This window comes from Oncorhynchus mykiss, chromosome 9 (assembly GCF_013265735.2).
Source record: "Oncorhynchus mykiss isolate Arlee chromosome 9, USDA_OmykA_1.1, whole genome shotgun sequence".
In the NCBI taxonomy this organism is placed as follows: domain Eukaryota; kingdom Metazoa; phylum Chordata; class Actinopteri; order Salmoniformes; family Salmonidae; genus Oncorhynchus; species Oncorhynchus mykiss.
In genome coordinates this window covers 14,089,387-14,154,005 of record NC_048573.1, presented here as the reverse complement: position 1 = coordinate 14,154,005, position 64,619 = coordinate 14,089,387, and the positions used below count along the sequence as shown (strand labels likewise).

General features: G+C 41.6%; 1 protein-coding gene and 1 non-coding gene across 9 annotated transcripts; both read right to left on the bottom strand.

Annotated features, from left to right (window-relative positions):
* Positions 1–13,706: 13,706 nt before the first annotated feature.
* Positions 13,707–43,115, bottom strand: LOC110531546. 5 transcript variants are annotated; one of them, XR_005053426.1, is made up of 9 exons: positions 43,004–43,107; positions 42,821–42,901; positions 41,849–41,934; positions 39,587–39,723; positions 33,120–33,245; positions 27,989–28,061; positions 24,575–24,700; positions 15,720–15,822; positions 13,707–15,209 (listed from the first exon to the last, which is right to left on the bottom strand). It is a non-coding gene; the product is annotated as an uncharacterized LOC110531546 (transcript). The 5 variants fall into 5 exon arrangements; XR_005053423.1 differs by lacking the exon at positions 42,821–42,901 and having other exon boundaries at positions 43,004–43,115; XR_005053424.1 differs by lacking the exons at positions 41,849–41,934; positions 42,821–42,901; positions 43,004–43,107 and adding an exon at positions 40,790–40,882.
* A 2,010-nt stretch (positions 43,116–45,125) lies between these two features.
* LOC118966143 lies at positions 45,126–53,177 on the bottom strand. Of its 4 annotated transcripts, none has more exons than XR_005053420.1 (5): positions 53,070–53,158; positions 52,875–52,955; positions 51,958–52,043; positions 48,772–48,897; positions 45,126–46,170 (listed from the first exon to the last, which is right to left on the bottom strand). XR_005053420.1 is itself a non-coding variant. In XM_036989215.1 (3 exons), exons 2-3 carry the CDS (start codon positions 48,815–48,817, stop codon positions 45,428–45,430), a joined length of 789 nt encoding a protein of 262 aa, XP_036845110.1. In that variant the 5' UTR covers positions 48,818–48,897; positions 53,070–53,156; the 3' UTR covers positions 45,126–45,427. The 4 variants fall into 4 exon arrangements, 1 of the variants encoding a protein (XP_036845110.1); XR_005053421.1 differs by having other exon boundaries at positions 52,875–52,952; positions 53,070–53,150; XR_005053419.1 differs by lacking the exon at positions 52,875–52,955 and having other exon boundaries at positions 53,070–53,177.
* Between the last annotated feature and the right edge of the window lie 11,442 nt (positions 53,178–64,619).

The window sequence follows — 64,619 nt, the reverse complement described above, 5'->3', positions numbered from 1 at the left end:
CCTATTTAGGCGAGGTGGTGGCTAGCGGAGTAGAAAACATGAAAATAAAGGAGAGCCGCACACTCTAGGAACTCAGATGCAAAAATGTAACGTAAACTCGTACATCGCCTTGGTCCGTACAATTGCCCTTATTTTAGCGCCCCAAAAACGTAATACTTCCAGATCAAATGTAATGTCAATACCAGTGTAAAGCACAGTTTCTCCCCTTTCCAACAGAATCTATTACATGACCTAAACGCTGCCCGTTTCTGCATAATTCAAGCAGGCAATGAGCCCTGTTGGGTCTTTTTAAAAATGGCGGGTGGGGAAGCGAAACTAATGCGTGATAGTGATGTTGTGTGGGATTTTTTTTTCTTTTTCACTCGATCTGTCCAACTTATCGCCTCTAAAATGTAAATAAAACACTATAAAGAGTTTATATAATGTGTCATTACATACCTATTTGAAGGTTTGTGTCGAATTTGAATCGGGTTTTTAGGGCGGTGCTAAGTGATCTTAGAAGTAAACAGCGGCTTTGATAAAGATGATCGCATGCAATGACGCAAAAAATGACTAGGTATCCCCCCTTACCCCCGCCGCTGTCCATTTCTTGTTTTTAAATGAGATAAGTGCTACACCTGGTGGAGAGAGATTGTAAAGGCAGAAATAGTTGCTTTATGTGTGGTGCTGTACGTTACGACACGCCACGATGTAACGGAGGGTCCGTTTTTTTCAACTTTTCTCCAATACTATAGAGCCATTACCATGCCGATCAACTCTTGAATAGAAGTTCACACCCTCCGATTTTGAAGTCACTACAGTCCCATTTGTTTTCTTTGTAGCCTCGTTTGAATGTCGCGGTTACGCACATTTGTACGGAATGGGGGGAGTTTATGTTTCGACAGACGTGCTGTCTTCATCAGGGTCTAATCACAAACACTGCGGGATGACTCGTTTATACACACAGGTGTCTGTAATCATGGCCAAGTATGGCCTAATATCATTGGTTAATTCTCAAATATTAAAATGGCATACAAAGAACAGCATATAAAAACAAATGGATAGCATACGATCATAGGTTCATTTTAGACTACACAAGCTTACAAACAATTACAATGGCAAAGTCACAATAATCACAAGAATGGCTTCAGATCAAAGTCTACGTTGAGACCGAAGGGAACAAGGGTCTTTAAATTAAAGATCCAGGCAGCCTCTCGTTTTAACAATAATTATAAAGGTCACCCCCTCTCCTAGGGAGGGTGACCTGTTCGATGCCAATATAACGCAGAGACGAAATCGAGTGGTTTGCTTCCAAAAAGTGGGCCGCAACTGGGTAAGTCAAGTTTTTAGACCTAATGGTGCTACGATGCTCTGAGATACGTACTTTTAATTCACGCTTTGTTTTACCCACATCATTTATACCACAAGGACAAGTTATAAGATAAATAACTGCCTTATTACGTGCTCCACTAACACCTTTGATTGGGATCGATTTCCCTGTTTGTGGGTGTTTGAAGGATCTACATTTATAAGTGCCATTGCATTGAGCACAGCCATTACATTTGTAATTTCCATCCAGTAGGGGCGCAAATAGACGTTGTTCAGGAATATCTTGGGGTGGTAAATCAGAGTGTACCAATTGGTCTCTGAGATTTCTGCCCCGCGAGAATACGACCAAGGGAAAGTCTCGGTAATGTGTTTTCGGACCATCATTGGATTTTAGATTGTGCCAATGTTCAGTGGCGGTTCTAGCTTGTATGGCTCCCTGGGCCAAAAAAGCACCAGTCAAATCAAATCACATTTTATTGGTCACATACACGTAGCGAAATGCATGTGCTTCTAGTTCCGACAGCGCAGGAATATCTAACAAGTAATCTAACAATTTAACAACAACAATCTTATACATTCACACACAAGTGTAAAGGGATGAATAAGAATATGTGCATATGCATATGTGGATGAGTGATGGCTATTGGCATAGGCAATATGCAGTAGATGATATAGAGTACAGTATATACATATGAGATGAGTAATGTAGGGTATGTAATCATTATATAAAGTGGCATCGTTTAAAGTGACTAGTGATACATTTATTACATCCAATTATTAAAATGGCTAGAGATTTGAGTCAGTTTGTTGGCAGCAGCCACTCAATGTTAGTGATGGCTGTTTAACAGTCGGATGGCCTTGAGATTGAAAAACAGCTTCTGTCTCTCGGTCCCAGCTTTGATGCACCTGTACTGACGTCACCTTCTGGATGATAACGGGGTGAACAGGCAGTGGCTCGGGTGGATGTTGTCCTTGATGATCTTTTTGGTCTTCCTGTGACATCGGGTAATGTAGATGTCCTGGAGGGCAGACCACACTACCCTCTGGAGAGCCTTACGGTTGTGGGCGGAGCAGTTGCTGTACCAGGCAGTAATACAGCCCAACAGGATGCTCTCAATTGTGCATCTGTAAAGGTTTGGGAGTATTTTCGGTGACAAGTCAAATTTCTTCAGCCTCCTGAGGTTGCGCCTTCTTCACCACGCTGTCTGTGTCGGTGGACCATTTCAGTTTGTCTGTGATGTGTACGCCGAGGAACTTAAAACTTTCCACCTTCTCCACTACTGTCCCGTCGATGTGGATAGGGGGGGTGCTCCATCTGCTGTTTCCTGAAGTCTACGATCATCTCCTTTGTTTTGTTGATGTGCAGTGTGAGGTTATTTCCCTGACACCACACTCCGAGGGCCCTCACCTCATCCCCGTAGGCCGTCTCGTCGTTGTTGCTAATCAAGCCTACCACTGTAGTGTCGTCTGCAAACTTGATAATTGAGTTGGAAGCGTGCATGGCTACGCAGTCATGGGTGAACAGGGAGTACAGGAGGGGGCTGAGCACGCACCCTTGTGGGGCCCCAGATGTACTTTCCTACCCTCACCACCTGGGGGCGACTCGTCAGAAAGTTGAGGACCCAGTTTCACAGGGTGGGGTCGAGTCCCAGGATCTCGAGCTTAATGACGAGTTTGGAGGGTATATGGTGTTAAATGCTGAGCTGTCGTCAATGAACAGCATTCATACATAAGTATTCCTCTTGTCCAGATGGGATAGGGCAGTGTGCAATGTGATTGCGATTGTGTCGTCTGTGGACCTGTTGGGGCTGTAAGCATATTGGAGTGGGTCTAGGGTGTCAGGTAGGGTGGAGGTGATATGATCCATGACTGGTCTCTCAAAGCACTTCATGATTCCAGAAGTGAGTGCTACGTGGCGATAGTCGTTTAGCTCAGTTACTTTAGCTTTCTTGGGGACAGGAACAATGGTTTCCCTCTTGAAGCATGTGGGCACAGCAGACTGGCATAGGGATTGATTGAATATGTCCGTAAACACATCAGCCAGCTGGTCTGCGCATGCTCTGAGGACGCAGCTAGGGATGCCGTCTGGCTAGGGATATACACGGCTGTGATTATAATCGAAGATACTTTTTTTGGTAGATAATGCGGTCGGCATTTGATTGTAAGGAATTCTAGGTTAGGTGAACAAAAAGACTTGAGTTCCTGTATGTTGTTATGATCACACCACGAGTCGTTAATCATAAGGCATACACCTCCACTGTCAGGTTGGTGGATGTAGCTGGTGTATAAAGTCAGGCGCAGGAGAGCAGAGATGAGTTGAAACAACACACTTTACTCAACAGCACAAAGTAAACAATTTACAAAGTGCAAAAAGTATGGTTGGTAGCCTAGTGGTTAAAGTGTTGGACTAGTAACCGGAAGGTTGCAAGATCGAATCTCTGAGCTGACAAGGTTCAAATCTGTTGTTCTGCCCCTGACAATGCAGTTCCTAGGCCGTCATTGAAAATAAGAATTTGTTCTTAACCTTTCTGGCGCAGGCGTTCCGCTAGCGACCCACCTCGACAACATCAGGTAAAATACAGAAATAATCACAATAAAAATACAGAAATAGTCACAATAAAAATTCATAAAAAATACAAGTGTTATACGTAGGTTTAAAGATTAACTCCTTGTTAATCCAGCCGCTTTGTCAGATTTCGAAAAGGCTTTACGGCGAAAGCATACCATGCGATTATCTGAGGACAGTGCCCCACATACAAAAACATGGAAAACATTTTCCAATCAAACAGATGCATCACGAAAGTCAGAAATAGCGCTAAAATAAATCGCTTACCTTTGAAGATCTTCATCTTTTTACAATCCAAAAGGTCCGTGGTCATTTTGTTCGATAAAGTCCTTCTTTGTATCCCAAAAATGTCAGTTTATTTGGCGCGTTTGATTCAGAAATACACCGGTTCCAACATGCCTACAAAGGATCTAATAAATTACCTGTAAACTTGGTCCAAACATTTCAAACAACGTTTCTTATCCAACCTCAGGTACCCGAAAATGTAAATAATCGATCAAATTTAAGACAGAATAAACTCTTTCCAATACCGAAGAAAAACAACACGGAGCGTGCTCTCATTCACGCGCACCAAAAGACTAGAGTCCTCCTGAGTGACAGTTAGAAAGAATATGACTACTTCTTCATTAAAAAAAAAAACATTGAACAATTTCTAAAGACTGTTGACATCTTGTGGAAGACATAGGAACTGCAATCTGGGTCCTAATAATTCCGCTTCCCCATAGAAAAGCATTGGAAAATCCAATGACCTCAAAAAGAACTGGATGGATTGTCCCTGGGTTTCACCTGCAAAATCAGTTATGTTATACTCACATATATTATTTTAACAGTTTTAGAAACTTTGGAGTGTTTTCTATCCAATACTACCATGCATATGCATATCTAGCTTCTGGGCCTGAGTAACTTCCAAATACTGCCCCCTATTAACTGACTTGCCTTGTTAATAACGGTAAATAGTATCATTTAATTTCCAGGCACTTGACAATGCAGAATATATAGACCTATAATTAACAATACATATCTGTAGAAATGTTTTAAAACCGGGTAACTTTCCCCAAATTCCCAGATATTCCAGAACTCCTGGTTGGAAGATTCTACATTTCCTGCTTATTCCTGCTTATTCTGGGAATTACAACCCTAACAATACATGAAACCTTTAGAGACCAAGAATACATACAATAATTTACTCAGGTATGTTCATAAGACATTCATAACATTGTTATAGGCACTATAGAAATACTTATTGTATTTTTGGTCACTTTTCAAGATGGAGCGTTTGTTGTATTCATATTTGTTCTACTCTGCCGGTGAGCGTACACCTGTAAAAAGAAAACCACCACTACAACAGCCACTACTACAACCTCCATCTCTCCTACTACAATCTCCATCTCTTCTACCAGAATCTCCATCTCACCTACTACAACCTCCATCTCTCCTACTACAACCTCCATCTCTTCTACCAGAATCTCCATCTCACCTACTACAACCTCCATCTCTCCTACTACAACCTCCATCTCTCCTACTACAACCTCCATCTTTCCTACTACATCTTCACCTCTTCTACTACAACCTCCATCTCTCCTACTACAACCTCCATCTTTCCTACTACATCTTCACCTCTTCTACTACAACCTCCATCTCTCCTACTACAACCTCCATCTTTCCTACTACATCTTCACCTCTTCTACTACAACCTCCATCTCTCCTACTACAACCTCCATCTCTCCTACTACATCTTCACCTCTCCTACTACAACCTCCATCTCTCCTACTACAACATCCATCTCTCCTACTACATCTTCACCTCTCCTACTACAACCTCCATCTCTCCTACTACAACATCCATCTCTCCTACTACATCTTCACCTCTCCTACTACAACCTCCATCTCTCCTACTACAACCTCCACTTCAATTACAAGAGAGATTACAACCATGGGTATGAAATTACTTCTACACAAAACTCAACAACCACACCGTTTACCACCACTACAACAACAGCATGTCTATATCTATAGAAACAGTTACTACATTAATATCTGTAACTACAGCAACAAGTACAAACACCATCTCTCCATTTTCAACCACGTCTGATGAGACAACCACCACAGAGGATACAGCTGCATACGTAAATGCAACGGCCAACTCAAGAGTTACAACTTCCCATGTTGTGACACCCATATCAACAGCTACAACAAGAGCAAAGACTGAATCTAGTGTAACAACCACAGCTGTCACTATGGCAACAACAAACACTATTCCTCTAACAACATTCAAAACTGGTCATTTATTTACATGGTCAGTTTATACTACGATCAAGACTACATCTACTGATAGGAGTACCACTTTATCAACTACCCAACGTCTCAAAGAAAACAGCTTTAACTAGTACTATAATGATGGAGCAGAGATGAGATGTCAACTTTACAGGCAATACTCAACTCCTCCAGTCTCCAAGAATCTCAACCTACTCTCACTGGTGAGTGGTTGTTGACAGTTCGAGTGCATTTGTTTTAAGAACTCACTTATAAATTCCTTCTCTGTCTCTCTCTCACACTATCTCTCTCTCTGCTATTGGAATAAACCATAGTATATTGTGAACTACACTGTGATCAACATTTGGCATCGAAGGAGAAACACACCTCTCCAGCAGAAACTAAACGTAGCCTATATATTCACACTCAGACACAAATGTTACACATATTTCAGTTAAAGTAGGTGTTCAATCACCTGTGCATCATACAGATGTTAGGCACCACAGCATTGACACATGAGAGCAGTTTGTTCAATCAAGAAGAAACGGACCAGCCATAATTCCTCCTTTTTTTAATGCAGAATGACCATTATTAGGCAAATAATGGGGGCCTCAAGATAAAAAAATTAAAATGGCCCGGTGTGTGGGCCCCAAGGAGAATGGTCTGGTGTGTTAGAAATGCCAGATCTGATTTCAGTCCCATTGAGTCCCTGGTCTCTTTATATTCTCACATCTATCATGACCTGATTGCTTAGAAGCTTCTAGAAACTGAAAACAATCTGACAACTTGTCAAATTCTCCTGTCATTTCTTTAAAGTAATTTATACTCTTCTGACACATCTCAGCTGATGTTCTGATCTTCTAAACAAACTCTCTTTCAAGGGCATCATCCTTACGTATCCTGAAGATGGCCAAGAGCATATCAAGAATATGTTGGAGAGTAACTAACACCACATTCAATTCTTCTTCTCGACGCCCAATTATGTCACTCAGTTCAGCCACTCTCTCAAGCATCCCAATGACTTTTTCTGCCCCACTCAGACCTCCAGCTCCCGTCATGGATGTACTGGAGGACATTTCCTCTAATGCTTTAATATTTATTTTGATTTGTTTCAGGCATTCAACAATTTGTTGAATATTATCTTGGAATTCTTATACAACTTTCTTAACATCGTCAATGTTGACTAAGAACGGAAATGATCTCCACCAGCTGCAACCAACACAGCTCCAACAAGCAGGGCCACAGCTCCAGTAAAGGGGGCTAGACATACTGCCACTAAGCCACTTACCCCAATTCCAATCCCAGCCTTCCTCACTGTAGAAGCATTCTCCTGAAAATGTTCAACATCATCGGCTGTCGTTTTAAACTCATCTGCTCTTTTTTGTAAATATTTTGTTGTTGAGTTTCTTGAATGATGTTATGCTGTCATTGAGTTTTCGTTGATCGTCAGATAGTGAAAAACAGAAGATGTAGTCAGACAGCATCATCCAGAGGAAAAACATAAACCCACAAACAATAAGTTTGATTTCCTGAACTTGAAGCCTACATTAACATGCACCATATCTTTAATTTTAATCAACTTTTAACATTTCAGGTAGTGTTGAAAAATATTTTTATTTAACTAGGCTTCTGCCTACACATTATACAGAATTACTCTTTATCAGGTATTTAAAGAGAAAAATAGTTTCTTTTTTTCATAGTCAAATGTTTTATTAAGTAAATAAATATGACTTACTAAGGGGGGGGGGTCTCCATGCTCCCTTTCCTTGCACCAGTTGCCATATCTGACTTTGCTAAGTTGTGTTCCTGTAAGACGGTTCACCAGACTGAAGCTGCAGCACTTAGTTGTGTTCTGGAGAGAGAGGAAACAGATGCTATTGCTCAGTGATAAAGCTTTTAATCATACAGCGAGACATTGTGAAGGTGTGTGTTCTAATGTCTATTGATTACAGTTAGATATCAATGACCCCTTTATCTGAGGATTAAGCAGCTAAATATGAACTTTTAGGTCCGCACTACGCCTGTGGTCCTGGAAGTGAAAGTAACTTGATCAGGGTGAAATGTCATAGAATCAGTACTTGTTTTCAAAAGTACAGTCAAATACATGTTTAGGCACATACATGTTTACTGTGAGTATTGTAATTATATTGTAATTATATGTTACAGTCTGCTTAATACATTTCTTAGATTTTGGCTCACTAAAGGTACCGAACTAGCACAGTCAACTCATCTAAGAGTGACTCTCCCCTCCCACCACTCTACCAACAATACTGTAGTACCACTTGACACCACAGAGGGGCAGCACCAAAGAGTAGGGAACAAAGTATTCTTGTATTTCTTGCTTCCTTGTAATTAACCTGATGGTATGTTTTTATTATCCTGTCATTGTTCTAAAGTCAAGTGATCTAGATTTGAGTTATGTAATAATGTAAAGAAAACTGGGTAGAGTGTGGCCTGGCACAAACTTTAGGACATTGGCACACACATACACACACACACACACACACACACACACACACACACGTACATACATATACACACACACACACAGAGGATATTTTTTTAATTTTTTATTTCACCTTTATTTAACCAGGTAGGCTAGTTGAAAACAAGTTCTAATTTGCAACTGCGACCTGGCCAAGATAAAGCAAAGCAATTCGACACATACAACAACAGAGTTACACATGGAATAAACAAAACATACAGTAGAACAAAAGAAAACAAAAGGTCTACATACAGTGAGTGCAAATGAGGTAAGTTAAGGAAATAAATAGGCCAGGGTGGCGAAGTAATTACAATATAGCCATTAAACACTGGAATGGTAGATCGGCAGAAGATGAATGTGCAGGTAGAGATACTGGGGTGCAAAGGAGCAAAATAAATAAATAAATACCAGTATGGGGATGAGGTAGGTAGATAGATGGGCTGTTTACAGATGGGCTGTTTACAGATGGGCTATGTACAGGTGCAGTGATCTGTGAGCTGCTCTGACAGCTGGTGCTTAAAGCTAGTGAGGGAAATGTGAGTCTCCAGCTTCAGAGATTTTTGCAATTCGTTCCAGTCATGGGCAGCAGAGACCTGGAAGGAAAGACGACCAAAGGAGGAATTGGCTTTGGGGGTGACCAGTGAGATATACCTGCTGGAGCGCGTGCTACGAGTGGGGGCTGCTATGGTGACCAGTGAGCTGAGATAAGGCGGGGCTTTACCGAGAAGAGACTTGTAGATAACCTGTAACCAGTGGGTTTAGCGACGAGTATGAAGCGAGGGCCAACCAACGAGAGCGTACAGGTCGCAATGGTGGGTAGTGTATGGGGCTTTGGTGACAAAACAGATGGCACTGTGATAGACTGCATCCAGTTTGTTGAGTAGAGTGTTAGAGGCTATTTTATAGATGACATCACCGAAGTCGAGGATCGGTAGGATGGTCAGTTTTACGAGGGTATGTTTGGCAGCATGAGTGAAGGATGCTTTGTTGCGATATAGGAAGCCGATTCTAGATTTAATTTTGGATTGGAGATGCTTAATGTGAGTCTGGAAGGAGAGTTTACAGTCCAACCAGACACCCAGGTATTTGTAGTTGTCCACGTATTCTAAGTCAGAGCCGTCCAGAGTAGTGATGCTGGACAGGCAAGCAGGTGCGGGCAGTGATCGATTGAATAGCATGCATTTAGTTTTGCTTGCGTTTAAGAGCAGTTGGAGGCCACGGAAGGAGAGTTGTATGGCATTGAAGCTCATCTGGAGGTTAGTTAACACAGTGTCCAAAGAGGGGCCAGAAGTATACAGAATGGTGTCGTCTGCGTAGAGGTGGATCAGAGAATCACCAGCAGCAAGAGCAACATCATTTATGTATACAGAAAAGAGAGTCGGCCCGAGAATTGAACCCTGTGGCACACCCATAAAGACTGTCAGAGGTCCGGATAACAGGTCCTCCGATTTGAGACACTGAACTCTATCAGAGAAGTAGTTGGTAAACCAGGCGAGGCAATCATTTGAGAAACCAAGGCTGTCGAGTCTGCCAATAAGAATGCTGTGATTGACAGAGTCGAAGGCCTTGGCCAGGTCGATGAATACGGCTGCACAGTCTCTTATCGATGGCGGTTATGATGTCGTTTAGAACCTTGAGCTAATTTGTAGGGGTCCAGATTTTGCAGCTCTTTCAGAACATCAGCTATCTGGATTTGGGTGAAGGAGAAATGGTGGGGGCTTTGGCGGGTTGCTGTGGAGGTTGCCGGGCAGTTGATCGGGGTAGGGGTAGCCATGTGGAAAGCATGGCCAGCTGTAGAGAAATGCTTATTGAAATTCTCAATTATAGTAGATTTATCGGTGGTGACTGTGTTTCCTAGCCTCAGAGCAGTGGGCAGCTGGGAGGAGGTGTTCTTATTCTCCATGGACTTTACAGTGTCCCAGAACTTTTTGAGTTAGTACTACAGGATGCACATTTCTGTTTGAAAAAGCTTGCCTTAGCTTTTCTAACTGCCTGTGTATATTTGTTCATATTTTGAATATGAAAATGCATATAAATACTGTCCATATAGATCCCTAAAACTGACTTGATTTCAAATAGTAAAAGTCTCAAAAGAATACACTATACATACATTCACCGCAACAACACCAATGATAAACTCCTGTCTAAACTTTCTCAGCTGAATAAATGCAGGTCTGATGGTAGTAGAATATCCAGAGGTGATGACGGTTGAGGTTTGTCTGAGAAAAACTGAACTCTACTGTACGGGAAATAATAAACTTATCTGAATTATTGTGTATAGAAGGTGTGTCCTGTAGCATTGTGTGTTCACCAGCTGTACTGAAAGTCATTTCAGGCACCCACTGTATGAACAAACAGAGTGGAAACTACATTCTGAATGATGTATATCTTTGTTTTTGAGCATCCCTTCTGTTATTCTATCATTTGCTGTATTTCCACCAATTCATTAAAAAGCATTTATCAAGACAAATATATTTTGTGGGTGTTTCTTTTTTTCCATGTGTGTTTTGTGTGACTTGGTGTTAGTTTTACTTCAAAGTACACTGAGCATATTAACCTTTTGGAAAACCTTCCTACTATTGAGTTGCACACCGCCCCCCACTTTGCCCTCAGAACAGCCTCAATTCTTTGGGATATGGACTCTACAAGCATTCCACAGGGATGCTGGCCCATGTTGACGCCAATGCTTCCCACAGTTGTGTCAAGTTGGCTGGATGTCCTTTGGGTGATGGATCATTATTGATACGCACAGGACACTTTTCTTTGTGAAAAACCCAGCAGCGTTGCAGTTCTTGACACAAACCAGTGCGCCTGGCACCTCCTACCATACCCCATTCAAAGACACTTAAATATTTTGTCATGCATATTCACCCTCAATGGCACACATACATAATTAATGTCTCAATTGTCTCAAGGCTTAAAAATCCTTATTCAACCTGTCTCCTCCCCTTCATCTACACAGATTGAAGTGGATTTAACATGTGACATCTATAAAATATTATAGCTTTCACCTGGATTCACCTGGTCAGTCTGTCTATGTCATGGAAAGAGCAGTCATCCTTAATGTTTTGTAACCTCAGTGTATATTGTAATGTAAGGCGTTGGCTGGAGAGTGATTTGTACAATAATCACATATTTTGTGTGTGTGGTCTTACAGGGGTCTGGATGTGGGCCCTACGGTCCTTTTGGAGCAGGTGATAAGGAAGTGGAGAATACAACACAGGATAAAAAGGTCAGGTCAAAAAAATACAGTTTTATATCTTTATGTTTGAAGCCTGAAATGTGGCAAAAGGTCGCAAAGTTCAAGGGGGCCGAATACTTTCGCAAGGCACTGTATATCCCCACCCACTTTGCCAAAGCACAGCCCCCACACCACTAGAGGGATATCTTCAACCACCAACTTACCATCCTAAGACAAGGCCGAGTATAGCTCACAAAGTTCTCCGCCACGGCACAACCCAAGGGGGGGGGGGGGGGTTGCCAACCCAGACAGGAAGATCACATCAGTGACTCAACCCACTCAAGTGATGCACCCCTCCTAGGGACGGTATGAAAGAGCCCTAGTAAGCCAGTGACTCAGCCCCTGTAATAGGGTTAGAGGCAGAGAATCCCAGTGGAAAGAGGGGAACCGGCCAGGCAGAGACAGCAAGGGCGGTTCGTTGCTCCAGAGCCTTTCCGTTCACCTTCACACTCCTGGGCCAGACTACACTCAATCATATGACCCACTGAAGAGATGAGTCTTCTGTAAAGACTTAAAGGTTGAGATCGAGTTTGCGTCTCTCACATGGGCAGGCAGACCATTCCATAAAAATGGAGCTCTATAGGAGAAAGCCCTGCCTCCAGCTGTTTGCTTAGAAATTCTAGGGACAATTAGGAGGCCTGCGTCTTGTGACCGTAGCGTCCGTGTAGGTATTTACAGCAGGACCAAATCAGAGAGATAGGTAGGAGCAAGCCCATGTAATGCTTTGTAGGTTAGCAGTAAAACCTTGAAATCAGCAGGGTCCAGAGTAACGCTGAGGTCCTTCACAGTTTTATTTGAGACTGTACAACCATTAGGATTAATTGTCAGATTCAATAGAAGATCTCTTTGTTTCTTGGGACCTAGAACAAGCATCTCTGTTTTGTCCGAGTTTAAGAGTAGAACGTTTGCAGCCATCCACTTCCTTATGTCTGAAACACATGCTTCTAGCGAGGGCAATTTTGGGGCTTCACCATGTTTCATTGAAATGTACAGTTGTGTGTCATCCGCATAGCAGTGCAAGTTAACATTATGTTTTCAAATGACGTCCCCAAGAGGTAAATTATATAGTGAAAACAATAGTGGTCCTAAAACGGAACCTTGAGGAACACCGAAATGTACAGTTGATTTGTCAGAGGACAAACCATTCAGAGACAAACTGATATCTTTCCGACGGATAAGATCTAAACCAGGCCAGAACTTGTCCGTGTAGACCAATTTGGGTTTCCTATCTCTCCAAAAGAATATGGTGATCGATGGTATCAAAAGCAGCACTAAGGTCTAGGAGCACGAGGACAGATGCAGAGCCTCGGTCTGATGCCATTAAAAGGTAATTTACCACCTTCACAAGTGCAGTCTCAGTGCTATGATGGGGTCTAAAACCAGACTGAAGCATTTGGTATACATTGTTTGTCTTCAGGAAGGCACACTGCTGAACAATTCATAAAATTGCTACCGGACTATTTACATTGACACATCCCCCCTCCCTTTTGTACACTGCTGCTACTCGCTGTTTATTATCTATGCATAGTCACTTTACCCCAACCTATATGTACAAATTACCTTAACTAACCTGTACACCCTCACACTGACTCGGTACTGGTATCCCCTGTATATAGCCTTGTTATTGTTATTCTTATTGAGTTACTTATTATAATTTTTTGCTTTAGTCTATTTGGTGAATGTTTTCTTAACTCTTCTTATGCTGCACTGTTGGTTAAGGGCTTGTAATTAAGCATTTCACAGTAAGGTCTACACTTGTTGTATTCGGCGCATGTGACAAATAGAATTTGATTTGATTATCCACTTGTATTTGTTCAATAATACTTTAATAACAATTTCAAATGAATAGTTTGCTTTACATTTGCTGTTAATGTACTTTTCATAAGAGACATAAAAGTTCAGTTTAATCAAACTTTGTTTATATGGGACATTTCTTACAGATGATGAATTTCAAAGTGCTTCAAAAAATTGGAGAAAATTAACATCAATAACGAACATTGCTTAGCTGACTTCCTCAAAGTACTGCCAAGGCATATATGGTACATTGGGACCTAGCTGATATGTTGATATTTACAGTTAATTACATGTGAAATGCATATTTTACATTTAGGTAACATTTTTACTTGTACATCCTCAGGACACATACTTTAGCTAGATTACAAGCTATTTCTATCCATGTACATTTCAATGTATACATTAGTCATATATTATTTCAATTCAAGTAGATAAAACCAGTCAATCAAACACACATTAGCACATTTCTTTCAACAAATTCAGTTCAAAATATTTAACAAATAACATTATAAAAGGTAAGAAAGATCAAACACTATGTTTCTGTACAAATATAAAATCAAGATAGACCATATGTCATGGATAATACCACCATGTATCTTGATATGTCCATATACATAGTTCATACACTACAGTTCTAAACCCAGGATACAGTTACCTTGTCGAATACATTATCTAATCTGAACATAATGATAAAATCACACCCCTTTCAAGCAGTATAATCTGATTATAATAATATGAAAACAATGTTTTTTTCAGTTCATTCTTTTACGAGTCTATCAAGTTCTTCCTTTGCCTGTTTAAACGTGTCAAGAGCCTGCTTATACTGTTTAGCCATGTCCCTGATTGTCTGAATAAACCTCACTGTGTCTGACTGAATTTGGTTTCCATTTTCCATTGCATCAAGTTCCTTGACATCCTTGACAATAAACATTATGTCAAGAACTAGGAGTAGGCTAGAGAGCACCCCTGTCAATGCTGCTGCCGCACGGAGAGATTTAGAAGATGAGGCACCTAGTTTGGCAATATTTGCAAGCTTAGCAAAAGAGACCACGTGTTCTAAACAATACAGACTAGATGCTATCTTATAAAGTTCAGCCCCTGGTTTAGCTGGATCATTGGCCATTGCCTTTAATTCTTCAACTTTCAAGTTGATTTTACTCAAACTTTCCTCAATTGGTTTGACATTTTCCAGAAAATGTTTCTGAATGCACTGAATGTTGTCTCTGTCATTTTTTTGACTCACCATGCTGGTGATGGTAGAAGCAGCGCCAGTAATCCCACCAGTTACACCTATTCCCATACCCACCGCGGCAACAACCATGGAGGAGCCGAAAGTGAATGGAGCCAGGGCAAGGCCTACTAAAGTAGTGATCCCTCCAGTCGCCCCAATAATACCCCCTACCAGACTACCTCTAGTAGTGGCATGGTACCAAGTCTCATAACTGTCAGCTATCTGACGAAGCTCTTTCACTTTTGCCTGAAGGTCCGTCAAATGTTCATCAAGGAGATGTCTGAATACTTCAACACTTTCCTTGATTTCCTTTCGTGCTTTTGTCCATCTCTCTGAAAAACAGAGTGATTATTTAGACATTGCTCCATGAAATGAATACAAAAGACTTGCCATATCCCATTTAGGTAATAAAAAACAATCACTTTGCTAATTGCTATGTAAACACATAAGTATTGACAACATAAAGACAATTTCCTTACGCAAAATAATAAATCAAATGTGAATCATGGATTAAATATAATTTACTTTGGTCATTCCTGTAAACATCAAATAATTCAGTACCATACAACAGACACAAATCTTATGGGTTGCAACTAATGTTGATTATGGGGAGAAAAGATCAGTTGAACAATGCGTTAATCACAAATTAAACCTGCAAATAGTTGAATAATTGTGCAAATAATACTGGATTACAGATTTTTTAAAAATAGTATTTTAGTATTCTTTGAATTTTGTTTAAGCATAGTCCTAGACATTATTTAAGCAATGTCCACAGAAATTTGCCTCGATAATAATGTTGTATTGGGCTTACAGGTGAAACTGCTCCATAAAATCTTACTCACCGTCATGTGATGATGACATACTGTCGTCACTTGAACCCCTGATGGACTGACTGGTTATTTTCTGCTTTGATGGATTTGGGGGGAGCAGATGACTTCAATCCCACTGGAGAAAAAGACAACGAACAGTGTTAAAATATGACTGAGATAATAGATTTATATTTTAAGTGTTTTAGCATGTGTAGATGGTTGAGAAAACAGGATCTGAGCATGTGCTATAAATAAACATTCATTTATTTTATAGAGAAAACTGCTTCTCTCATCTTTTAACCCCTTAGAATGGCCCTGCAGAAATCAAATTAGCATAATAACCCCCCCCCCCCCAAAAAAAATCTGTCTTTTCAAGACAGAGATATCCTTTTTTTGTTGCATTGGATGCATCTCAATCTACCACATCTGCCGATGTCACACTTCCTCATCTGAGGTGAAAGGTGGCAGAGCTAGAACGGAGTTTGTTAATTAAACCATGAGACATCCCGAAAATCAGTCTTCCCATAATATGATCTGCAGCGTCCGAACAAGCGTCATATAGGACAGACACTTCAGAACAAACTTGCTTTAGCTTTTTTGGGGGGACCATCTGTTCTTCCATGTAGTGAATCTGTTATTCAATGCGTTTGTATGGGCTAATGGCAGTAAGGCCAAATTACATTTTACAATCTTAAAAAATATATATATTCTTCAAGGGGTCTTGAAATTCTAAATCAAATAGCTAAATAATCCTAGTATGACCTTCTTAAAACTTTTCCATATGTTAGCTTAGGCAGGGCTCAGACTGTAGAGGGTTAGGAAAGCTTGCTTGGGCAGCAACATCTGGGGCCTGCATGGAGACAGAAACTGGTTTGGTCCCAATTGAAAACCACATTTACAGTCTACTTCTTTCCCATAGGTTACACTACACACCCACCCTATCTGGGTGGGGTCCCAGATGGGGTCCCTCAAAAAGACCAATGTGAACCCACATAAAGACCAACATGGCAACCACATGTGGGGTCAAAGGGGATACTGAGGACAACATTATGTGGCTTCCTGTTGGATTTCTCTCATGGGGCCCTTGGAACAGTCATTCATTAACCCATATGGGCCCCACATGGACATGTTGGTTGCATAAGCTCTGTCGTATTCTGGAGAGAGGCTGTATAAGCAGATGGAATGTAAGGATGGATCATCAGACAGGAGGGTGTAGTGGACTAAAGTGTAGCTACAGCGCCTTCAGAAAGTATTCACACGCTCCACTTTACACATTCTGTGTAACACAATGGGGTTCAAATGGATTTGTCATTTTTGGTCAACGATCTACAAAAATTACTCTGCAATATTAAAGTGGAAGAATTCTAACATTTATAAAAATAGAAACAACTAATATCTTGATTAGATAATTATTCACCCCTGAGACAATACATTTTAGAAACACCTTTGGCAGCAATTACAGCTGTGAGTATGTTTGGGGGAAGTCTAAGATTTGCACATCTGGGTTGTACAATATTTGCCCATTATTCTTAAAACAAATGTCAAGAACAATCAAGTTGGTTGTTGATCATTGATAGTATAATACATATTCAATTCTTGCCATAGATTTTCAAGATGATTTAAGTCAACACTAACTAGGCCTCTCAGGAACATTCAATGTCGTCTTGGTAAACACCAGTGTAGATTTGGCCTTGTGTTTTAGGCTATTGTCCTGCTGAAAGGTAAATGTCTCCCAGTGTCTGTTGGAAAGAAGACAGAACCAGGTTTCCCTCTAGGATTTTTCCTGTGCTCAGCTGTATTCCATATGTTTATGCTACAAAACTCCCTAGTCCTTGCCAATGACAAGCATACACATAACATGAAGCATCCACCACTATGCTTGAAAATATGAAATGGCACTCAGTGATACCCACAAATATAATGCTTTGTATTTAGGACAAAAGTCAATTTCTTTGCCATGTCTTTTTTGCAGGATTACTTAAGTGACTTGTTGCAAACAGGATGCATGTATTGGAATATTTTTTATTCTGAACAGGCTTCCTTCTTTTCTCTGTCATGTACGTTAGTATTTTGCACTAACTATGATATTGTTAATCCATCAGTTCTCATCACATCCATTATACTCTAGCTTTTTCAATGTTTTAAAATCACCATTGGCCTCATGGTGAAGTCCCTGAGCAGTGTCCTTCCTCTGCCTGTACCTTTGTAGTGATTGGGTGTATTGATAAACCATTCAAAGCCTAATTAATAACTTCACCATGCTCAAAGGGATAATCAGATTTTTTTGTTCTCTAACAATTATTTTGCAAGGCATTGAAAAACCTCCCTGGTCTTTGTGGTTGAATATGTGCTTAAAATTCACTATTGATTGAGGGACCTTACAGATAATTGTGTGTGGGGTACAGCGATGGGGTAGTTATTCAAAAATCATGTACACCACTTATTGAACACAGAATAAGTCCATGCAACTGATGTGACTTTTCCAGCAAATGTTTACTCCTGAACTTATTTAGGCTTGAAATAGCAAAGGGGTTGAATACTTGACTCAAGACATTTCAGCTTTTCATTATTATTATTTTTTTAAATGCAAAAAAAAAAGGGATCGGTTGCGGCTGGTAGGACGCCGAACAGGCAGGGGAGCCAACTTCGGCGGAAGTAGGCCGTCATTGTCGATAAGAATTTGTTCTTAACTGACTTCCCTAGTTAAATAAAGGTTAAATAAAAAAATTAATGATATTAAAACAATTGTGGGAAAGGTGCATAAAAAAAAATCTGCACTCAATCTCAAGAATTAAATTAAGTCCAAGTAACCCCATCCTCCTACAACCCACACTTACCCCTCAAACTGCAGTACAGTTTATTACAGTATTAAGTGGGCGCACTATAATTGGTTCAGGTGTAACAGGGTTCAAAGGCCTGTTAGGGTGTACAATGTAGCATTCTAAAAAGCTGATTACAGCCATATCGTCAGCAGTCAAGACAGCCTCAAATTTCAACAAACTGCATCTAGGAACAATTGTCCAGACAGGCACAAATACAGTACATGCAGCCCATAAGAGACACTGGATTCAAAACAGGGTTTCATTGAGAAATTATACTTCTAATTGTTATCAGTACAACTTCACTTCCTCAGTATTTGATCAATCATTAATTGTGTATTCCATGGGGAATTCTTCATCAACTACTGCACACTTCATCTTTAGGGAGGTACAGTAAGGAGAACTGGAAGCCAAGTGTTATGTTAGTTACAATTTGCTATATTTACTGCTGTTCAAATGTCTTTTCAATTAAATGATATACCGCATTGATTCTTGAGGAATAACACCTGACTCCTTATACTAAACTAAAAAATATAATACATCTCACATGAATCTCACATCAGATTTGTTGCAAGGAGTGGCTTGAAACAATGTATGACGTAGAAACACACTTTTACATATACAGTATTTTCATGAATAGTTCTATATTAATGCAACATTAGAACAGAACAGTTTACATTTCCTACAACTACACCCGTGAAAATAATTTCATTACACACAGTGTTTAATTAGGTCCAGTGGAGGAACAATGGGTTATCCAGAGGAGTAACGGCTTGACTGTGTTGGAGACAAGGCGATTCTGAAAAACAACCAACAGTTGTGTCCAATCACGAATCAAGGTTCATCATTCATAAGGAGTTATTTTATGACCTAATGATGAGTGAGTATTATTTGTTCACTTAAGACTTTGTCAATGCATGTATCAGGAAACACCTGTGTTTACTGCTACACTGTGAGGATTTTACTACAGTAGTTAAACATTTACAGGTCTGCCCCATGACTGTGACTTTAGGAGTCAAAGTAGCTTGATCACGGTGTAAGGTCAAACAATATCCATTGCATGTTTTCAGTCATAGATAAATGCAGTCAAAGACATGTTTACCCAAATGCATGTTATTGTGAGTATCATAATATTTTTTACATTTACCAGAATAGGGATGCGTGGGAAAAAAAGCAACAACAATCTACTTAATTCACCTGTCACATTATGGTTCACATGACTTGATAATGAGGTCCACTCTACCAAATACTGTAGTACCCCATAACACCAGAGAGACAGTACCACCAAATACTGTAGTATCCCATAACACCACAGAGGAACAGTACCATCCCATAACACTATAGAGGGACAATATCACCAAATATTGCAGTATACCATAACACCAGAGGGACAGCAATACTGTAGTACCCGATAACTTGGTTTGGCCAGGCTGTTATCAATTCTTACGCTATGTTTTACTGGTCACTGGTACAGCTCTAGGAAGAGGCCACTGGTTCCAAACTTCTTCAATTTAAGAATGACAGAGGCCACTGTGTTCTTGGGGACCTTCAATGCTGCAGACATTTTTTGGTACCATTCCCCAGTTCTGTGCCTCGACACAATCCTGTCTCGGAGCTCTAAGGACAATTCCTTTGACTTCATGGCTTGGCTTTTGCTCTGGCATGCACTGTCAACTGTGGGACCTTATATCGACAGGTATGTGCCTTTCCAAATCATGTCCAATCAGTTGAATTTACCACAGGTGGACTCCAATCAACTTGTGGAAACATCTCAAGGATCATTAATGGAAACACGATGCACCTGAGCTCAATTTTGAGTGTCATAGCAAAGGGTCTGAATACTTATGTAAATAAGTTATTTATGTTTTTCAGTTGAGATACAGCCCGGGGTCAAACCAGGGTCTGTTGTGACGTCTCTAGCAGTGAAATGCAGTGCCTTAGACCCCTGCACCACTCGGGAGCCCCTGATTACTTTGTTACTTTCCTATAAAGGAGGCATTAAAAGAAGACAAACATGAATATTACCAATTGAACTAAATGTATTGCAAGATAAATCAATGTTAGCGTTTACATAGCTGGGCATAAATGGGATGTTCAATTTGACATTTTACTGAGTTACAGTTCATATAAGGAAATCAGTCAATTCAAATGATTTCATTAGGCCCTCAATGGATTTCACTTGACTTGGAATACAGATATGCATACCTTAAAAAAAAGGTATGGTCTTGGATCAGAAAACCAGTCAGTATCTGGTGTGACCACCATTTGCCACATGCAAAGTGACACCTCTCCTTCGCAGAGAGTTAATTAGACTGTTGATTGTGGCCTGTGGAATGTTGTCCCAATCCTCTTCAATGGCTGTGCGAAATTGGCAAGAACTGGAACACAATGTTGTACACGTCCATCCAGAACATCCCAAACATGCTCAATGAGTGACATTTCAGGTGAGTATACAGGCCATGGAGGAACTGAGACATTGCTTCATGCATGGAGCCGTGCATTATCATGCTGAAACATGAGGTGATGGTGGCAAATGAATGGCACGACAATGGGCCTCAGGATCTCGTCACGGTATCTCTGTGCATTCAAATTGTAATCAATAAAATGCCATTGTGTTCGTTGTCAGTAGCTTATGCCTGTCCATACCATAACCCCACCGCCACCATGGGGCACTCTATTCACAATGTTGACATCAGCAAGCCACTCACCCACACGACGCCATACATACTACCTGCCATCTGCCCAGTACAGTTAAAACCGAGATTCATTTGTAAAGAGCACACATCTCCAGCATGCCAGTGGCCATCGAAGGTGAGCATTTGCCCATTGAAGTCAGTTACAACGCTGAACTGCAGAAATAATTTGGTTCGGCAAACCCACCGTTTCATCAGCTGTCCAGGTGGCTGGTCTCATACGATCCCGCAGGTGAAGAAGCCGGATGTGGAGGTCCTGGGCTGGCTTGGTTACACGTGGTCTGCTGTTGTGAGGCCGGTTGGACGGACTTCCAAATTCTTTAAAATGATGTTGGAGGCGGGTTATGGTAGAGAAATTAACATTCAATTCTCTGGCAACAGATCTGGTGGGCATTGCTGCAGTCAGCCTACCAATTGCACGCTCCCTCAAAACCTGAGACAACTGTGAAATTGCACATTTTAGAGTGACCTTTTATTTGCCCCAGCAGAAGGTGCACCTGTATAATGATCATGTTATTTAATCAGCCTCTTTCTATGCCACACCTGGGTTAATTAGGGTTAATTAAGTGCCGCCTAGGGTTAATTAAGTGCCTTGCACAGACAGATTTTCCACCTAGTCGGCTCAGGGATTCAAACCAGCAACCTTTCGGTTAATGGCTCAACACTCTTAACCGCTAGGCTAGCTGCCACCCAACAGAGGAGAACAAGGAGAAGCAGAGACAGACTGCACAACAGGGAGGCTGTAGAGTCCGCACGGTTTGGCCCAGGGAAGGGAAGGGAAAGTGGGATACTAGTCAGTTGTACAACTGAATGCATTCAACTGAAATGTGATGATGATGATGTTCCTAGATAATAATTGGAACATTATGTTAATGATATATAGGCTTTTCCTAGTCTTGTATTGAGAATCAACCAATCTGGAATGGGAGCCTCGACTAACAAAGGGGAAATGGGTGGAGCCTAATAGTTTACCAATAAAGGGAAAGGGGGGGGCTTACTGTTTGAGTTGAGTGGGCTGGGCTGTGTGAATGTACGCTTGTCCATTTCTTCTTTTAATTTTTACCCTCATTTTTTCCTCTTTTATTTTCCTATTTTGTTGTTGACCATTTAGTTTTATTAAGTGAAGTGTTAGTTTACCGCCTCAGTGTGCTCACAAGTTAGACAAGAGTATGTTCGTTCTTGTGTAACTTTTTTAGCAACAGCACTAAACAAATGGGAAAATAATATAAATAAATAACATAAAAAGTAAAAACTTGTGTGGCTAATTTGTCTTTGTAATAAAATGAATAACTTAAAAAATGTATGAGTAGTAATGAAAGATAAGAAGAAATCTTCAAATCAAATCAAATGTATTTACGGTATGCCTACCCATGTCAGAGACGCAAACTCGGTCTCAACCTTTAAGTCTTTACTGAAGACTCATCTCTTCAGTGGGTCATATGATTGAGTGTAGTCTGGCCCAGGAGTGGGAAGGTGAACGGAAAGGCTCTGGAGCAACGAACCGCCCTTGCTGTCTCTGCCTGGCCGGTTCCCCTCTTTCCACTGGGATTCTCTGCCTCTAACCCTATTACAGGGGCTGAGTCACTGGCTTACTGGGGCTCTCTCATGCCGTCCCTGGAGGGGGTGCGTCACCTGAGTGGGTTGATTCACTGATGTGGTCCTCCTGTCTGGGTTTGCGCCCCCTTGGGTTGTGCCGTGGCGGAGGTCTTTGTGGGCTGTACTGAGCCTTGTCTCAGGATGGTAAGTTGCTGGTTGAAGATATCCCTCTAGTGGTGTGGGGGCTGTGCTTTGGCAATGTGGGTGGGGTTATATCCTTCCTGTTTGGCCCTGTCCGGGGGTGTCCTCGGATGGGGCCACAGTGTCTCCTGACCCCTCCTGTCTCAGCCTCCAGTATTTATGCTGTAGTAGTTTATGTGTCGGGGGGCTAGGGTCAGTTTGTTATATCTGGAGTACTTCTCCTGTCCTATTCGGTGTCCTGTGTGAATCTAAGTGTGCGTTCTCTAATTCTCTCCTTCTCTCTTTCTTTCTCTCTCTCGGAGGACCTGAGCCCTAGGACCATGCCCCAGGACTACCTGACATGATGACTCCTTGCTGTCCCCAGTCCACCTGGCCGTGCTGCTGCTCCAGTTTCAACTGACCTGAGCCCTAGGACCATGCCCCAGGACTACCTGACATGATGACTCCTTGCTGTCCCCAGTCCACCTGACCGTGCTGCTGCTCCAGTTTCAACTGTTCTGCCTTATTATTATTCGACCATGCTGGTAATTTATGAACATTTGAACATCTTGGCCATGTTCTGTTATAATCTCCACCCGGCACAGCCAGAAGAGGACTGGCCACCCCTCATAGCCTGGTTCCTCTCTAGGTTTCTTCCTAGGTTTTGGCCTTTCTAGGGAGTTTTTCCTAGCCACCGTGCTTCTACACCTGCATTGCTTGCTGTTTGGGGTTTTAGGCTGGGTTTCTGTACCGCACTTTGAGATATCAGCTGATATACGAAGGGCTTTACTAAAAATACATTTTGATTGATTGATTTTCAACACCTGCTTTCCATGACACAGACTGACCAGGTGAAAGCTATGATCCCCTATTGATGCCACTTGTTAAATCCACTTCTGTTAGTGTAGATGAAGGGGTGGAGATCAGATAAAGAAGGATTTTCAAGCCTTGAGACATTTGAGAAATGGAATGTCAGCAGATTGTCAATGACCTGTATGTAGGCAGGACTGGGACTATCAGATAGGATCTACACCACTGCTCTTTTCTATAACCTGTATGTAGGAAGGACTGGGTTATGATCAGATAGGATCTACACCACTGCTCTTTTCTATAACCTGTATGTAGGAAGGACTGGGGTATGATCAGATAGGATCTACACCACTGCTCTTTTCTATAACCTGTATGTAGGAAGGACTGGGTTATGATCAGATAGGATCTACACCACTGCTCTTTTCTATAACCTGTATGTAGGAAGGACTGGGGTATGATCAGATAGGATCTACACCACTGCTCTTTTCTATAACCTGTATGTAGGAAGGACTGGGGTATGTTCAGATAGGATCTACACCACTGCTCTTTTCTATAACCGGTAGGTAACTGACGGGCCACACAAATTGGGATATGGGGAGGGGAATGGACATATGCAAATGTGGTATTAGCATTTGAATACTGTGTGTAGTAGAGTATTCTACAGTATACATTTTTTTTAATAGTAAGCGCTACATGATAGTGGGATAGTACAGAGTGTAGTATAGTATACTACAGTTTACAGCAGAATACTATAGAATTCTATATATAGTAAGTACTAAAGTATTCTACAGAAACTGTATTATTTTTCATGTGGGTTGAAAGCTCCATAATGTTAATAAACATTACTTACTATCATGGTCAATTTCCTTGCTACGTCTGTTTCCAGCAGTTGCCATATCTGACTTTGTTAATTGTCTTCCTCTTAGACGGTTCACTAGAAGCTGCAGATCTTAGTTGTGTGCTGGAAAGGGAGAGGCTGTAGAAACAGAACACAAGGATGAATCATTAGACAGGATGATGTTAGTGGACCTAAGTGTTATCAAAGTGTAGCTATTTATAGTGTATTTGAAGGACTATATGTGCTGCGTATTTATACTGAACAAAAATATAAACACAACATGTAAAGTGTTGGTCCCATGTTTCAATGTTGTGCACATTGTTACATCCCTGTTGGTGAGCATTTCTCCTTTGCCAAGATAATCCATCCACCTGACAGGTGTGGCATATCATGAAGCTGATTAAACAGCAAGATCATTATACAGATGCACCTTGTGCTGGTGATAGTAAAAAAGCCACTCTAAAATGTGCAGTTTTGTCACACAACACAATGCCACAGATGTCTCAAGTTTTGAGGGAGTGTGCAATTGGCATACTGACTGCACGAATGTCGACCAGAGCTGTTGCCAGATAATTAAATGTTAATTTCTCTACCATAAGCTGCCTCCAATGTTGTTTTAGAGAATTTGTCAGTATGTCCAACCAGCCTCACAACAGCAGACCACGTGTATCCAAGCCAGCCCAGGACCTCCACATTCGGCTTCTCCACCTGCAGGGTCGGCTGAGACAGCTGGTGAAACGGAGGAGTATTTATGTCTGTAATATAGTCCTTTTGTGGGGAAAAACGAATTCTGATTGGCTAGGCCTGGCTCTCCAGTGGGGGCCCTATGCCCTCCCAGGCCCTCCCATGGTTGTGCCCTTGCCCAGTCATTTGAAATCCATAGATTAGGGCCTAAGGAATTTATTTCAATTCACTGATTTCCTTTTATGAACTGCAATTCAGTAAAATCATAGAAATGTTTACATGTTGTGTTTATATTTTTGTTCAGTGTGTGTGTGTGTGTATGTATATATATATATATATATATATATATATATACAGTGCCTTGCGAAAGTATTCGGCCCCCTTGAACTTTGCAACGTTTTGCCACATTTCAGGCTTCAAACATAAAGATATAAAACTGTATTTTTTTGCGAAGAATCAACAACAAGTGGGACACAATCATGAAGTGGAACGACATTTATTGGATATTTCAAACTTTATTAACAAATCAAAAACTGAAAAATTGGGCGTGCAAAATTATTCAGCCCCTTTACTTTCAGTGCAGCAAACTCTCTCCAGAAGTTCAGTGAGGATCTCTGAATGATCCAATGTTGACCTAAATGACTAATGATGGATGATAAATACAATCCACCTGTGTGTAATCAAGTCTCCGTATAAATGCACCTGCACTGTGATAGTCTCAGAGGTCCGTTAAAAGCGCAGAGAGCATCATGAAGAACAAGGAACACACCAGGCAGGTTCCGAGATACTGTTGTGAAGAAGTTTAAAGCCGGATTTGGAAACAAAAATATTTCCCAAGCTTTAAACATCCCAAGGAGCACTGTGCAAGCGATAATATTGAAATGGGATGAGTATCAGACCACTGCAAATCTACCAAGACCTGGCCGTCCCTCTAAACTTTCAGCTCATACAAGGAGAAGACTGATCAGAGATGCAGCCAAGAGGCCCATGATCACTCTGGATGAACTGCAGAGATCTACAGCTGAGGTGGGAGACTCTGTCCATAGGACAACAATCAAGTCGTATATTGCACAAATCTGACCTTTATGGAAGAGTGGCAAGAAGAAAGCCATTTCTTAAAGATATCCATAAAAAGTGTTGTTTAAAGTTTGCCACAAGCAACCTGGGAGACACACCAAACATGTGGAAGAAGGTGCTCTGGTCAGATGAAACCAAAATTGAACTTTTTGGCAACAATGCAAAACGTTATGTTTGGCGTAAAAGCAACACAGCTGAACACACCATCCCCACTGTCAAACATGGTGGTGGCAGCATCATGGTTTGGGCCTGCTTTTCTTCAGCAGGGACAGGGAAGATGGTTAAAATTGATGGGAAGATGGATGGAGCCAAATACAGGACCATTCTGGAAGAAAACCTGATGGAGTCTGCAAAAGACCTGAGACTGGGACGGAGATTTGTCTTCCAACAAGACAATGATCCAAAACATAAAGCAAAATCTACAATGGAATGGTTCAAAAATAAACATATCCAGGTGTTAGAATGGCCAAGTCAAAGTCCAGACCTGAATCCAATCAAGAATCTGTGGAAAGAACTGAAAACTGCTGTTCACAAATGCTCTCCATCCAACCTCACTGAGCTCGAGCTGTTTTGCAAGGAGGAATGGGAAATAATTTCAGTCTCTCGATGTGCAAAACTGATAGAGACATACCCCAAGCGACTTACAGCTGTAATCGCAGCAAAAGGTGGCGCTACAAAGTATTAACTTAAGGGGGCTGAATAATTTTGCACGCCCAATTTTTCAGTTTTTGATTTGTTAAAAAAGTTTGAAATATCCAATAAATGTCGTTCCACTTCATGATTGTGTCCCACTTGTTGTTGATTCTTCACAAAAAAATACAGTTTTATATCTTAATGTTTGAAGCCTGAAATGTGGCAAAAGGTCGCAAAGTTCAAGGGGGCCGAATACTTTCGCAAGGCACTGTGTATATATATATATAATCTATAAATATGAATATGTTATATTCATGGGAGGTGAAGGGCAGTTTTGAATTATTGCCCACAAGTGCGGTTGTCATGTCTACTCTCACTCCTCCGGTGCTCAACGTCCTGGCAACCCACCTTTACGCACAGCTGGCAACCAAGATTACGCACACCTGCGCCCCAACAGTTAAACATGAACTTCATTAATACCTTGATTACTTATTACTTATTTGTCTATCACTCTGTTCTGTCATTCATCAGGTAGTATTGTTTGTTTTCTTGTTAGACGCTTCTCGATTTGTATTAGTTATCCTTAAAGTCACACTGCACTTGTTTCCTGACTCCCTGTGTCTACGTTACAGAATACTACCTATCAAAATATGGAAGCGAGCAGAAGAGTTCTGGAACGATGCCCACATGAGGCTCCCTTGTTCCATCATGGTGATCGTTTGTTAATGTTAAACTCACCAACTGCACCTGCTTCCTGACTCCCTTCGTCTCCATTACAGGTGTTATGTTACAAGTTACAATCTGCTATATTTACTGCTGTTCAAAGGTAATTTCAATAAATAATCTCAGTAGCCTACTACAAATGTGTTAACCCATCACACAGACGCAGACATATGCATAAGATAGCTAAAACTGACTCGATTGCAAATAGTTAAAGTATCACATAAATACACTATTGAATGATATACCCTATTTCATTTCCCCACAACAGCACCAACGATGAACTCCTGTAAAAACACTCAGCTGACTTACTGCAGGTCTGGTGGTGGTAGAACATCCAGAGGTGATGATGGTTGAGGGTTGTCTGAGGACAGCTTCAAGGGACCTAAGATGAATAATAAAATAATTAACAGAATAACACTGACATTTGTCTTTTCCTACTAGCACTGACTTTGCTGATAACTACTTTATTGGAGGCAGGGTTGGGTTACTTTCTAAATGTAATCCTTTACAGTTACTAGTTACCTGTCCAAAATCGTTTTCAGTAATGTAACTTTTGGATTACCCCAAATAAGTAATGTACTTTTAGATTACTTTCCCTTTAAGATGCATTAAAATAATACAAAAATGTATATTTCTAATTTGATGAAATGTTTTGCAGGAAAAATCTATTTTAGAGTTTACAAAGCTGGCCATAAGTGGATGTTGTATTTTACTTTCTGGGTTGGTTATGCAGGCTCCTTCTAAACCATTGCTTTCTACTACAGACAGTAATAAAATGAGGCTATATCTCTACATTAAAAACCAAAGTCTGTCAGATTTCATGTTATTCCAATTCCTTTAATTCTCCTTGATCTTCAAGAATGGGACTTGGAAATGGCCAAATAACCATTGGAAGACAAAGCTTGTACTGTAGCCTACAAAAGCCTTTTCCTGCTATTTTCCCTCGATCCATCAAACACATTAGATTTGTCATCAAATTGTAATGATGTCTGACTTGTGCTCAGATGGAACAAACTTAAAATTGTGACTCTTTTCATTGCTATTTTGAATAACACTGAGAAAAAAGAAAGGTGTTAAATAATTTTTTCGCAAACATAATTTCTAAAACTGATGTTTGCGAAAAAATGATAATTATATATATATTTTTTAAGGTATCTGTTATCTAATTGCAGTATTTTTGTTAGTAAAGCAACGGATTATAGTTACAGTTACAATCCGTTACCCTGATGGGGGGACATGTTCTTACTTTGTCTGTGATATGTGGTTGTTTCACCAAAAGTCATCTTAAAATGGAGGTAATAACTGTCTCTCTGGATAGGAGCATCTGCTAAATTGGACAAATTCCAAATCCCACAGATTTTACAAATTCTATGATAGTTTTCTAAACTTAATTAAAAATGTTCTTACTTTAATGTAAACATTTTCTCACCTTAGTTGTTGAAAAGTGATGATAAATGGATTTTGAAATTGTAACCACGTTTTCCACTCAGTTGGTGTTTGTTTTCTGCGCAATTGTACTTTATCTTTCACTTTCACTCTCCTCCACTTCCTTCTCCCCAAAACTACAGTACAACATAACACCACAGAGTGGCGCTATATCAATAAATCAAATGTATTCCCTGTCTGGTGTTAGGTGTACCCGCGTGTGTCTCTCTCTCTCCATCCCTCTTTCTCCCTCTGTCTCTCTCCCCCCTTCTCTCTCTCCCCCCTTTCTATCTCCCTTTATCGCTCCCCCCCTCCTTCCATCCCTCCCTCTGTCTCTCTCCCCCCTCCCCCCTACCTCTCTCTCTCCATCTCTCTTTCCCTCTCTCTCCCTTCCTCCCTCTATCCCTTCCTCCCTCTGTTCCTCCCTCTCTCTATCCCTCCCTTCCCCTACTGCTCTCTCTCTCCCTCCCTCTCCCTTTCTCTCCATCTCTTTACCTCTCACTCCATACCTCTCTCCCTATCTCCCTTTGTCCCTCCCTCCCCCTTTCTCTCTCTATCTATCTCTCTCTCTCACTCCCTCCTTCCCTCTCTCTCTCTCTACCTCTCTCCATCTCTCCCTTTGTCCCTCCCTTCCTCGCCCTTTCTCTCTCTCTCTCTCTCTCTCTCTCTCTCTCTCTCTCTCTCTCCCTCCCTCCATCTCCCGCTGTCCCTCCCTCTCTCTATCCCTCCCTCTCATTCCTCTCCCTCCCTCTCTCTCCCTTCCTCCCTCTATCCCTTCCTTCCTCTCTCCCTCTGTTCCTCCCTCTCTCTTTCCCTCTCTCTCCCTTCCTCCCTCTATCCCTTCCTCCCTCTCTCCCTCTCTCCCTCCCTCTCCCTTTCTCTCCATATCTTTCCCTCTCTCTCCCTTCCTCCCTCTATCCCTTCCTCCCTCTCTCCCCCTGTTCCTCCCTCTCTCTATCCCTCCCTTTCCCTACCATTCTCTCTCCCTCCCTCTCTCCTCCCTACCTCTCTCTCTCCATCTCTTTCCCTCTCTCTCCCTTCCTCCCTCTATCCCTTCCTCTCTCCTCCCTACCTCTCTCTCTCCATCTCTTTCCCTCTCTCTCCCTTCCTCCCTCTATCCCTTCCTCCCTCTCTCCCTCTGTTCCTCCCTCTATCCCTCCCTTTCCCTACCGTTCTCTATCCCTTCCTCTCTCCTCCCTACCTCTCTCTCTCCATCTCTTTCCCTCTCTCTCCCTTCCTCCCTCTATCCCTTCCTCTCTCCTCCCTACCTCTCTCTCTCCATCTCTTTCCCTCTCTCTCCCTTCCTCCCTCTATCCCTTCCTCCCTCTCTCCCTCTGTTCCTCCCTCGCTCTATCCCTCCCTTTCCCTACCGTTCTCTCTCCCTCCCCCTCTCTCTCTCTCGCCCTTCCTCTCCATCTCTTTACCTCTTATTCCCTCCCACTATCTCCTTTTGTCCCTCCCTCCCTCCATCCCTCTCCCTCTCATTCCCCTCCCTCCCTCTCCACCTCTCTCTCATTACAGGTATTTTGGTGTGGGCGCTGTATTGCATTCTTGACTTGTGATCAACAGTTGACAGTTAAGAAAATAATGCCTCCAGAAAAAAATAAAACTAAACCCAACATCCTAAACTTTATCATAACAAAACAATGTTACACATATTTCTATTGAAGTTGTTTTTAACAAAACAATTACAACTGAAACCAAGTATTTGTAGAACAATATTTATTTTAGATTTGTCAATAGTTGCAACAACAAAAAAAACATACACTGAAATTCATTTAACAACAATGTCAAAGAGAAAAGACATGGAAGTCATCTCCCCCAAAATAAAAAATACACAGTTCAGCTGATTTTATGATCTTATCAAATAACTCCTTTTCAAGAGCCTCGTCCCTACGGACCTGGATGATGAGTTCAGCCACTTTCTTCAGCAGTCTGGTTACCTCTGCTGCTGTACTCAGACCTGTAGTTACCGTGGATGTGGAGGAGGACAGTTCCTCTAATGTTTGAACATTTGTTTGGATTTTTTCCAGGCATTCAACAATTGGTTGAATACTTTTATTGAATTCTTCTGCACCATTCTTAATTTTCTCTTGGCCATTGTTCTCTAACAACATTTTGACGATGTTAGAAGCAGTGATAGCAGCTCCACTAACTGCACCCATGACTGCCCCTGCAACGAGCAGGGGGGTGCCCCCAGTAAATATAGTTAGAACTATTCCCGCTACCCCAGCTACACCAAATCCAGCCCCAACATTCCTGCCTGTGGCAGCATTGTCCTGTATCCTCTTAATAATAGCAGCTTTCTGTTTAAAGTAATTTGCTCTTGCTTGTAAATTTGTTCTCTTTCCTTCAAAGAGTTTCTTGAATGACTTGATGTCATGCTTGAGGTTTCCTAGTTCATTTGACACTGGAAGAAATATATATAATTGTCAGACAATGTTATCCAGAGGAAAAACACAAACCCATAACCCACCCACATATTAACGTTTCTCATTTAATATCTCATTCACCGGTCACTTAACTAATTAACTGTTAGTTAAGTGATCTAGTGTCGAAAAACATCTTAATTTAACCAAGTTTCAGTTATGCGTTCACATACACTCCCCTTCATATTTATTTGGACAGTGAAGCTAAAATGTTTGTTAATTTGGTACTATATTTGAGATCAGCATAGAATGTCACCACATATTTTTTTACCGATTAGAAATGAATGCACTTTATTTATCTAGTCCCCCTTTTGAAGGTGTCATAAGTATTTGGTCAAATTCACTCATACACAGAGTGTACAAAACATTGGTTAGGGATATTCCTCTAGTGGTGTGGGGGCTGTGCTTTGGCAAAGTGGGTGGGGTTATATCCTGTCTGTTTGGCCCTGTCCGGGGGTGTCATCGGATGGGGCCACAGTGTCTCCTGACCCCTCCTGTCTCAGCCTCCAGTATTTATGCTGCAGTAGTTTATGTGTTGGGGGGCTAGGGTCAGTTTGTTATATCTGGAGTATTTCTCCTGTCTTATCCAGTGTCCTGAGTGAATTTAAGTATATTTTTCTCTCTCTATCTCCATATCTCTCTACCTATCTATCTACGACATTGCTGATGAGTACTTTCTGGCCATGCTGCTGCTCCAGATTATTATTATTTGACCATGCTAGTCATCTATGAACATTTGAACATCTTGGCCATGTTCTGTTATAATCTCCACCCGGCACAGCCAGAAGAGGACTGGCCACCCCTCATAGCCTGGTTCCTCTCTAGGTTTCTTCCTAGGTTTTGGCCTTTCTAGGGAGTTTTTCCTAGCCACCGTGCTTCTACACCTGCATTGCTTGCTGTTTGGGGTTTTAGGCTGGGTTTCTGTTCCGCACTTTGAGATATCAGCTGATATACGAAGGGCTTTACTAAAAATACATTTTGATTGATTGATTTTCAACACCTGCTTTCCATGACACAGACTGACCAGGTGAAAGCTATGATCCCCTATTGATGCCACTTGTTAAATACACTTCTGTCAGTGTAGATGAAGGGGTGGAGATCAGTTAAAGAAGGATTTTCAAGCCTTGAGACATTTGAGAAATGGAATGTCAGCAGATTGTCAATGACCTGTATGTAGGCAGGACTGGGACTATCAGATAGGATCTACACCACTGCTCTTTTCTATAACCTGTATGTAGGAAGGACTGGGGTATGATCAGATAGGATCTACACCACTGCTCTTTTCTGTAACCTGTAGGTAACTGACGGGCCACACAAATTGGGATATGGGGGAGGGGAATGGACATATGCAAATGTGGTATTAGCATTTGAATACCGTGTGTAGTACAGTATTCTACAGTATACATTTTTTTTTAATAGTAAGCGCTACATGATAGTGGGATAGTACAGAGTGTAGTATAGTATACTACAGTTTACAGCAGAATACTATAGAATTCTATATATAGTAAGTACTAAAGTATTCTACAGAAACTGTATTATTTTTCATGTGGGTTGAAAGCTTCATAAAGTTAATAAACATTACTTACTATCATGGCCAATTTCCTTGCTACGTCTGTTTCCAGCAGTTGCCATATCTGACTTTGTTAATTGTCTTCCTCTTAGACGGTTCACTAGAAGCTGCAGATCTTATTTGTGTGCTGGAAAGGGAGAGGCTGTAGAAACAGAACACAAGGATGAATCATTAGACAGGATGATGTTAGTGGACCTAAGTGTTATCAAAGTGTAGCTATTTATAGTGTATTTGAAGGCCTACAGTTCCTTCGGAAAGTATATAGACCCCTTGACTTTTCCCACATTTTGTTACATTTTAGAATAAGGCTGTAATGTATTACATTGTTTTTCCCCTCATCCATCTACACACAATACCCCATAATGCATAAAGCAGAAACTGTTTAAAAAAAATAGTTGCAAATGTATTTAAAACAAAACAAACACCTTATTTACATAAGTATTCAGACCCTTTGCTATGAGACTCGAAATTGAGCTCAGGTGCATCCTGTTTCCATTGATAATCCTTAAGATGGTTCTACAACTTGATTGGAGTCCACCTGTGGAAAATGTAATTGATTGGACATGATTTGGAAAGGCACACACCTGTTTATATAAGGTCCCACAGTTCACAGTGCATTTCCGAGCAGAAGGACAACCATCTCTGCAGTACTCCACCAATCAGGCCTTTATTGTAGAGTGGTCAGATAGAAGCCACTCTTCAGTAAAAGGCACATGACAGCCCACTTGGAGTTTGTCAAAAGGCACCTAAAGACTCTCAGACCATGAGAAACAATATTCTCTGGTCTGATGAAACCAAGATTAAACTTTTTGGCCTGAATGCCAAGCATTAAGTCTGAAGAAAACCTGGCACCATCCCTACGGAGAAGGGGGTTCAGCGTCAGGGACTGGGAGACTGGTCAAGATGGAGCAAAGTAAAGAGAGGTCCTTGATAAAAACCTGCTCCAGAGCACTCAGGACATCAGAGTACTGAGTGAAGGGTCTGAATACTTATGTAAATATGATATGTTTTTTTATTTGTAATACATTTTTAGTTCAATTGAACTAAAAACCTGCTTTTGCTTTGTCATTTTTGGGTATTGTGTGTAGTTTGATGAGGGCAAAAAAACTATTCAATCAATTTTAGAATAAGGCTGTAATCTAACAAAATGTGGAAAAAGTCAAGGGGTCTGAATATGTGCTGCGTATTTATACTGAATAAAATATAAACTCAACCTGTAAAGTGCTGGTCCCATGTTTCATGGGCTGAAATAAAAGATCCCAGAAATGTTTCATGCAAAGCGAATTTCTCTCAAATTTTGTGCACAAATTTGTTTACATCCCTGTTGGTGAGCATTTCGCCTCAAAAATTGAAAGAATGTGGCACCACAACAAACCTGCCAAGAGTGGGCCGCCCACAAACTCACGGACCAGGCAAGGAGGGCATTAATCAGAGAGGCAACAAAGAGACCAAAGATAACCCTGAAGGAGCTGCAAAGCTCCACAGCGGAGATTGGAGTATCTGTCCACAGGACGACTTTAAGCTGTACACTCCACAGAGCTGGGCTTTACGGAAGAGTGGCCAGAAAAAAAGCCATTGCTTTAGAAAAACATAAGCAAACACATATGGTGTTCACAAAAAGGCATGTGGGAGACTCCCCAAACATATTGAAGAAGGTACTCTGGTCAGAATAACATTTATCTTTTTGGCCATCAAGGAAAACGCTATATCTGGCGGAAACCCAACACCTCTCATCACAGTGAAGCATGGTGCTGGCAGCATCATGCTGTGGGGATGTTTTTCATTTGCAGGGACTGGGAAACTAGTCAGAATTGAAGGAATGATGGATGGTGCTAAATACAGGGAAATTCTTGAGGGGAACCTGTTTCAGTCTTCCAAAGATTTGAGACTGGGATGGAGGTTCACCTTTCAGCAGGACAATGACCCTAAGCACACTGCTAAAGCAACACTCAAGTGGTTTAAGGGGAAACATTTAAATGTCTTGGAATGGCCTGGTCAAAGCCCAGACCTCAATCCAATTGAGAATCTGTGGTATGACTTAAAGATTGCTGTACATCAGCGGAACCCATCCAACTAGAAAGGGCTGGAGCAGTTTTGTCTTGAATGGGCAACAATCCCAGTGGCTAGATGTGCCAAGCATAAACAGACATACCCCAAGAGACTTGCAGCTGTATTTGCTGCAAAAGGTGGCTCTACAAAGTCTTGACATTGCTGGGGTGAATAGTTATGCATGCTCAAGTTCTGTTTTTTTGTCTCATTTCTTGTTTGTTTCACAATTAAAAATATTTTTCATCTTCAAAGTGGTAGGCATGTTGTGTAACTCAAATGATACAACCCCCACCCCCAAATTCTATTTTAATTCCAGGTTGTAAGGCAACAAAATAGTAAAAATGCCAAGGGGGTGAATACTTTTGCAAGCCACTGTATCTAGCACGTTGTTCTGTCAGGCATCAGGTAGTATTGTTTGTTTCTTTGTTAGAAGCTTCTCTTGTTTTGTATTAGTTATCCTTAAAGTCACACTGCACTTGTTTCCTAACTCCCTGTGTCTACGTTACAGAATACTACCTCTCAAAATATTGAAGCGAGCAGAAGAGTTCTGGAACGATGCCCACGTGAGGCTCCAGTGTTACGTCCGCCGTCAGAAGAAGCAGGCAGATTGCCACCGCAGTGAGGCTCCAGTGTTCCGTCAGCCGTCAGAAGAAGCAGGCAGATTGCCATCACAGTGAGGCTCCACTGTTCCGTCCGCCGTCAGAAGAAGCAGGCAGATTGCCATCACAGTGAGGCTCCACTGTTCCGCCCGCCGTCAGAAGAAGCAGTCAGATTGCCATCACAGTGAGGCTCCACTGTTCCGCCCGCCGTCAGAAGAAGCAGGCAGATTGCCACCGCAGTGAGGCTCCAGTGTTCCATCCGCCGTCAGAAGAAGCAGGCAGATTGCCATCACAGTGAGGCTCCACTGTTCCGTCCGCCGTCAGAAGAAGCAGGCAGATTGCCATCACAGTGAGGCTCCACTGTTCCGTCCGCCGTCAGAAGAAGCAGGCAGATTGCCATCACAGTGAGGCTCCACTGTTCCGTCCGCCGTCAGAAGAAGCAGGCAGATTGCCATCACAGTGAGGCTCCACTGTTCTGTCCGCCGTCAGAAGAAGCAGGCAGATTGCCATCAGAGTGAGGCTCCACTGTTCCGACCGCCGTCAGAAGAAGCAGGCAGATTGCCACTGCAGTGAGGCTCCAGTGTTCTGTCCTCCGTCAGAAGAAGCAGGCAGATTGCTATCGCAGTGAGGCTCCACTGTTCCGTCCGCCGTCAGAAGAAGCAGGCAGATTGCCATCACAGTGAGGCTCCAGTGTTCCGTCCGCCGTCAGAAGAAGCAGGCAGATTGCCACCGCAGTGAGGCTCCACTGTTCCGTCCGCCGTCAGAAGAAGCAGGCAGATTGCCATCACAGTGAGGCTCCAGTGTTCTGTCCTCCGTCAGAAGAAGCAGGCAGATTGCTATCGCAGTGAGGCTCCACTGTTCCGTCCGCCGTCAGAAGAAGCAGGCAGATTGCCACCGCAGTGAGGCTCCACTGTTCCGCCCGCCGTCAGAAGAAGCAGGCAGATTGCCATCACAGTGAGGCTCCAGTGTTCCGTCCGCCGTCAGAAGAAGCAGGCAGATTGCCACCGCAGTGAGGCTCCACTGTTCCGCCCGCCGTCAGAAGAAGCAGGCAGATTGCCATCACAGTGAGGCTCCACTGTTCCGCCCGCCGTCAGAAGAAGCAGGCAGATTGCCACCGCAGTGAGGCTCCACTGTTCCGCCCGCCGTCAGAAGAAGCAGGCAGATTGCCATCACAGTGAGGCTCCACTGTTCCGTCCGCCGTCAGAAGAAGCAGGCAGATTGCCATCACAGTGAGGCTCCACTGTTCCGCCCGCCGTCAGAAGAAGCAGGCAGATTGCCATCACAGTGAGGCTCCACTGTTCCGCCCGCCGTCAGAAGAAGCAGGCAGATTGCCATCACAGTGAGGCTCCAGTGTTCCGTCCGCCGTCAGAAGAAGCAGGCAGATTGCCATCACAGTGAGGCTCCAGTGTTCCATCCGCCGTCAGAAGAAGCAGGCAGATTGCCATCACAGTGAGGCTCCACTGTTCCGCCCGCCGTCAGAAGAAGCAGGCAGATTGCCATCACAGTGAGGCTCCACTGTTCCGTCCGCCGTCAGAAGAAGCAGGCAGATTGCCATCACAGTGAGGCTCCACTGTTCCGCCCGCCGTCAGAAGAAGCAGGCAGATTGCCATCACAGTGAGGCTCCACTGTTCCGCCCGCCGTCAGAAGAAGCAGGCAGATTGCCATCACAGTGAGGCTCCAGTGTTCCGTCCGCCGTCAGAAGAAGCAGGCAGATTGCCATCACAGTGAGGCTCCACTGTTCCGCCCGCCGTCAGAAGAAGCAGGCAGATTGCCATCACAGTGAGGCTCCAGTTTTCCGTCCGCCGTCAGAAGAAGCAGGCAGATTGCCACCGCAGTGAGGCTCCACTGTTCCGCCCGCCGTCAGAAGAAGCAGGCAGATTGCCATCACAGTGAGGCTCCACTGTTCCGCCCGCCGTCAGAAGAAGCAGGCAGATTGCCACCGCAGTGAGGCTCCACTGTTCCGCCCGCCGTCAGAAGAAGCAGGCAGATTGCCATCACAGTGAGGCTCCACTGTTCCGTCCGCCGTCAGAAGAAGCAGGCAGATTGCCATCACAGTGAGGCTCCACTGTTCCGCCCGCCGTCAGAAGAAGCAGGCAGATTGCCATCACAGTGAGGCTCCACTGTTCCGCCCGCCGTCAGAAGAAGCAGGCAGATTGCCATCACAGTGAGGCTCCAGTGTTCCGTCCGCCGTCAGAAGAAGCAGGCAGATTGCCATCACAGTGAGGCTCCAGTGTTCCATCCGCCGTCAGAAGAAGCAGGCAGATTGCCATCACAGTGAGGCTCCACTGTTCCGCCCGCCGTCAGAAGAAGCAGGCAGATTGCCATCACAGTGAGGCTCCACTGTTCCGTCCGCCGTCAGAAGAAGCAGGCAGATTGCCATCACAGTGAGGCTCCACTGTTCCGCCCGCCGTCAGAAGAAGCAGGCAGATTGCCATCACAGTGAGGCTCCACTGTTCCGCCCGCCGTCAGAAGAAGCAGGCAGATTGCCATCACAGTGAGGCTCCAGTGTTCCGTCCGCCGTCAGAAGAAGCAGGCAGATTGCCATCACAGTGAGGCTCCAGTGTTCCGTCCGCCGTCAGAAGAAGCAGGCAGATTGCCACCGCAGTGAGGCTCCAGTGTTCCGACCGCCGTCAGAAGAAGCAGGCAGATTGCCATCACAGTGAGGCTCCACTGTTCCGTCCGCCGTCAGAAGAAGCAGGCAGATTGCCACCGCAGTGAGGCTCCAGTGTTCCGACCGCCGTCAGAAGAAGCAGGCAGATTGCCACCGCAGTGAGGCTCCAGTGTTCCGACCGCCGTCAGAAGAAGCAGGCAGATTGCCATCACAGTGAGGCTCCACTGTTCCGTCCGCCGTCAGAAGAAGCAGGCAGATTGCCACCGCAGTGAGGCTCCAGTGTTCCGCCCGCCGTCTGAAGAAGCAGGCAGATTGCCACCGCAGTGAGGCTCCCGTGTTCCATCTTGGTGATCGTGTCTGGCTCTCCACTAGGAACCTTCCACTCTGCCTGCCCTGTAAGAACCTGAGTCCCCGGTTTGTGGGACCGTTCAAGGTCTTCTGGAGGGTCAATGAGGTGACATTTAGATTACAGCTCCCCGCTAACTATCGGATCCCTCCTCAGGCCGGTGGTTCATGGTCCCCTGACTGAGGCCGTCCACCACGACAGCCCTCCATCTCCCCTGGACATCGAGGGAAGCCCTGCCTATGCCGTCAGATCCCTCCTGGACTCCCGATATCGTTGGGGTTGGCTCCAGTACCTGGTGGACCGGGAGGGGCACAGTCCAGAAGAGCGGTGTTGGGTACCGATGGACAACATTCGAGATACATCTAAGATTTCTACCTTTGCTGACCGAACTGCTCCTCGCCCTCGGGGCATCCCTCTAATCGGTGTACTGTCACGTCTATTCCTGCTCGTCGTCGCCGGTCCTGGCAGCCCATCATAAAGAACACCTGCGCCCTATCATTAGACACACCTGGACTTAATCCCTACCCTGATTACTATTCCTATATCTAGTACTCTGTAACTTTTCTAAACCAGGCTGTATTGGTTCTGTTTTCATGTCAGACACTATTCTTGTTTTGTGTCGCTCCATGTTTGTTAATGTTAAACTCACCACCTGCACCTGCTTCCTGACTCCCTTCGTCTCCATTACAGGTGTTATGTTAAAGTTACAATCTGCTATATTTACTGCTGTTCAAAGGTAATTTCAATAAATAATCTCAGTAGCCTACTACAAATGTGTTAACCCATCACACAGACGCAGACATATGCATAAGATAGCTAAAACTGACTCCATTGCAAACAGTAAAAGTATCACATAAACACACTATTGAATGATATACCCTATGTCATTTCCCCACAACAGCACCAATGATGAACTCCTGTAAAAACACTCAGCTGAATTACTGCAGGTCTGGTGGTGGTAGAACATCCAGAGGTGATGATGGTTGAGGGTTGTCTGAGGACAGCTTCAAGGGACCTAAGATGAATAATAAAATAATTAACAGAATAACACTGACATTTGTCTTTTCCTACTAGCACTGACTTTGCTGATAGCTACTTTATTGGAGGCAGGGTTGGGTTACTTTCTAAATGTAATCCTTTACAGTTACTAGTTACCTTTCCAAAATTGTAATCAGTAACGTAACTTTTGGATTACCCCAAATAAGTAATGTACTTTTAGATTACTTTCCCTTTAAGATGCATTAAAATAATACAAAAATGTATATTTCCAATTTAATGAAATGTTTTGCAGGAAAAATCTATTTTAGAGTTTACAAAGCTGGCCATAAGTGGATGTTGTATTTTACTTTATGGGTTGGTTATGCAGGCTCCTTCTAAACCATTGCTTTCTACTACAGACAGTAATAAAATGAGGCTATATCTCTACATTAAAAACCAAAGTCTGTCAGATTTCATGTTATTCCAATTCCTTTAATTCTCCTTGATCTTCAAGAATGGGACTTGGAAATGGCCAAATAACCATTGGAAGACAAAGCTTGTACTGTAGCCGACAAAAGCCTTTTCCTGCCCTTTTCCCTCGATCCATCAAACACATTTAGTTTGTCATCATATAGTATTGATGTTTGACTTGCACTCAGACTCGCTCAGACGGAACAAATTTAAAAATGTGACTCTTTTCATTGCTATCTTGAATAACACTGAGAAAAAAGAAAGGTGTTAAATTAGTTTTTCGCAAACATAATTTCTAAATTTGCTGTTTTAAAAAAAAATTATAATCAATTTTTATCAAAAGTATCTGTTATCTGATTGCAGTATTTTGGCTAGTGATGCAACAGATTACAGTTATAGTTACAATCCGTTACCCTGATGGGTGGACATGTTCTTACTTTGTCTGTGATATGTGGTTGTTTCACCAAAAGTAATCTTAAAATGGAGGTAATAACTGTCTCTCTGGATAGGAGCATCTGCTAAATTAAATGGAAGTGTAAATGTAAAACCAGATTTCACAAATTCCATAAAAATGTAAACATTTTCTAAACTGAATTAAAAATGTTCTTACTTTAATGTAAACATTTTCTCACCTTAGTTGTTGAAAAGTGATGATAAATGGATTTTGAAATTGTAACCACGTTTTCCACTCAGTTGGTGTTTGTTTTCTGCGCAATTGTAATTTATCTTTCACTTTCACTCTCCTCTCCAAAACTGCAAAACTCTCTCTCTCTCTTTCTCTCTCTCTCTCTCTCTCTCTCTCTCTCTCATTACAGGTATTTTGGTGTGGACCCTGTGGTGCTATTTCAACAAACCATAGTACATTGTGGACTTGTGATCACCTGTATATCATAAGCATTCTTTTTAGGCACCACAGCATTGAGAAATTGGAGTAGTGTGTTCACTCAATCAGCAACAGCTTGGTCAAAGTGCCTTTTTAACCCAATGGGGCCCAATGGGGCGATATCATCATTTCTGGGTAAAAATGAAGTACCATAATGTGATTGTTTTAAATTAAAATGGTCAAGAATATACAAAAATGGCTTCTTAGCAAAGAGCAATTTCTCAAGCAAGTATTTTGGTAGGACTGTCTGGGAGTGGTCTGAGTGGGGAGGGGAAAACTGAAAACTAGCTGTTATTGGCAGAAAGGTTTGGAACTCGCTTTCTTATTGGTCTAACTAATTTACTGCCTGGTAACATCACCAAGCAGGCCAAAACTCCATTCCACCAAAAATGGCTAACATTCCAGGTAGACTGTATTCGATCTTCAAGCATTCATTTTTTATTCCATGGTGATTTCTTCACCAATTTCTGCAAACCTCAACTTTAGGGAGGTACAGTAAACCAAATACGGGGAACTGTAAGTGGGGTGTCATATTAAAGTTACAATCTGCTATATTTACTGTGTTCAAAGGTCATTTCAATAAATAATATATATCTCATTAACCTAGTACAAATGTCTTACCCCATCAATACACACACACACACACACACACACACACACACACACACACACACACACTGTTCACAAAGATAGATAAAACTGACTCCATTGCAAAGAGTAAAGGTCTCACACAAACACACTATTGAATGATATACCCTAAGTCATTTCCTAACAACAGCACTAATGATAAACTCCTGTCTAAACATACCCAGTTGAAATACTGCAGGTCTGTTGGTAGTAGAACATCCAGAGGTGATGATGGTTGAGGGTTGTCTGAGGACAGCTTCAAGGGACCTAAGATGAATAATAAAATAATTAACAGAATAAAACTGACATTGGTCTTTTCCTACTAGCACTGACTTTGCTGATAACTACTTTATTGGAGGCAGGGTTGGGTTACTTTCTAAATGTAATCCTTTACAGTTACTAGTTACCTGTCCAAAATTGTAATCAGTAACGTAACTTTTGGATTACCCAAACTCAGTAATGTACTTTTAGATTACTTTCCCTTTAAGATGCATTAAAATAATACAAAAATGTATATTTCCAATTTAATGAAATGTTTTGCAGGAAAAAATCTATTTAAATTAAATCTAAATCTATTTTAGAGTTTACAAAGCTGGCCATAAGTGGATGTTGTATTTTACTTTATGGGTTGGTTATGTAGGCTCCTTCTAAACCATTGCTTTCTACTACAGACAGTAATAAAATGAGGCTATATCTCTACATTAAAAACCAAAGTGTGTCAGATTTCCATTCATTGCAATTCATTTAATTCTCCTTGATCTTCAAGAATGGGACTTGGAAATGGCCAAATAACCATTGGAAGACAAAGCTTGTACTGTAGCCGACAAAAGCCTTTTCCTGCCCTTTTCCCTCGATCCATCAAACACATTTGGTTTGTCATCATATAGTAATGATGTCCGACTTGTGCTCAGATGGAACAAACTTAAAATTGTGACTCTTTTCATTGCTATTTTGAATAACACTGAGAAAAAAGAAAGGTGATAAATCATTTTTTCGCAAACATAATTTCTAAAACTGATGTTTGCGAAAAAATTACAATTATATATATATATTTTTAAGTATCTGTTATCTGATTGCAGTATTTTTGTTAGTAAAGCAACGGATTATAGTTACAGTTACAATCCGTTACCCTGATGGGGGGACATGTTCTTACTTTGTCTGTGATATGTGGTTGTTTCACCAAAAGTCATCTTAAAATGGAGGTAATAACTGTCTCTCTGGATAGGAGCATCTGCTAAATTTCACAAATTCCAAATTCCACAGATTTCACAAATTCCATGATAATTTTCTAAACTTAATTAAAAATGTTCTTACTTTAATGTAAACATTTTCTCACCTTAGTTGTTGAAAAGTGATGATAAATGGATTTTGAAATTGTAACCACGTTTTCCACTCAGTTGGTGTTTGTTTTCTGCGCAATTGTACTTTATCTTTCACTTTCACTCTCCTCTCCTTCCTTCTCCCCAAAACTGCAGTACAACATAACACCACAGAGTGGAGCTATATCAATAAATCAAATGTTTTCCCTGTCTGGTGTTAAGTGTACCCGCGTGTGTCTCTCTCTCTCTCCCTCCCTCCATCCCTCTTTCTCCCTCTGTCTCTCTCCCCCCTTCTCTCTCTCCCCCCTTTCTATCTCCCTTTGTCGCTCCCTCCCTCCTTCCATCCATCCCTCCCTCTGTCTCTCTCTCCCCCTCCCCCTACCTCTCTCTCTCCATCTCTCTTTCCCTCTCTCTCCCTTCCTCCCTCTATCCCTTCCTCCCTCTCTCCCTCTGTTCCTCCCTCTCTCTATCCCTCCCTTCCCCTACTGCTCTCTCTCTCCCTCCCTCTCCTTTCTCTCCATCTCTTTACCTCTCACTCCATACCTCTCTCCCTATCTCCCTTTGTACCTCCCTCCCTCCCTCCCTCTCCCTTTCTCTCTCTATCTATCTCTCTCTCTCACTCCCTCCTTCCCTCTCTCTCTCTTCCTCCCTCTATCCCTTCCTCCCTCTCTCCCTCTGTTCCTCCCTCTCTCTATCCCTCCCTTCCCCTACTGCTCTCTCTCTCCCTCCCTCTCCTTTCTCTCCATCTCTTTACCTCTCACTCCATACCTCTCTCCCTATCTCCCTTTGTACCTCCCTCCCTCCCTCCCTCTCCCTTTCTCTCTCTATCTATCTCTCTCTCTCACTCCCTCCTTCCCTCTCTCTCTCTCTCTCTCTCTCTCTCTCTCTATCTCTCCCTTTGTCCCTCCCTCCCTCTCCCTTTCTCTCTCTCTCTATCTCTCTCACTCCCTCCTTCCCTCTCTCTCTCTCTCTCTCTCTACCTTTCTCCATCTCTCCCTTTGTCCCTCCCTCCCTCTCCCTTTCTCTCTCTCTCTCTCTCTCTCTCTCTCTCACTCCCTCCTTCCCTCTCTCTCTCTCTCTCCCTCCCTCCATCTCCCGCTGTCCCTCCCTCTCTCTATCCCTCCCTCTCATTCCTCTCCCTACCTCTCTCCTCCCTACCTCTCTATTTCCCTCTCTCTCCCTTCCTCCCTCTATCCCTTCCTCCCTCTCTCCCTCTGTTCCTCCCTCTCTCTATCCCTCCCTTTCCCTACCGCTCTCTCTCCCTCCCTCTCCCTCCTTCTATTTCTCTCCCTCTTCCTCTCTCTCTCTCTCTCCCTTCCTCTCCATCTCTTTACCTCTCACTCCCTCCCTATCTTCCTTTGTCCGTCCCTCCCGCTCCCTTTCTCTCTCTCTCTCTCTCTCACTCCCTCCTTCCCCCTCTCTCTCTCTCTCTCTCCCTACCACTCTCCATCTCTGTTTCCCTCTCTCTCCCTCCCTCCATCTCCCTCTGTCCCTCCCTCTCTCTATCCCTCCCTCTGTCTCTCTTTCCCTCCCTCCCTCTCTGTCTCTCTTTCCCTCCCTCCCTCTCCCTCCCTCCCTCTCTCTACCTCACTCCCTCTCTCTACCTCACTCCCTCTCTCTACCTCACTCCCTCCCTCTCTCTACCTCTCCCTTCCTATCTCACTCTCATTCCTCTCCCTCCCTCTCTCCTCCCTACCTCTTTCTCTCCATCTCTATTTCCCTCTCTCCCTTCCTCCCTCTATCCCTTCCTCCCTCTCTCCCTCTGTTCCTCCCTCTCTCTATCCCTCCCTTTCCCTACCGTTCTCTCTCCCTCCCTCTCTCTCTCTCGCCCTTCCTCTCCATCTCTTTACCTCTTATTCCCTCCCACTATCTCCCTCCCTCCCTCCCTCCCTCCCTCCCTCCCTCTCCCTCTCATTCCCCTCCCTCCCTCTCCACCTCTCTCTCATTACAGGTATTTTGGTGTGGGCGCTGTATTGCATTCTTGACTTGTGATCAACAGTTGACAGTTAAGAAAATAATGCATCTCCAGAATTTTTTTTAACTAAACCCAACATCCTAAACTTTATCATAACAAAACAATGTTACACATATTTCTATTGAAGTTGTTTTTAACAAAACAATTAAAACTGAAACCAAGTATTTGTAGAACAATATTTATTTTAGATTTGTCAATAGTTGCAACAACAAAAAAACATACACTGCAATTAATTTAACAACAATGTCAAAGAGAAAAGACATGGAAGTCATCTCCCCCAAAATAAAAAATACATGACATTGAATTGACAAATGATGTACACTATGGAGGACTTGTCCAAGTTAAAGTAGAGGTTTGACCATCTGTACAGCTTATCCAGACTTGTTATGCATCACAGCATTGATAAAACAGAGCCGTTTTCTTCAGTCTCAGATCTATCAGGGCACAGTGTACCACCTGACTGTTTTCAGAAATGTTGTAAGAAATCTGACACCTTGTTGAATTCTTCTGTCAACGTTTCAAAGTCAATCATAGTCTTCCGACACAGTTCAGCTGATTCTATGATCTTATCAAAGAACTCCTTTTCAAGAGCCTCGTCCCTACGGACCTGGATGATGGCCACGATCATGTTAAGAAGACGGACGATGTCAAGTAACACCCCTTCCAATCGTACTGCACCAAGCCTAATGTGTTTGCTCAGTTCAGCCACTTTCTTCAGCAGTCTGGTTACCTCTGCTGCTGTACTCAGACCTGTAGTTACCGTGGATGTGGAGGAGGACAGTTCCTCTAATGTTTGAATATTTGTTTGGATTTTTTCCAGGCATTCAACAATTGGTTGAATACTTTTATTGAATTCTTCTGCATTGTTCTTAATTTTCTCTTGGCCATTGTTCTCAAACAACATCTTGACGACGTTCGACACAACAACAGTAGCTCCACCAAATGTAGTCAAGATTGCCCCTACAATGGGCAAGGAGAGACCCCCAGTGTGTAAAGCTAGACCTATACCCACCACGCTGGTGACTGCCCCAGCTACCCCCATTCCAGCCCCAACATTCCTGCCTTTGGCAGCATCGTCCTGCACTTTCTTAATATCAGCAGCTTTCTGTTCAAAGTAATTTGCTCTTTCTTGTAAAGATGGTCTCTTTCCTTCAAAGCGTTCCTTGAATGACTTGATGTCATGCTTGAGGTTTCCTAGTTCATTTGACACTGGAAAAAATAATATTTGTCAGACAGTGTTTCGAGAGGTAAAACACAAACCCACAACCCACCACCAATTAAAGTTTCTCATTGAATACCACATTTACTGTTTACTTGACTAACTAACGGTTCGTTAATTGATCTCATTTAGTGTTGAAAAATTCTTAATTTAACCAAGTTTCAGTTATACATTCACATACACTCCCCTTCATATTAATTTGGACAGTGAAGCTAAAATGTTTGTTAATTTGGCTTATTATTTGAGATCAAATGTTTTCAATGAGTCGACAGTACAGAATGTCACCTTATATTTGAGGGTATCTTCATACATCTCAGTTTTACCGATTAGAATTAATGCATTGAAGGTGTCAAATTCACTTATAAACTGAGTATACAAACACTAAGAACACCTGCTCTTTCCATGACATAGACTGCCCAGGTGAATCCAGGTGAATGCTATGATCCCTTATTGATGTCACTTGTAAAATCCACTTCAATCAGTATAGATGAAGGGGAGGAGACAGGTTAAAGAAGGATTTTTAAGCCTTGAGACAATTGAGACATGTATTGTATACGCGTGCCATTCAGAGCGTGAATGGGCAAGACAAATTATTTAAGTGCCTTTGAACAGGGTATTTTAGTAGGTGCCAGGCACATCAGTTTGTGTCAAGAACTGCATGCTGCTGGGTTTTCACACTCAACAGTTTCCTGTGTGAATCAACAATGGTCAATCACCTAAAGGACATCTAGCCAACTTGACACAACTGTGGGAAGCATTGGAGTCAACATGGGCCAGCATCCCTGTGGAACACTTGACACCTTGAAGAGTCCAGGCCCCGACAAATTCAGGCTGTTCTGAGGTCAAAAGGGTGTAACTCAATATTAGTAAGGTGTTCTTAATGTTTTGTACACTCAGTGTAGTGTATTAAAGTAGTCAAAAGTGTTGTATTTGGTCTCATATTCCTAGCCCGCAATGACTACATCAAGCCTGTGACCCTACAAACTTGTTGGATGCATTTGCAGTTTGTTTTGGTTGTGAATAATGAAAGTTACAGAGGAACTGTCAAAATTACAAAAAAATAGGGGAGGTTAACATGTCTGGGAGGTGTGATCTTTGTTCCTCTAACTTTCTAACTCGTTATTATTCACGACTAGTTCAGGATTATCCGTAATCATGGTAGCATCCACATCAATGTAGGATTGTTCAGAAACATATTATATTATTATTTACAATAACAGTGACTCCAAAACAACACAATTCATTATTTACCATTCATTTCTATTAGACACAAAATAATCTGAAACACAACCAAAACAAACTGCAAATGCATCCAAAACGTTTCTAGAGTTACACGCTTGATGTAGTCATTGCTTGCTAGTTATAAAGGACCAACGATACATAAAGAGTATAATTTCTCTATGGTAAAACAGATGTATGAAAATACCCTCAAATAAATAGGTGCCATTCTGTACCGTCACCTCATATAAAACATTTTATCACAAAATGCTGGAGTACAGTGACAAATGTACATTTTTAGTTTCACTGCCCTAAAAATATATATTTACATTTTAGCACACACTCTTATCCAGAGCAAATAGGATTTAGTGTCTTACTCAAGGGCACATCGACAGACTTTTCACCTATTCGGCAATCTTTCAGTTACGGTCCCAACGCTTTTTAAATGATAGACTACTTAATTACACCTAAATCTCAATGTACAAAGGTAGCGGATTATTAATGTCATTATCGATATTTGTATCTCTGGTCCAGGAATATTTGTAGTCATGTCATGAAACATAACAATCATCTGTTTTATGGTATACCAGGAAGAAAATTGGGGCCAGATTGAAATCGGATTGCTCCTGTATACAATGCGCCATTTAAAGGTAAATTCAGACTGAGCCAATATCTGCATCGTTTTCCCGTGAAAGCAAACCCACTGAACTTGGTAACACTGCCTTTAAAATCTGCATTGTCGACAACCCGTGATCAAAATGAAGCCTTCCCACATGAAAAAAATACTATAGTATACTGTAGTAGTATTACAATACTTACATACTGTAGTATTTACTGTACTGTTTTTGCAGAAATTACTGTAGTATTTACTGTAGTTAAAAAAAGACATTACAGTAATATACTGTAGCATTTACTAATAATGATTTATGTTGTGTGAATTATCATTTAAAAAAAATAATATTTGATCTTGTTTGTATTTTTCTCCTTGAGGAAAAATACTGGACTAATACTACAAGAGCAGATTGCCAATAACCTGTATGTAGGAAGGACTGGGGTATGATCAGATAGGATCTAAACCACTGCTCTTTTCTGTAAGCTGTAGGTAACTGACGGGCCGCACAATTTGGGATATGGGGAGGGGAATGGACATATGCAAATGTTGTATTAGCATATGAATACCATGTGTAGTATAGTATTCTACAGTATACAAAAAATATATATAGTAAGCACTACATGATAGCAGGATAGTACAGAGTGTAGTATAGTTTACCACAGTTTGCTACAAAATACTATAGAATTCTATAGTAAGTTAAATTTTTTATGTAGGTTGCTCTGGGTGAAACCGCTTCACAAAGTTAATAAATACTACTCACTATCATGGCCAATTTCCTTGCTACGTCTGTTTCCAGCAGTTGCCATATCTGACTTTGTTAATTGTCTTCCTCTTAGATGGTTCACCAGACGTTGCAGATCTTAGTTGTGTGCTAGAGAGGGAGAGGCTGTAGAAACAGAACACAAGGATGAATCATTAGACAGGATGATGTTAGTGGACCTAAGTGTTATCAAAGTGTAGCTATTTATAGTGTATTTGTAGGCCTATATGTGCTGCGTATTTATACTGAACAAAAATATAAACACAACATGTAAAGTGTTGGTCCCATGTTTCAACGTTGTGCACATTTTTACATCCCTGTTGGTGAGCATTTCTCCTTTGCCAAGATAATCCATCCACCTGACAGGTGTGGCATATCAAGAAGCTGATTAAACAGCATGATCATTACACAGATGCACCTTGCGCTGGTGATAGCAAAAGGCCACTCTAAAATGTGCAGTTTTGTCACACAACACAATGCCACAGATGTCTCAAGTTGTGAGGGAGTATGCAATTGGAATTCTGACTGCAGGAATGTCCACCAGAGCTGTTGCCAGATAATTAAATGTTAATTTCTCTACCATAAGCTGCCTCCAACGTTGTTTTAGAGAATTTGGCAGTACATCCAACCAGCCTCACAACAGCAAACCACGTGTATCCAAGCCAGCCCAGGACCTCCATTACTACCTTGATTACTTACCATTTACAGTGCCTGGTAAAACTATTCATCCCCCTTGGCTTTTTTTCTATTTTGTTGCATTACATCCTGTCATTTTTATTTCGATTTCATGCAATGGACATTCACAAAACTGTCCAAATTGGTGAAGTGAAATAAAAAAATATATAAACAGAAAAGTGGTGCATGCATATGTATTCACTCCCTTTGCTATGAAGCCCCTAAATAAGATCTGGTGCAATGAATTACCTTCAGAAGTCACATAATTAGATAAATAAAGTTCACCTGTGTGCAATCTAAGTGTCACATGATCTGTCACATGATCTCAGGATATATACACCTGTTCTGAAAGACCAGAGAGTCTGCAACACCACTAAGAAAGGGGTACCACCAAGCAATCGGCACCAGAAAGACCAAGGAGCTCTCCAAACAGGTCAAGGACAAAGTTGTGGAGAAGTACAGATCAGGGATGAGTTCTAAAAAAATATCTGAAACTTTGAACATCCCACGGAGCACCATTAAATCCATTATTCAAAACTGGAAAGAATATGATACTACAACAAACCTGCCAAGGGTGGGCTGCCCACAAACTCATGGACCAGGCAAGGAGGGCATTAATCAGAGAGGCAACAAAGAGATCAAATAGAACCCTGAATAAGCTGCAAAGCTACACAGAGGAGATTAGAGTATCTGTCCATAGGACCACTTAAGTCATATACTCCACAGAGCTGGGCTTTACGGAAGAGTGGCCAGAAAAAAGCCACTGCTTAGAAAAAAATGTGCAAACACATATGGTGTTCTCAAAAAGGCATGTGGGAGACGCCCCAAACATATGGAAGAAGGTACGCTGGTCAAACTAAAATGTAGCTTTTTGGCCATCAAGGAAAACGCTATGTCTGGCGCAAACGCAACACCTCTCATCACCCCGGGAACATCATCCCCACAGTGATTTATGTTGGTGGCAGCATCATGCTGTGGGATGCTTTTCATCAGCAGGGACTGGGGAACTATTCAGAATTGAAGGAATGATGGATGATGCTAAATACAGGGACATTCTTGAGGGAAACCTGTTTCAGTCTTCCAGAGATTTGAGACTGGGACAAAGAATCACCTTCCAGCAGGACAATGACCCTAAGCGTACTGCTAAAGCAAAACTCAAGTGGTTTAAGGGGAAACATTTAAATGTCTTGGAATGGCCTAGTCAAAGCCCAGACCTCAATCCAGTTGAGAATCTGTGGTATGACTTAAAGATTGCTGTACACCAGCGGAACCCATTCAATTAGAAGGAGCTGGAGCAGTTTTGCCTTGAATGGTCAAAAATCCCAGGGGCTAGATGTGCCAAGGTTATAGAGACATAACCCAAGAGACTTGCAGCTGTAATTTCTGCAAAAGGTGGCTCTAAAAAGTATTGACTTTGGGGGGTTGAATAGTTCTGCTTTTCTGTTTTGTCTTCTTTCTTGTTTCACAATGAAAAATCATATTATAATATTTTACATCTTCGTAGTGATAGGCATGTTGTGTCACTCAAATGATACAACCCCACCCCCCCAGAAACAAAATGTTGAATTTTAAATAGAAAAAGACAAATGCCAAGGGGGTGAATACTTTTGCAAGCCACTGTATCTAGCACTTTGTTCTGTCAGGCATCAGGTTTGTTTGTTTCTTTGTTAGAAGCTTCTCTTGTTTTGTATTAGTTATCCTTAAAGTCACACTGCACTTGTTTCCTGACTCCCTGTGTCTACGTTACAGAATACTACCTCTCAAAATATGGAAGCGAGCAGAAGAGTTTTGGAACGATGCCCACGTGAGGCTCCAGTGTTCCGCCCGCCGTCAGAAGAAGTCCGCCGTCACTCCATGTTTGTTTAAATTGAACTCACCAACTGCAGCTATATTTTGTCACGTCCTGACCTTAGTTCCTTTTTTATGTCTCTATTATAGTTTGGTCAGGGCGTGAGTTGGGGTGGGCATTCTATGTTTGTTCAGTGAGTTATAGTTCTATGTGTTTGGCCTGATATGGTTCCCAATCAGAGGCAGCTGTCAATCGATGTCTCTGATTGAGAACCATACTTAGGTAGCCTGTTCCCACCTGGTGTTTGTGGGTAGTTGTTTTCTGTGTCTGTGTTTTCACCATACAGATCTGTTTCGATTGTCATTTCTTTCCTGCACGTTGTTATTTTGTATTTTCTCGTGTTCTTATATAATAAATGATCATGGACACTTACAACGCTGCATTTTGGTTTGATCCTTCCTACTCATCATCATGCGAAGAAGAAGTTTGTTACATATTTACTGCTGGTCAAAGGTAATTTCAATAAATAATCTCATTAGCCTACTACAAATGTGTTAACCCATCACAGACACACACATGCATAAATAAATACTGTTCACAAAGATAGCTAAAACTGACTCGATTGCAAATAGTTAAAGTATCACATAAACACACTATTGAATGATATACCCTATTTCATTTCCCCACAACAGCATCAATGATAAACTCCTGTCTAAACATACTCAGCTGAATTACTGCAGGTCTGGTGGTGGTAGAACATCCAGAGGTGATGATGGTTGAGGGTTGTCTGAGGACAGCTTCAAGGGAACTAATATGAATAATAAAATAATTAACAGAATATCACTGACATTTGTCTTTTCCTACTAGCACTGACTTTGCTGATAACTACTTTATTGGAGGCAGGGTTGGGTTACTTTCTAAATTTAATCCTTTACAGTTACTAGTTACCTGTCCAAAATGGTTTTCAGTAATGTAACTTTTGGATTACCTCAAATAAGTAATGTACTTTTAGATTACTTTCCCTTTAAGATGCATTAGAATAATACAAACATGTATATTACCAATTGAACAGAATGTATTGCAGGAAAAAAATCTATTTTAGAGTTTACAAAGCTGGCCATAAGTGGATGTTGTATTTTACTTTATGGGTTGGTTATGTAGGCTCCTTCTAAACCATTGCTTTCTACTACAGACAGTAATGAAACAAGGCTTTATCTCTACATTAAAAACCAAAGTGTGTCAGATTTCATGTTATTCCAATTCCTTTAATTCTCCTTGATCTTCAAGAATGGGACTTGGAAATGGCCAAATAACCATTGGAAGACAAAGCTTGGACTGTAGCCTACAAAAGCCTTTTCCTGCTATTTTCCCTCGATCCATCAGACAGACTCGCTCAGACGGAACACACTTAAAATTGTGACTCATTTCATTGCTCTTTTGAATAAAACTGAGAAAAAAGAAAGGTGTTTAAATTAGTTTTTCGCAAACATTATTTCTAAATTTGCTGTTTGTGAAAAAATAATAATAATCAATTTATTTCAAAAGTATCTGTTATCTGATTGCAGTATTTTTGTTAGTAAAGCAACAGATTACAGTTATAGTTACAATCCGTTACCCTGATGGGGGGACATGTTCTCACTTTGTCTGTGATATGTGGTTGTTTCCCCAAAAGTCATCTTAAAATGGAGGTAATAACTGTCTCTCTGGATAGGAGCATCTGCTAAATTAAATGGAAGTGTAAATATAAAACCAGATTTCACAAATTCCATAATAATTTAAACATCTTCCAAACTTAATTTAAAATGTTCTTACTTTAATGTAAACATTTTCTCACCTTAGTTGTTGAAAGTGATGATACAAATATTTGTGAATTGTAACCACGTTTTCCACTCAGTTGGGTGTTTGTTCTCTGCAGCAATTGTAATTTATCTTTCACTTTCACTCTCCTCTCCTTCCTTCTCGCCAAAACTACAGTACCACATAACACCACAGAGTGGCAGCACAATGTCAATATATCAAGTGTTATCAATGTCTGGTTTCAAATTTGGGTGTGTGCATTGTGTACATTGTAGTACATTGTGGTACATTGTGGACTTGTGATCACCTGTAATTTAATACCTAATTGAACTAACTAGCTAACTCTCTAACTATCGTAGTTAAAGTTCCAACGCAGCTCTTTTTATCTAAATATCAAATCATTTCTGGGTAATAATTTATACCTTACTGTGATTGCTTTCAAATAAAATGGTCAAAAATAGCTTCGCAAAGAGCAATTTCTCAAGCAAATATTTTGGTAGGACTGTCTGGGAGTGGTCTGAGTGGGGAGGGGAAAACTGAAAACTAGCTGTTATTGGCAGAGAGGTTTGGAACTCTATTTCTTATTGTTCTAACTAATTTACCACCTGGTGATGCCATCAGGCCAAAACTCCATCCCACCAAAACAGGCTAAAGTTCCAGGTGGAGATTGGATATATATTGAAAACACAGGAAAACCATGTGTTTGACTGCACTGGTCCTTTAAAGAGGCTCTGATCATGTAGATTGTCACATATGTTTTTATGTTGCTCATTAGAAAAATGAGATTTCAGTGTCGGGGGTGTGTTTCCTAACCGATTCGGCATTTGGGTATTGGCCTATTTAACTTCCTCAAAATCCCCAGAAGGAATCTAAGTTAACTCAAGAATGTTTTAGTTGTGCAATTTGAAATCTAATGAAGGTGTTTGGTGCAGTGTTTCTAAAGTTAAACATGTGTGACGTGTTGTCTTATGTAAACAGTCAGAGCTGCTGAGCAGGTCTGTCACACTGTCAATACTATTGGATAGTGATCACTGCAGTAATCAAAACCCAACCTTCATTTAGCCGTTGTGACGCATGGATGTTCCAAACTCTGTTTTAGACCAGACTGACTTTATATACAAACTTATTCTATTTACACTTTGTAGTCAATTTTATGAAACTCAAATAACTTTTTCAGACTCATATCAATGCCACATAGGCTGTTTTCAAAGGGATTCATTGCTCTTTAAAGGCAGTCCTCTTTAAAGGACAACTCCACTTTTCAACCGCATTTCCATTATCTCCAGCACAATACCAGTGTCAACAGTTTTGAAAAAGGTGCATTTCTACTTTTTTTTGTCGCAGTTCTTAGTTCAAAAGTCCAAGCATTTCAAAAGCATTGATGTTCAAACACTATGAGATTCACAGTGACGTGGGGATCAAGAAAATACCCTCCATTGGGCTAGAATCTCATGACCGGTTTTGAAAACCACTGTTTTTAACTTTTAATCCTACCCTGTGATATCACAGAGAAAAATTTTTCATGACCTTTCTTCTCATCTTTTTATCCACTGATCATATAAATGTGTTGTTTTCACATATGTAGACACTGGTTTGGTGCTAGAGATGATGGAATTAACATTACATTCTCTGGCAACCGCTCTGGTGGACATTCCTGCAGTCAGCATGCCAATTACACGCTCCCTCAAAACTGTGGTATTGTGTTGTGTGATGAAACTGCACATTTTAGTGGCCTTTAATTATCCCCGGCGCAAGGTGCACCTGTGTAATGTTCATGATAAACCATCTTCTTGATATGCCACACCTGTCAGGTGGATGGATTTTATTAGCAAAGGAGAAATACTCACTAATGGCACTAAATGCTCAACAGGGATTTAAACAAATGTGTGCACCAAATTTGAGAGAAATACCATTTTTGTGTGTATGGAACATTTCTGCGATCATGAAACATGGGACAAACACTTTACATGTTATGTTTATATTTTTGTTCAGTGTAGTTTAGTAACAAGCATGTTCAGAAGAATACCTCATTTATTTTAGTGTATAAAATACCTTACTGGATTGGATATCAAGACAACAACCATATTAAGATCAAAACTAATTTCGCTGTTTGCATGCCAGGTGATGACATTCAGTTGTTAACGACGTGTGTTTGTGTCAAATCACAAACCGTTAAACTGTTGAATAATTCTAAATCCCTCTCTTGAAAACATGATTTCAGTTGAATAATTCTAAATCCCTCTCCTGAAAACATGATTTCAGTTGAATAATTCTAAATCCCTCTCCTGAAAACATGATTTCAGTTGAATACGAGAAGAACGTAAATTTTTATTACAAGAAGATCAAACTTCCTTGACTTGTGTTTAGATTTGTATTTATTTCTCTGTCAGGATACGGAGTAGATTTTTGTTATTTTATTGAACCTTTATTTAACTAGGCAAGTCAGTTAAGAACGCATTCTTATTTACAATGATGGCCTACCAAAAGGCAAAAGGCCCCCTGCGGGGACGGGGGCTGGGATTAAAAATAAAAATATAGGACAAAACACACATCATGACAAGAGAGACAACACAACATAAAGAGAGACCTAAGACAACAACATAGCATGGCAGCAGCACATGACAACAACATGGCAGCAACACATGACAACACATGGTAGCAACGCAACATGGCAGCAGCACAACATGGTACCAGCACAAAACAGGGTACAAATATTATTGGTCACAGACAACAGCACAAAGGACAAGAAGGTAGAGACAACAATACATTGTGCAAAGCAGCCACAACTGTCAGTAAGAGTGTCCATGATTTAGTCTTTGAATGAAGAGATTGAGATAAAACAATTGAGACATGGATTGTGCATGAATGAAATTAATGACATTTTATTTTTGTGTCAAATCCCCAATTGGCAACTCATCCCTTATGGGATTAATTGACACATAAACAAACATTACAATAATTGACTATGGTAATTAAATGAGAATGCTTCTTCCGGCGTTCTCTGCAATGCACATCACATAAAGAGTGAAAAAATGAAAGATTAAAAGATAAAAATCAATACATAAAGTCAAATAAAAAACAAATACATTTTGATTTGATTGAAATAAGGTTCTCCAAACAATAATTACATCCCTAGAGCAGTAAAATAATATACATACATATATACATTCCCACAGCGTATATACACATACATACAGTGGGGAGAACAAGCATTTGATACACTGCCGATTTTGCAGGTTTTCCTACTTACAAAGCATGTAGAGGTCTGTAATTTTTATCATAGGTACACTTCAACTGTGAGAGACGGAATCTAAAACAAAAATCCAGAAAATCACATTGTATGATTTTTAAGTAATTAATTTGCAGTTTCTGATACTTTAGAAGCCGGTCTAACCATCCTGCGGAACGAGACGGTGCCAGCAATCACATCACTCAAAACAATAACAGAGTGGCACACTACAACGATTGCAGCACTGGAGACCTCCACTACCAATGACTCTGACTTAACTACCTCCCTGGAGGCTGAAGTGAAACGCCTAGCTGTGGATTTGAAAAAGGTGAAGGGGAGCTGTGTGACTTAAGAGTGATTCTCTCACCGCAATAACCTGAGACTTGTATCAGTCCCAGAGTCAGCGGATATGCCTCGCGCCGCCACGCAGTTCATTTCTGGGCTACTGAAGGATGTTCTTGCCATAGATAAAAAGCCCCTGATTGATCGTGCCCACCGGTCGCTGCGCCCAAAGGAGGCCCCGTGACATAATTCTTCGAGTGCACTTTTTCCATGAGAAGATGGAGATTCTCCGACGAGCCCGCAATACCACTCTGAGCTTTCAAGGACATAGCTTCTCCATCTACCAGGACTACTCCCCCACTGTTTCCAGGCACTGCGCAGCTTTTGGACAGGCCAAATGACTAATTCGGGACCATCCATTTTTGGTCTTGGTTGTAAGCTGTCTCAGCGTCAACTAGACAACTATTATAATTATTATTTTTTTTTTTTTGTTGTTTTTGATTGTCTTACTACGATTTCCTTACTTCAAATTAGGTTTTTGGCTGAGAGCCTTTATACATTTTATTTATTTTCTCTCTCAAAGCCTGTTATAAGACTGGGAATATAATTATATACATCTACAAGTGGTGCATTTGTAATTTCGTTTGCACTTTTAATATATTTTAATTTTTTATTCTCTCTTTTTGCTGTTTGAGCCACAAACAAAACGCGACTTTAAAGAGCGGGACTGTGGGTTTAGGTTTAAGACCGCACTCTCACAGACATACTGTGCGAAGAGAACATGTTCTATTTAGGCTTGTACCTCGTTTGGGGAGGTACTGTCTGAGATGGGGGGAGGGGGTTGAATTGTTCAGTTCAGTTGAATTGTTCAGTTCAGTTGTCATTCTGTCTTTTTAGTTTTTTTTTCTGTACTTTTTCCAAACATCTACCACCGTACATTATTACTCTGAGAAAAGTTATTCTGGGGTTTTTGGGTGCTCATTGCTTTTCCATTCTATGCTCTAATGACAGGGTTGTATAGCGAGAATGCCCAGAGGGGACGAAATAATGCGATCAAGTACATTTCGTGGAACATCAAAGGGGTTAATAACCCGGTGAAGCGTAAGAGGGTGTTGACACACTTAAAGGGTTTGAATGCAAATGTTGCATTTCTACAAGAGACTCACTTGAGGACTGGTGAGCATTTTAGGATGCGAAGGGACTGGGTTGGTCAAGTGTTCCACAGGTGCTGCCATTTTGGTTGATAAAGCTACTCCCTTTGTAGCTTCTGAGGTTATTGCTGATCCCAAGGGACATAGTAACCGGTAAACTGTTTTCTAGCCCTCTTGTCTTGGCTAGTGTTTATGCTCCCAATTGGGATGACACAAATTTAATTTCTTCCTTTTTGTCTGCTATACCCAATTTAAATTCTCAATAGTTGATTTTAGGGGGGGGGGGGGGGGGGGGGGGTTCAACTGTAAATTTCCCCAGTTCTTGACAAGTCCTCACGAACAACTACAGGCCCATCTAAAATGTGCCCTATTTATTCAACCCTTTCTTCAGAAATATGCTATGTTTGAGGCCTGGCGTTTCCTACATCCTACAGATAGACAGTATTCCTTTTATTCTCATGTTCATCAAACATACTCCTGGATTGATTACTTATTTTTGGACAAAAAACTTCTGCCTAACCTTCGGCAGTGTACTTACGAGAGTATTGTTATTTCTGACCATTCACCATTAGTGCTTGAACTAGAGTTTCCCCAGCGACCTCCTATGTGTTATCAATGGCGTCTTAACCCCATTTTTCTCTCAGATAAGGAGTTTGTCAATTTCTTTTCTTCTGAAATCACCTTATTCCTAGAAACTAATTCAACACCAGGTATGTCCTACTCTACCATATGGGAGTCTCTCAAAGCATACCTACGTGGCCAAATTATTTCGTATACAGCCAACCAAAACAGAGTTCGCTCTCAGCGACTTCGGGACCTGAGCGAGTCCATAGCCACATTGGATGAGAAGTATGCTACGGATCCTTCCTCTGATCTGCATAAAGAGCGCCAACTACTCCAATCTGAATTTGATGAGCTTTCTACCAGGCAAGCTGAACAGTTACTCTTGCGAGCTTGGTACAGAGTGTATGAACAAGGCGATAAGGCCAGTAAACTCCTTGCACATCAGATCCATAAATCTGAGGCCTCACGTTTAATCCCACAAATAAGGACCCCGTCTGGTGCCACCACAGTTATACATAAAGAGATCAATTATCAATTCAAACAATTTTATTCTGCGCTGTACATCTCTGAATCCCCTCAAGACCCTTTGCTGATTGATTCCTTCTTTAATGGCTTGAATATGCCTTCAATTGATACAGACTCCCATGACGGTCTAGAAGAAGAATTTACACCTGAGGAGACTGCAACAGCAGTGTCGGCAATGAAAAGTGGTAAATCACAGATTCCGGGCGGTTTTCCAACCAAATTTGACAGGACGTTTTCTGGTCTGCTTTGCCCATTCTTGTCTCGACTATTTGCAGAGTGCCTTAATACCTCAAAGCTGCCGCCTAGTCTTTATCATGCTTCAATTTCATTACTATTAAAGAAAAACAAAGACCCCCTGGAATGTGGATCCTATCGCCCAATCTCGCTTTTAAAGTGTGATTACAAAATCCTAGCCAAGTTTTTAGCTATCCGTATGGAAGGCTCGCTGCACCAAGTAATACACTCTGACCAGACTGGCTTTGTGAGGAATAGGCATTTGTTTTTCAATGTTAGGCGCCTTATGAATATACTGTACTCCCCAGCGTCGGAGGACCCGGAGGTGGTGGTCTCACTTGATGCGGAAAAAGCATTGGACCGCGTTGAGTGGGATTACCTTACAGCTGCCCTTTATAGATTTGGCTTTGGCCCCAAATTCATTGCGTGGATATTTTTTTTTCTTTTTCCCACATGGCTTCTGTACAGACTAACAACTTGTCCTCTGACTATTTTCCCTAGCACCGCGGATCCAGACAGGGTTGTCCACTCTCCCCCTTGTTGTTTGCTTTGTCAATCGAGCCTCTCGCCATTGCACTACGCTCTAATGATGCCATTCATGGAATAATCAGGACGGGCTTAGAGTAGAAAGTCTCGCTATATGCTGACAACCTCCTTTTGTTTATCTCTAACTCTGATACCTCATTACCACGTGCCTTATCTGTTCTTAAAAAGTTTGGATCAATCTCATTGTTCAAGCTGAATTTGTTATGTACTGACCTTTATTTCCTTTGTTTTGTATTTATTTTGTATGGTCAGGGCGTGAGTTGGGTGGGCAGTCTATGTTTGTTTTTCTATGATTTGGGGATTTGTATGTTTCGGCCTAGTATGGTTCTCAATCAGAGGCAGGTGTCATTAGTTGTCTCTGATTGAGAATCATACTTAGGTAGCCTGGGTTGCACTGTTTGGTTGTGGGTGATTGTCTATGTTGATTGCTTGTGTCATCACAGTTCTCATTTAGCTTCACGGTCGTTATTTGTTTATTGTTTTTGTATTCAGTGTTCAGTACTTTCTTTAATTAAATATCAAGATGAACACAAACCACGCCGCGTTTTGGTCCGCCTTTCCTTCAACAGAAGAATCCCGTGACATGTATGCCATTCAGAGGGTAAATTATTATTTACCATCTACTATTCGTTCTATTCAGCACTTCAACACGGACTGTTTAGGCAATTGTATCTTGTATCCTTTGCTATTGGATTTAATGGTTAGTTAAAATGACAACTCGTGAGCCTATAATTGCCTGATGTATTGGTGACTAAATTAAACCTTCTCATGGTGTTTCACAGAAACCGTTGATTTTGCATGAATGACCCAGGGGTGAAAGATGTGTGAAACCCCAATGAATGCACAGTCAAAGATTATGAACATAAGAGCATTACAAGAGTATTTTTGTACTTAGAGTTTTGAACATTCACCACATACTTGTGAAAATAGCACCAAAGAGATTGGAGAAAAATAAACGGTGTTTCGGATCAAAATGACACCCATTCCAAACAGCTAGACAGAGTTAAACCACCTCAGGCTGCCATTCTGTTTAAACAAATGGAATGCACACTCCTCTTCCTTGACGAGAGAGAGTCAATATGTATTATTTTAGTTTGACATTTACATGTACAAGCTGACGTTGTGTGTGTGTGTGTGTCTGTGTACTTGGGCCTGTGGGACTTTCGTCAGAAAATTAACATTCAAATGAAGAGAGAAGGGGAGAGAGAGGGAGCGAGAGAGAGAGAGAGGACTAGGTCACCTTTAATTGTTGTGGTGAAACTTGATTCATTGTTAAGGCCCCTGTCATGTTGCTGAACAGGTGGGACAGTATTTTTGTGGGGCATCAGAAGATCTAAACACCCAGCCCCTCTGTCTCAACTACTATCCACCTTAGCCTGGTGGCCGGATCTTTTTGTGCTTTGACCAACTCTTACGAAATACTTGTGATCCAGCAGTTGGTTAAGAACCAGGCTAAAGTATATCCAACTTATGGCATACACACACTGGTTTATTATATATATATTTTTTTTACAATAAACTTGTAATAGTTTTGGGTCCACCCAAGCTGGATGGCCAAGAATTACATTAATTGGAACCACACAGTTTGTTTAAATTTAACTTGGCCTTTATATCAGCTCTAAGGACCAAGGAAGGCCATTAAGGCTGCACCTGTCCATGGCAGTGTGTGTGTGTGTGTGTGTGTGTCTGTATGTGTGTGTGGGGGGGGGGGGGGTTGTTTTAGGGAGTGGTGTTCAGATGGACAAATGAGTGTACAGGTCTTTGTTGCACCTGCTGGTACATTGCTACCAGAAACTATTCAGACCTGTACAGAAACTATATGAACACACCAAGAAATGCCAAAGTTCTATCCTGCCTGTCAGCATACCTGTTTATTTATTTAACCTTTATTTAAGGCCAGTTGAGAACAAGTTCTCATTTACAACTGCGACTTGGCCAAGATAAAGCAAAGCAGTGTGACACAAACAACACAGAGTTACACATGGAATAAACAAACGTAGTCATTAACACAATAGAAGAAAAAAAAGTTTTGCCCACAAAATTTCTATAGGATTGAGTTCAGGGCTTTGTGATGGCCACTCCAATACCTTGGAGGGTATGCGTGGGGTCATTGTCCATTTGGAAGACCCATTTGCGAACAAGCTTTAACTTCCTGACTGATGTCTTGAGACGTTGCTTCAATATATCCACATAATTTCCCTCCCTCATGATGCCATCTATTTTGTGAAGTGCACCAGTCCCTCCTGCAGCAAAGCACCCCCACAACATGATGCTGCCACCCCCGTGCTTCACGGTTGGGATGGTGTTCTTCGGCTTGCAAGTCTCCCCCCTTTTCCTCCAAATATTACAATGGTTATTATGGCCAAACAGTTCTATTTTTGTTTCATCAGACCAGAGGACACTTCTCCAAAAACTACGATCATTGTCCCCATGTGCAGTTGCAAACTGTAGTCTGGCTTTTTTACGGCGGTTTTACAGCAGTGGATTCTTCCTTGCTGAGCGGCCTTTCGGGTTATGTTGATGTAGGACTCGTTTTACTGTGGATATAGAAACCCGTTGTACCCGTTTCCTCCAGCATCTTCACAAGGTCCTTTGCTGTTGTTCTGGGATTGATTTGCACTTTTCGCACCAAATTGCGTTCATCTCTAGGAGACAGAACGCGTGTCCTTCCTGAGCGGTATGACAGCTGCCTGGTCCCATGGTGTGTCACGTTCTGACCTTAGTTCCTTTTTTATGTCTTTGTGTTATGTTGGTCAGGGCGTGAGATGGGGTGGGTAGTCTGTTCTTTTTTCTATGTTGTTATATTTCTATGTGTTTGGCCTAGTATGGTTCTCAATCAGAGGCAGGTGTCGTTCGTTGTCTCTGATTGAGAATCATACTTAGGTAGCCTGTTTTCCCCATTTTGGTTGTGGGTGTTTAATTTCTGTTCAGTGTCTGTTCACCTGGCAGAACTGTTTCGCTTTGTCTGCGTTATTTTGTGTAGTGTTCAGTTTTTTCAATTAAAATATGACGAACACTTACCACGCTGTATTTTGGTCCTCCTCTCCTTTCACCAATGAGAATTGTTACATGGTGTTTATACTTGCGTACTATTGTTTGTACAGATGAACGTGGTACCTTCAGGCATTTGGAAATTGCTCCCAAGGATGAACCAGACTTGTGGATGTCTACAATTTTTTTTCTGAGGTCTTGACGGATTTCATTTGATTTTCCCATTATGTCAAGCAAAGAGGCACTGAGTTTGAAGGTAGGCCTTGAAATACATCCACAGGTACACCTCCAATTGACTCAAATGATGTCAATTAGCCTATCAGAAGCTTCTAAAGCCATGACATAATTTTCTTGAATTTTCCAAGCTGTTTAAAGTCACAGTCAACTTAGTGTATGTAAACTTTGACCCACTGGAAGTGTGATACAGTGAATTAATTATAAGTGAAATAATCTGTCTGTAAACAATTGTTGTAAAAATGACTTGCGTCATGCACAAAGAAGACGCCCTAACCGACTTGCCGCACTGAAGTTTAATAAAACAGCCCCCACAATCTTTTTATCATCATCATTTCTCTCACTGTAATGGGATACGGTGCCATTTGGGACACAGTCTATAGGCGATCCGTGATAGTTTCTCAATATGATGAGCATGTGTGCTTTCCCCTTATATACAAACATATAAATGGTTGTTGACATAATATGCTGCTATGCTGACAGTATCTCGTCTTATTGTAAAAAGTCACCAGAAACCTCTTTAGTTGAAAGCTTTCCTTCTATAAGGATGGAGAAGTTGTTTTCTGAGACAGAGGCAGCAGTGTTTTAGCCATGTCCCGTCAAAGTTTAGGTCTTCAGTATCAATAGAAAGTTAGGGCCTTGGGAAATGTAACAGTGGGTGTGGTCTGTCAGGTAAGAACAGCAGGTGAGTTTGGTGTCGTCTTACTATTAAGTAGTAAAGTAGTGCCAGAGTACCTGAACCAGCCGGACAGGATCCAGATACTGGCAGATAAAATCAGGTGTGGCATCTTTAACCATCAGCAGTCTCATACCTGTGACTTAAAACCAAGGCGTGTGTGTTTCTGTGTGCGTGCACGTTTGTTTCGCCAATACATTTCAAGATCATGAGACTTGAGGTGTGTGTGTGAGTCATATAAATCTGCCAACGTTCCACAGTGTCCAAGTTTATTGCAGCCCTGAATGATTTATTCCTTCACGTCTTCCATCGTCAATCTGTATGGAATTGTGTAAGTGAGAAGAGGAGGAGAAGGGGAAGAAGAGAGGAGAGGGGTATGTGTGTTCCACCACATTGATTGAACAAACCCAACCCTCTCAGGAATGTATCTGAACTAGGCCTTGGGTTCTTGTTGTATGGACTGTTATTACGCAGTACTTCAGTCCCTATTTGACTTCTGATCTAACCTTATTTCCTCTCCCCATTCCTATCTGCTTAATTCATAACCATTACCTCACAGCTCTCTCATACCATCACACTTTATCAGTCATACTATCACACACCGTCAAACCATCACACTTTATGAGTCATACTATCAAACACTCATTCCATTACACTTTATCAGTCATCCCATCACACTTTATCAGTCATATTACACACCATCATACCATCACACTTTATCAGTCATACTATCACACACCGTCAGACCCTCACAGTTTATCAATCATACCGTCACGCATTATCAGTCATACTATTACACACCATCATATTATCACACTTTATCAGTCATATCATCACACTTTATCAGTCATACTATCACGTCTAATAACACACTACTTAATCAGGAAGTAGTCATGTGTGTGTGTGTTGTTTGTCTGTGTTTATGTGCATGGTATGTGGTGAGTTTGATTACACTATGGTATGTCTATATACGCATCAGTATTTTTGGGAGCCTGTACACGTAACACAACTAATGTCACAACAGCAGATTAAAAGTCATAACATGTCTGTGTGAACATTAGTTAGTTTGTAAGCATGTACGTATGCATGTGCTCATTGTCTATATTGTCATTTAAATGTTTTTACTAATCTGCCCATGGACTGCAGTTGAAAATT

Bases quoted from the DNA above. Each gene is read 5' to 3' on its own strand.
- LOC118966143 (XM_036989215.1), bottom strand. From the start codon at position 48,817: ATGGCAACTGCTGGAAACAGACGTAGCAAGGAAATTGGCCATGATA. The intron at 46,171-48,771 runs GTGAGTAGTATT...TATTTTTTCCAG, and splicing joins CAAGGAAATTGGCCATGATA to TGTCAAATGAACTAGGAAAC.